The 64,328-nt window shown below is 38.3% G+C and overlaps 6 protein-coding genes across 6 annotated transcripts; 2 read left to right on the plus strand and 4 right to left on the minus strand.

Annotated features, from left to right (window-relative positions):
* Nucleotides 1-841: 841 nt before the first annotated feature.
* On the minus strand, nt 842-1,771 carry LOC105076423 (olfactory receptor 4C12-like). Its single transcript, XM_010964518.3, has one exon. It carries the CDS (start codon nt 1,769-1,771, stop codon nt 842-844), a length of 930 nt encoding a protein of 309 aa, XP_010962820.1.
* Nucleotides 1,772-13,369: 11,598 nt separating this feature from the next.
* On the plus strand, nt 13,370-16,456 carry LOC105076763 (olfactory receptor 4C5-like). Its single transcript, XM_010965020.3, has 2 exons — nt 13,370-14,341; nt 16,335-16,456. Exons 1-2 carry the CDS (start codon nt 13,432-13,434, stop codon nt 16,454-16,456), a joined length of 1,032 nt encoding a protein of 343 aa, XP_010963322.2. The 5' UTR covers nt 13,370-13,431.
* Nucleotides 16,457-19,359: 2,903 nt separating this feature from the next.
* LOC105076764 (olfactory receptor 4C45-like) lies at nt 19,360-20,404 on the plus strand. Its single transcript, XM_010965021.3, has one exon. The coding sequence runs from the start codon at nt 19,360-19,362 to the stop codon at nt 20,287-20,289; it is 930 nt and encodes a 309-aa protein (XP_010963323.2). The 3' UTR covers nt 20,290-20,404.
* A 6,507-nt stretch (nt 20,405-26,911) lies between these two features.
* LOC105076424 (olfactory receptor 4C3) lies at nt 26,912-27,820 on the minus strand. The gene has a single exon (XM_010964519.3). It carries the CDS (start codon nt 27,818-27,820, stop codon nt 26,912-26,914), a length of 909 nt encoding a protein of 302 aa, XP_010962821.2.
* A 7,507-nt stretch (nt 27,821-35,327) lies between these two features.
* On the minus strand, nt 35,328-36,236 carry LOC105076425 (olfactory receptor 4C3D). Its single transcript, XM_010964520.2, has one exon. The coding sequence runs from the start codon at nt 36,234-36,236 to the stop codon at nt 35,328-35,330; it is 909 nt and encodes a 302-aa protein (XP_010962822.2).
* A 19,971-nt stretch (nt 36,237-56,207) lies between these two features.
* LOC105076428 (olfactory receptor 4X2-like) lies at nt 56,208-57,137 on the minus strand. The gene has a single exon (XM_010964522.2). It carries the CDS (start codon nt 57,135-57,137, stop codon nt 56,208-56,210), a length of 930 nt encoding a protein of 309 aa, XP_010962824.2.
* Between the last annotated feature and the right edge of the window lie 7,191 nt (nt 57,138-64,328).

Raw genomic sequence — 64,328 nt, forward strand, 5'->3', positions numbered from 1 at the left:
TTAATTTCCCAATATAATTAATAATCTTATGTGAAGTTTTTCTGTTCAAATTATTCTGTGGTCTGTCTCCTGGCTGGATCCCGATCTATACAATATGGAAAATACCTAATGCAATGCCAGTCTTATAGGCATTTCATAAATAGTATCTCTTTTCACTGTACAACCAAGATTTAATGAACAAGGAAATTCACAAAAGAATTTATATTGAAGCAGAATTCAAAGTAAAAAAGAAAACCATTAAACATGTTATTTTCAATAATCAGTATAAATGTTACATAAGACAATTTTAATATCAATCCAATATTCTAGATTCATACTTTTTAGCTTCTGATTTCAAATTTCCCAGTAATAGATATTCATTTATTAAGAAGTTTTAATTGTTTATTTTTATTGAAGTATAGTCAGTTTACAATATTGTGTCAATTTCTAGTGTATAGCATAATATGTCAGTCATCCATAAACATACATATATTCCTTTTCATATTCTTTTTTCATTGCAGGATACTATAAGATATGGAATATATTTCCCTCTGCTACACAGTAGAAACTTGTATATCTATATTATATATAGTAGTTAGTATCTGCAATTCTTGAACTCTCAATTTATCCCTTTCCCCCAATAACTATGAGTTTGTTTTAAGAAGTATTTATATTTGATGACAAGATTGTGGGATGGAAGACCGTAAGTCTGGATTCCAGTCCAAGATTTAGATCTGTGCTTAAGTGGCTACCTGCAAGTATTATTCATTCTCTTGTTAGAATTAACATCTTCATCTATAGATCAAGAGGCTTGGACAAGTTTACCTCCATTACTTCTGTCTGTAATGCTCAGTGATTCTGTTTAATCACTATCTGAAGTCACTCTCTTCCTCCAGAGTTTCCTTATAGCGTTTTTTACCTCAGCATTTCTGAGGGTATAGATTAAAGGATTTAACATAGGGGCCACCAGAGTATAAAAGACAGCAACAGCTTTATCAACGGGCAGAGTGGTCACTGGGTGCAGATACACAAATACGCAGGGCACAAAGGATAAGACCACTACTATGATGTGGGAGACACAGGTGGAGACGGCTTTGCGCCTCCCCTCCACGCTGTAGCTGTTTAGGGAGAGCAGGATGACAACATAGGAGATCAACAAGAGGAGGAAGTTTAACAGGCAGATGAGCCCACTGTTGGCTGCAACAAAGAGACCAAGCGTATGAGTGTCCATGCAGACAAGTTTCAACAGAGGGTACAAGTCACACATGAAGTGATCTATGACATTGGGGCCACAGAAGGGCAGCCAGACTGTAAAGAGGATCTGAATGGTTGCATGGAGAAATTCTCCAGTCCAGGCCACTCCCAGCAGGAGAACGCACAGCCTGTGGCTCATGATGGCTGTATAGTGCAGAGGTCGGCAGATGGCCACGTAGCGGTCATAGGCCATTATCGTCAGCAGGATGATCTCAGTGGCACCAAAAATGTGTTCTGCATAGACTTGAGCCATACACCCATTAAAGGAGACAATTTTCTTCTCGTGAAGGGAGTCTACAATCAGCTTAGGTGCTGAAGAAGAAGAATAAATTGTGTCTATCAAGGAAAGGTGGGTCAGGAAGAAGTACATGGGGGAGTTCAGAGTCTGGCTGGTGGTAATGGTAACCACAATGAGCAGGTTGCCTGAGAGGGTTACCATGTACAAAACCAGAAACACCGCAGACACTGCTTTTTGCATTTGGGGGTTCTGTGTAAGACCTATTAAAATGAATTCAGTCACATTCCTTTCCTTCTCCATCTATGTGGTGTGGATGATAAAAACTCCAGGAATGAATGTTTTACCTTTAAAAAAAAAAAGAGAGAGAGAAAAGAAAAAAAGGGGGAAAGGGGGAAAAAAGAACCATATAAGAATGAAATGCATCAAAACTCTGCTTTTTAAGAGTACTCTGACAATCTCACAGATGATTCCTTCTTTCCCAAAACTCTCTGAGAATAGGTAACTTAAAGCTTCCATTAGTTGACTTAGTCATTTATTATTCTGCCCTCAAAACTATTTTTATAAGACATAGGATAACCAGAAGAAAGAATTCAATTTCCTTGCCTATGGTAGTCTGCAAAACTTCACTGACACAGCAATGTAATGGAATAATTTTGTCATTAGAAGTAATTTGGAGACCAACAAGACTTAAAAATTTATGAACTTTAAAAAACACAAATAATCTGTTTACATGAATTATAATCATGTAAATATAGATTAAAAGTTAGTGAATGATACTTACTGAGTTAGTATTTAAAGATTATAGGTTTTATACATTTTTAAAATAATATTCAAATTCAAATATTTCACTTATAAAATTTTATATAGGTTTTTTTAATCTATGCTAAAAACATGTATATAGAAAAGTTGATGAGGAAATAATTTAATACACTGAGGACATTTACACCTAAATGTGAGATTACGGTTGATATTTTATTTCCTAATGGTTTTTAGTATTTTCCAAATTTCTATATTTTACATTACTAATTTTATGATTGGAAAATAAAAACAATTTCCATGTTTTGTCTTAGAGTCCTGAAGTTGAAACTGAATTTTTTAATTGATTGGCATATTTATGGGAAAACAAACATATGAAATTGTACATTGGCACATCATGAGACTCCAAGAAATAGTATCTGAATGTAATTGAAGTAGCTGTTCTAACATACTGAGCTGTTATCAGTTCACCAAATGGACACAGCATGAGGACCTGACTGGGCTTTGAGAAGATCAGAGTAGAAGGTGAGTCTGCCCTGACTTCCCCATGGATCATTTATTAATCATGCTAAACCGCATCTTTAGTCTGCCAACCAAAATTATTGATATCTGATCTTAACTTATACCATTGATTGATAATCAATAAGTCATGTCTGATAATCAACCAGATCATTTCAATGCAAAATCTCTTTCCATTTACTTAATGAGAAATACACATATTACTCAATTAAACTTTAAGATAGTATATAACACTAAGTTTTGTCATTACTAATTTTCACTTTTGCCTAGACTTCAGATTCTATTATTTGCTTTATTTTTTTTTTATTCTCTTTATCTTGATGTATTCTTTTAAAAAAAAAATATAGTGAAAGGTAAACTGAATTATCCCTGTTACATGTGGACAAGGTATATAATGAGGCACATGGAAAGGAAACCTCCTCAAGATGATCCCACAAAGGCTTCATTGAGAGACTAGCTTTAGAGTTCCAAGCTTCAGGATAATGCTCTCCCTTCTGGATAGCCTAATGCATCAGAGAATCCTTCCAACAACAAGAGCACTTGAGAAGGAAGTTGAGTGCACTTCTAATTGCCAACTCTTCTCTAGAGGAGATGGCCCTTGGGAGAACCAACAACCAAATAATATATTTTTATAGTTTCCTGAAATCTGTACCAAAGGGTGGATTTCATGATCAAAATCAGACAGAAAACCCCAAACTTGACTCACTCGTCCTCATTATGTCATTTATTACTTCAATTTCTTGCAAACCTTGAAGTAATTAGAATATATTTTTAAAAGAGTTCTCTTATAGATGTCTTTGATATTCTCTGTTAATTGGCAAGCTCAAAAACAGGATCATTTTCTTTCTCTGTTCTAAACCTAGTTCATGTTTATTAATACTCAAATCCTCTAATATCCATATTTTTGGAGAAATGTGAAATGGAGTAAAGTGTTAATCTCACAAAATAATCCTGATCTTCCATAAAAAGGCACTCAGACTGCAACTGAGAGGCAAGAACTTAAGCAGACAAACTTCTTCCCAAGCAGAGATACCTTTGTTACTTATTTAAATTCCATACACTCAAACATTATGAAATACAAACTTTTGCTATAAATCTGCTTTTTCTCAGTCTTAATAGAATGCAGGGATTAATTTTTTTCTATGTAGTTCCTATAATTATCATTAATTTTTGTTGAGTTTTGCTATGTTCTAGGCACCATACTAAGTACTTTATACGCATTATTTCATTTACAACATCTTCACAACAATCCTACTAGGTTGGTACACTATTATCTATATTTTAAAGGAAAGGAGAATGTGGTTAGAAGAAGGTAAATGACTTGCCCAAGTCATGATAAAAAAAATAAACAATAGAGGAGCTTGTATTCAAAATCAGGAAGTCTGTCTCTAGCTCTTTATAATTTAATACTTCTCCAGTACAGATCCAGTTTACTTCTGGGAATCAACAATGTCAGAGTTTGGACAAAGCTACCACCTAGGACCGTATATAATTAGTGGCAGTTATTTTGCTAACCTATGAAGTGTAAAGTCAGATTTAATGAATAGAAGGGTCTATTTGACAGACCCAGAATTTTTGTACACTACAATTCTTCCAGCACCCTGAATTATATCAACTCATATGCTCTTTAAAGATGAGGAAACTGAAGCCCAGAGAGGAAGCACAACTAATTAATTAGTAGTCGATAAGAATCCAAGTCTTCTAATGCCCAACACAGTGATTTTTCCCCCCACAACTATATCTTACCTTCCTTAAGCTGCCTTAAGGTGAGTGTATACAAGGGGAAAATCGCCATACGGTGACAAAGGGAATTAACATTTATATCTTATCTTCAAAAATTCCTGTCTTGATTCTCTAAGAAAAAGGATCATATTGCTAAGACCACATGCATTGCAGCAGAAATAAGGTCTTGCCTGGTTAGAACAAGATCTAGAAAAGCTTGAATATAATCAGAATTTAAAATGCCCATGAGCTTAGAGTTTAATATATGTTCCCAACCACAGCAAAGGGTACTTTCTTTCATCACAAATGCTTTATTTTAATATATTCTCCTTTTGGATCTAAATTTTGTGAGCTGATGATTTCCTTCAAAATATAGAGTCCAAATGCTTTGTCTTCAATCCCATGCTGACTTAGGAATGCATAAATTGTAAACCTCTTCTTCATAAACTATAGCTAAATCCACATACAGTGAGGAGAACAAATGTTTCTGCAAAATATCCTAAAATATCTAAAGGTAATCTGCCACAAAATATCAGAAAGTAAAGCTTTAATGATTTAAATTATAAACCCCTTGGGAGAAAATGGAAATGTAGAAACTGGTTTATAAATCAGCAATTCTAGCTCACTTACCGTGGTTGCCTCTGTAGTTAAGGAGTATGCCCAGTGTATTCAGGAGCAAGAAATAACCATTACATGTAATGTCATATCATGTGTATTGCTTAAGTCCCCATTGACTGGACAATTCCATAGGAAGCAGATATGTCAAGATGACGCAAATTTATTCAAATGGATTCAGCAAGCATTTTTAAAGTTCCAATGCCTTGGAAATTTAAGTTAAATGAAAAACAAATGAATGCTATGTTGAATTTAAAACCCCAAATCCTTATGTATTAATGGGAATCTTCTGATCTTCAACACCTGGTCTATGGTGTCAGAACAAGAGATATAAATGTTTCTATTACTTAATAAGCCTCTCAATCTGCTCTTGAAACAAGAAAACAGCTTAGTGAATCTGAGTGTTTAGAGAGGATACTGAGAACGTCAAAAGATCTGTCTTTCTATCTAGACATTTGCCCTCCCAGGAATTAATTATCTCTGGGTTTGTTTTCTTTCTTTTTTTTTTTTCTTTCTTTCTTTTTTTTTTTTTTTTTTTTTTTTTTTTAGATTTTGCCTAGAAGCAGATATTTAGGAGAACTCATCCATGAACACATCTCCACCTCATTGGTTCTTTTTCCTGCACTTCAAACTAATATATTAACAGCCTACATTCCTGGTCTGGACATTTATGTGATAAAGCATTCCTCAAACAAGCCCTTGGGTATCATGAACTGGGACATGAAGGACTCTAAATGCTGTGTAGACAACCCCAAGGGGTTCCATCCAGGTGGCATACCCCTGAGAAAATTTCCACACTGCCTGAGGTCACCAGAGGAGGTTGAGATAGTGAGTCAGTCTCTCTACTGTACTACAAACACATCAGGACACACTGTGTCTTACAGGAATCTTGGGACTTGCCAAATTTTCAGGGGAAGTAATATCTAGACTTGGAAGCCAAACAGAGGCAAAATTCTAGTGCCAACACTTTCAGTGCAGAAATATTAAAAGATATATTTTTATGCCTTCCCATTGACCTTTTTTTTTTTTTAGGAGTTTGGGCTTTCCACTGGCCATTCAGTGAAAGAAGTCTACCTAGGCAAACAGATTTCTTCAAAATTTCTTCACACATACTACCCTCAGGACAGTGGAGAGTGGAGAAGCCAAATATGTTCTATCATCTTGAAGTACTCTGCAGCCTAGAAGAGAGATTGTTGTTTTAAATCACATACTTAAAGCAGCTGAAGCAGTTATTATATTTAAATGCATGGCTAGGCAGTAGATGGAGAATTGGAAAGGACTAATAATAGCAGCTATCATCACTGAATAGTGTGTCCTTTTTCCAATCAATACTTGCTATTACACTGCTTGATTTTTCATATATTGAATCAACTCTGCGTTCCCGGGATAAATCCCACCTGCACTTGGTATATATTTTATAAGATACTGAATTCAATTTGCTAGTATTTTGTTGAAGACTTTATGTCTATATTCACAAGATATATTGGTTATAATTATATTTTATTGGTCAAAGTTTAATGTTTATATAAAATATTTATAAAGTATTTTACTGTATTTATAGTTCTATTTTCTTTGATATCTTTGTCTAGTTTTGATATCAGGGCAATACTGGTCTTATAGAATTGGGAAGTGTTGGGAAGTGTTCCCTACTGTTTTATTTTTGGAAAGGTTTGTGAAGGATTGGTGTATTCATGTTAATTTTTCTTTAAATGTTTGATAAAATTCTCAGGTGAAGCCATCCTGGCTAGCATTTTTCTTTGTGAGAATTTTTAAATTACTAATTCAATCTTTTTACCTGTTAAAAGTATATTCTGATCATTTATTCCACTTAAATATGTTTCAGCAGTTTGTGTCTTAAATAATTTGTTCACTTCACCTATGGTACATAAATTGTTGGCATACAACTGTTCGTGGTATCCCCTTATGTCTTTTTTATTTTCGTGATTTTGGTAGTAATGCCTCCACATTCACTCCTCATTTCTCATTTGAGTCTTCTATCTTTTTTTCTAGTTGCACTACCTAAAGTTTTGTCATTTTGGTGATTTTTTCAAAGAACCTATTTTATGTTTTGTTTTCTTTTTTATATTCTCTACTCTTTTCTCTAATTTATTTGTTTCTACTCTAAACTTTGTTCCTCCCTCCCTGTTTCCTTTGGTTTTAGTTTGTCCTTTTTTCCTAATGTCTTTAGGGGGAAAGTTAGGTTACTGATTTGAAATCTATGGGAAAACAAGTTAACATGATGTCTCCATGAGAATAAGAATACAAAAAGTTTCCTTGTGTGGCCTGGGGTGAGGCCCGAAACTAAGATGTTTCCTAAGGGCAAACAATGCTGGTCTGGAACAGGCAGCCATGCATGAGCAGAACACTGCTCCAGCATATACACAATGCAGTTTGCCTAAGGGACTCACTGAAGTTTCTGTGACGTTCATCAGCCCCCTCACAAGGGGAACAGATGGAGTCATGAAGATGATTAATACTGCTTCGCTATTCTTAGAGTATTGGGGTTTTGTAGATTGTTATTACTGCATTGAATTACTCAGAGTTATTTTCTGCAACACTATTATAATAAATACGATGCGAACCAGCCATTCAGGGCCCTTAATCCTTGAGATCTTGAGTCCTCTGGTCCCATCTTTGATTCTCTATCTGTCTGTGTGTTTCTAAAGTTCTGCGGCCCCCATCGATAAGCAGGAACCTTTGTTGTGCTGGATGCAACAGAAATTTTTCTTCTTCTGCTAATATGAATATTTATAGCTATAAATTTCCCACTAAGCACTGATTTACATGTATCCTATAGGTTATAGTATGTTGTGTTTTCATTTTTATTTATTTCAATTTATTTTCTAATTTTATTATGATTCCTGCTTTGACCAGTTGATTATTTAGGAGTATGTTGTTTAATTTCCACGTGTTTGTGAATTTCCCAAATTTCCTCCTGTTATGATTTTCAATTTCATTACATTGTGGTCAGAGAACATACTTTGGGAGAGAAGATATTTAAATTTATTGAGTCTTGTTTTATGGCCTAACATATGGTCTAACCTGAAGAATATCCATGTTTACTAGAGAATTTTTATTCTGCTGTTGCTGAATGGGGTGCTTTAAGAATATCTGTTAAGTGTAGTTGGTTTATAGTATTGTTTAAGTCTTCTATTTGCTTGTTGAACTTCTGACTTGCTTTCTATTTCTATTTATTATTGAAAGTGGGTTTTTAAAATCTCCCACTTTTGTTGTTGAATTGTTTATTCATCCTTACTATTGTGTCAGTATTATATGTGTATTTATGTACTCTAGGGACCTATTAGATACATGTATGTCTATGATTATTATATCTTGATTAAATGACTATTTAATTATTATAAAATGTCCTCTTTATTCTCTAGTGACAATTTATGGCTTAAAGTCTGTTTTTCTTATATTAGTATTATCCATTCTTTCACCTCTCCTTTTGTTGTGATTTCCATGATAAATATTTTTTCACTTTACTTTCTACTTATTTGTGTCTTTGAATCTGAAGTATGAATCTTGTAGACAAAATATATATGGATCATGCTTTTATCTGTTCTGCCAATCTCTGCCTTTTAATTGAGATGCTAAACCACTTATATTTTATTTAATTGTTGGTAAGGTAGGATTTACATCTTACATCCACTCCTACTAGTCTCTCCCCTTCATTCTTCCCCCTGCCCCCAGGTCCATAAAACCATGAGAACCTTTTGTTCACGGCTCCCTCAGCAATGAGATGACTCCCACATCTCTACCAGTCCACCTGACTCTTGGCTGGTGCAATGTTCCATGAGGGATAATGGAGCAGGATGCTTACTCTAGTTTTAGTCTCTTCATTATATTATCTCAGCCATTGATTAAGGCTTGACTTTTATTTTCATTTGTGGCTTATTAATTTATTAACTACTCTGTCATCTGACAGCTCAACTCTCTCTTCAGCTCAGCCAAGCCCATGAGTATATACATAAAATTATGTTATCTCTGAATAATGATAGTTTTATACTTTCTTTTTCAATCTTTATATCTTTCATTTTATTTTCGTGTCATAATGCACTGGATAAGACCTCCAGTATTATATTGAATTGTAGTGCTTGTAGTAGGCATTCTTAACTTGTTTCCAATCTGAAGGGGAAAGTGTTTAATTTTCCCTGTGAAATACACTGAAATTTATTGAACTTTTGTAGTTCTTTACCTGCAAAAATACTCTTTACCAGCAAAGAATTTGTTTTATTAGTATTTGCTGAGAGTTCTAATATGAACAGCTATTGATTTTATCATGTTTTTCTGCATATATTGAGGTAACCCTGCAGGTTTTCTCCCTTATTCTACTAAAGTGATATATTATATTGAATAAATTGTTAATGCTAAAATAATCTTGCATTCTTGGAACAAACACAATCTGAATAAGGCATATTACTCCTTTTTATACATTGCTGAATTAACTTTGCTGATATTTACTTTGGATCTTTTATTTACATTCATATGAAAATCATTTGCAATTCTTTGTCAGATTTTAGCATCATGCTTATTTAGCTCTCACTTCTTTGAGAAAAAAATTTGTACAATGAGTATTCTTTTTTTCATAAATATTTTGTAGAATTCACTGGAGAAGCTATCAGGGCCTAAGTTCTTCTTTGAGGCAAGGTTTTAATTACAGGTTCTAGTTAATATACAGAGAAATGTTCATATTTTAATTTAAGTTCATTTGTATCATTTTTTTAGATTCCACATAGAAGTGATATCACATTATTTGTCTTTCTCGGTCTGACTTAGATCACTTCTTATACACAGTCAGAAAGGTACTGCAAACCCAACACAGATGGCTCTCCCCTGCCCCCTTGGTCACAGATGCCTTGGCCACAAGAAAGAAAGGATAACCTGGCTTGGCTACCATTTTGGTTGAAGCTGCTAATTCTAATCCTCTGGGAGTTGAGAGATCAGAGACTCCCTACCTCCCTGCACTTGAAAAATACCTATTTAAATATTTCCTTGTAACCACACTTGAAAATGTTGATAAGGATGAACCTAGGAAGATCATATAAGCATAACCAGCCACGTATCACAGAAGCTCTTAGGTTCTGAATTTCCAGACTATTTGGATCCAGATTCCCAAGGACCAAAGGAGATATCTCCAGGCTTAGCACAGGCTTACCAAGAAAAAGACTTAAAGGCACTAACTTCAGGGACTTGCCACTCCAAGGCAACTTTTATTTGTTGCTGATTTTATGGTGCTTGCAATCCCTAGTTTTTCTGTTTTAACACCGTTTGTTATTTTCAGAATTTTAAATCAGGCTAGATCTCAGATCACGTGGCTATTTTAATATTCTTCATCTGGTACCAAGAAAGACTGGCAAATATCTAGTAAGGTGACTTGGAGACAAATAGCCTCCAATGGTTAGGTTTTTCCCTCATCACTTTCTTTTGAAGCCTAACATTTTGGAAGGCGTTTGACTAAAGAAATTCATTATCTGAGCTGGGATGCTCATGCCTCACACTCACTTGATGTTGTAAGCAGACAAAGAAAATCTAAACACGGCCCATGAACTCAGCATTGTGAGGAAATCTCTTTCCGCAATCATTTTCAAGTCATTAAGTGAGGAAAAGGAATAATACACATAAGATAAAAACAGATGAACTACTTAAAGCAGTAGTTAGTGATGGGTCAGTAATTGCCGCCTCCATGCAAATTGTGCTCTACAAATAATGCCTTTTTATGAAATGAATCTGTTACTTCTTTCCCAAATGCATCCAGAGAGGTAGGTACAATCTGTGATCTCTTTATTACTAATATTTTTCTCAAGGTGATAGTAGGGTCCTCAATTTACAGGTGAGTTAGATTTAAATGTGTTTCTACTGTCACAGATGTTTATGAATAAGGGTGAGCATTTGTAGTCTACTAAGAAAAAGTGACATTATTTCTTTTATTCAATTATTATATTCATTATAAAGATAATACATTCTCTCTGTAGAAAACTTGGATCATAAAATTTTAAAAAGAAGAATATAAATATTTCCCTTAAATCATAATTCAAAACAGCACTATTAGTGTTTAGAGCACTTTTTCCAGGTACTTTTATATATATATATATATATCATTTTGTACAATTTGGATCATAATATATAAGCTGTTTAATGTCTTCTGTTTTACACTCAATATTATGTTGGAAGAATCTTTCCACACAATTAATTCTCCTTGCAAATAACCTCAGCATTCACCTAATATTTCATAACTATAATTTATTTAATTGTTCCTCTTTATGGAGACATTTGGATTGTTTTAACTTTTGCATTATCACAAAAATGTGAAATATAAACTGCATGCACAATTTTTGTTCATATTCTTTATCTGGAATACATCCCTAAGCAAAAGTAGTACTAAATCAAGGGTCATGATCAGTTATTAAGCCCTTATTATTATATGGAGTTAAACTTCTTTCCAGAATATTTTGTATCAACACACTCTCACCAAGTAATATAACTGTCATAAATATTTGCTAATTTGCCAATTAAAAGTATTTCACTGTCTTTAAATTGTATTCTTCTTTGATGACTTATGAAATAGAAGATTTTTTAGACATCTTAAGTTTTCTCTAAGCATCTTTTTTTATTAGTTTTGCCTTTGTTTTTAAAAGTGTGAGTAGAGCTTTTTTGTAAAAACTATTTCTATAATAATGGTGACCTGTGATATTTGTTGCAAGTGTTTTTCCAATATATTCTTTATTTTTATGTAGTTGAACCCATTAGCTTTGCCTTGGTTTTTATACCATCACATTTTGCTTAATGCTCTTCCTCATCCAGAGATTAGGTATATATTGATTTCTTTTTCTGTTTTTGAACAAATTTGTGTTTTTCTTAAAGTCTTTAGTGAATTCCATTCTTTTCCCTCTTTTTCTTTAAACTTTCTTTTAAAATGATGGCCTTTTGCTATTTGACCATACTTGCTTTCTATTGAGCTTATCTGTGCTCACTAGTTTTATCTGTACTTTTAAAATACTAAAAAGCCTTTGAATTCATTTATTAAGTCCAATATTTTTCTATTACCTGATGTATTGATTTCTGCATTCAACCTTTTTCTGAATATAATTGATTGTTTTTCTAACCTCTTGAGTTGAGTACTTAATTTATTTTCTCTCTTCATTTATGTTTTTCCTTAATATTATAACAATAAAATATTTCAAAGATAATAATAATAGTATGTGGGGGGGTTAATTTTTTATCAAGAATTTAGGGTATGTGGAAAGCTATGCATTCTACTTTTAAGCTAAAATCTTGGCCTACATAATAATGATATTCTTCAATTCCTCTATGCCATTTGTAGTTTTTCCTAATTTGTGTATGAGAAAGTTTACTTGCAGTAAAACTAAGGTCTGTACCTAACATCACATAGCTACTAATCAATGAAAACAGAATGAAAAAAATAGTCTATCCGACTACACAGAGCACACTCCATCCAACAAATTATTATGCTTTAGTTTCCTACCTTAAAAGTTCTTGTTTTCTAAATAGATCTAGAGAATTTTTCATAGTCTTCCCGAAGTTGAGTTTGATTTGCAAGATTCCTCTGAAACCTAAACATGACAGAAGTTCTGCAAATAGTTTCAGATAAATCTGGGGGACACGGCATTGCATCATGCTGACTTATCCTCTTCAGAATATTCTTTCTTCTTGTTTGATGGCATCCTTAGATTATTTTATTTGAATGTAATGTAAGTTCACAAATCTAACTGCCAGTTACACCTTACTAAAGCCTTAAACATTCACTCAGTTCAGTTTTTTTTTTCCTGAAATGTGACTGTATTATCCCTAATTTCAAATTGGACTCACCTTATATTTTATATTCACCCTGAAACAAGTTAAGAATAAGAAGAATAACAAACTGCAGCTTAGCCTCATCAGCACAAGTGACTAGAGAAGAGACACAAGAGAGTAAATTCTCAGGAATTCAAGCCACTGCCCCTCTTTCCAAGTCCTCTTTTTATTACTGTTTTGCTATGGGAGAAAATACTACCGCAATTGTTGGGAGAATATCAATCCATGTACAGTTACAGAAAGGTGCCGAGAATGTCAACAGTCATAAAACCATGTTTGTGTATATGAATGTGTGTGTGTGTGTGTGTGTATGAGAGAGAGAGAGAAGAGGGCTGTGTGTCCATTATGTAACTAATAACGTGGCCTAACTTTAAGTCTTAGGTTTATCTTCTTGGGTTTCTTATCAGTTTTACAGAAAATAATCCTAACAGAAATTACTATGCTTGATCAAATTTTATCCTCCACAATTGTAATCCCTGAGCTATTTACAGAGAAATCCGTTATCCAAATGCTGAACTGGATTCACGGAGCAAATGAACAACGTGACGGAATTCCTCCTGCTCGGCCTGACACAGAACCCAGATGTGCAGAAGCTCCTGTTTGCTGTGTTTACAGTCATCTACTTTCTTACTGTAGCAGGCAACCTACTCATTGTTGTGACAGTCACCACTAGCAGAGCCCTGGGGGAGCCCATGTACTTTTTCCTGTCTTTCTTATCCTTCATAGACTGCTGCTGCTCATCTACCATGGCCCCCAAAATGATATTTGACTTACTTGCTGAAAAGAAAACTATCTCCTTCAGTGGGTGCATGACTCAGCTCTTTGCAGAGCACTTCTTTGGAGGAGTTGAAATCATCCTGCTCACGGTGATGGCCTATGACCGCTACGTGACCATCTGCAGGCCCCTGCACTACGTGATCACAATGAATAGGCAAGTGTGTGGCCTCCTGGTGGCCCTGGCCTGGGCCGGAGGATTTCTTCATGCTCTGATTCAAATTCTTTTTATAGTCTGGTTGCCCTTCTGTGGCCCCAATGTCATTGACCACTTCATCTGTGACCTTTTCCCTCTGCTAAAGCTCTCCTGCACTGATACTCACATCTTTGGACTTTTTGTTGCTGCCAACAGTGGGCTGATGTGTATGCTTATCTTTTCCATTCTTATCACCTCCTACATTCTCATCCTTTGCTCTCTAGGAACGCACAGCACTGAGGGACAATGGAAGGCTCTCTCCACGTGTGCCTCCCATGTTACTGTAGTCGTCCTATTCTTTGTACCCTGTATATTCGTGTACCTTCGGCCCATGGTCACCTTCCCTACTGATAAAGCGGTGGCTGTGTTTTATACCATAGTAACACCCATGTTAAACCCTTTAATCTACACCCTCAGAAACTCAGAGGTGAAAAATGCCATGAGGAGGCTCTGGGGCCAAAGAGTAACCTTGGGTAACAATTCATAAGAGTAGACAAGATAAAAACAAAATCTATTCATATTTTAGGAGCAAGGGTGACTAATAGAAAGGATAATGGTTTGCAAGTCAAAATATGCGACTTTAAGTATATTTTACTCCACTTGCTTTCTGAAATATTTAATGTTCCTCTGAGTTGATTCAATGATGACTAAAGCCTCTTCCAGTTAGAAAGTTCTTTGCATCTACAAATTACTATGAATCAAAGGGCCATTGCTAATCAACATAAAAATCACAGGGTATGGGAAATCTTTATTGATGTATTCAGTAAAAAAAATTTTTCTTAAAGCTTCAGGTTTAGATTATATAACCAGTAGGCCAAATAATTAAAATATCTAAACAATAATTCCTAATGGCTGTTTTGTTTAAAATGCATAGTTTTAATTCCAACTATTGTAGTCAAGGTAGATTTACTATTGTGAGAGATAGAAATTAGTCAGAAATGAATGAATTTTAAGTAATGAGAGTCATTAAAGCAGGCCTTATCCCAAAATTAGTTCCACAGTGCTGCACAATTCCAGGGGGCACCATTTACACTGTAATCTGGGCTCTTCTTAGAATGAATTATTTTCTGTGCCTAAAGCCAAGGAAGGATATAAAATTCTTCCAGGTACAACTGTAGAGCAATCTTGCACATGATTTCCCAGGCAGAAGATATTTTGTGGAGCACTTTTTTTGTAAAAGACATTCAAAGTAGCTTTTATTGGATGGATTTGTGCCTTCGCTAATAGAATCAAAAGAATCCAGTACTAAAAAAAAAGTTGATGATACCTGAGTAATCAAGACAGAAAGTGTACAATTCAAATTTGAACAGAAAATTGCAGACCAATTGTAGACCAAGGAGATGGGAAATAATTTGAGATATAGACAGAGTGCAATTTTAAGAAGAAGAACCCAGATAAAAGAAGGGGATCCAGATCTGGACCAGGACAGAAGTCCTGCAAATCCTAGCAATTTTACTTCTACCTTCATCAGGACTGAATCAACCCAAATGACTCCATAGGCATGCCTAGATCTTATGTTAATTATTCATTACATACACATTAATATTCAACCGTTTAGTAAACAATTCATTCTAAATGGGAGTTCGGGGAAAAGGATGTGGGGAAAAGGGAACCCTTGAGCACTGTTGGTGGGAAAGTAAACTGATACAGCCCCTATGGAAAATGGTATGGAGGTTCCTCAAAAAAAAAATAAATAAATAAAAGTAGCATATTATCCAGTAATCCCTCTTCTGAGTATTTATCTAAAAGGACTGAAATTTGGATCTCAAGGAAGTATTTGCACTCTTATGTTCATATTAGCATTATCCACAATAGCCAAGATGTGGAAACAACCTAAATGTCCATCAATGGATAAATCGATTATTTAATGTGGTACATGCATGTGTGGAATATTATTCAGCCCTTAAAAAGAAGGAAATCATGCCATTTGTGACAACATGGATGAATCTTGAGGTCATTATTCTAAGTGAAATGTAGGTAATAGAAGACCAAATACTGCATAATTCCATGTACATGAATTATATAAAATAGTCAAACTCATAGAAACAGAGTAAAATAATGTTTTCTAGGGGCTGGAGGAAGGCAGGAAAAAGAAGTGATTATTCAATAGATACGGAGTCTCAGTCTGAGAAGATTTAAAAAGTTATGGAAAGGGTGGAGTCATTTGCACGACAATGTGAATGTATTTAATGCCACTGAACTATGCATTTAAAATACTTAAAATGATAAGTTTTATGTTGTGTGTATTTTGCCACAACAAAAAAGTCAAGAGAGAGGGACAGACTATGAGTAAAGTTGGCAACAAACAGAGGAGCAGAACTGTTAACTGTGGAGGATAGGGCTGTATGCGTTGCTTCCCTCTCTGTTTTGAACTTCAGGAGTGTGTCAATTTGGCCTTAAGGTAAAGGCTGGTGACAAAGAAAGGTGATTCTGCGCAGGGTTCCAGCCAGCTCTTCATCACCTCAGAAGCTGAAGGGGAGAAGATTACAGTGGAACCTCCTTTCAATACTGTTTCTATTCTCTACCTCTGGATGTCTTTATACATCAGTGTTTGCCTGAGTGTGATTTTCTCAGTGGCTACTGTGTGAAAGCATAGTACTTTACAGTAAGTCCCCGGGATTCTCTCCCTGTGGGGCAGAGAGAAAAGCTACATAATACATCACAAGAATCTGTTGCCTAGGTTCTCACACTAAAAGAAGCTGATATGTCTATGACTTTTAAATCACTCGATCTTTGGGAGCTGGGAATTCTGCCATCTAAGTCTCCTTAGTCAGTCACTAATAAAAATGTCACACTCCCTCAGGGTAATCTGGCACATAGCTTTGAAGATTGGCGTTTCTATTCTCAGGGCAACCATACCGTTTAGGACAGTCACATTCTCAGAAAGAAATCCATTCTCTGAACTCTGACCTATGCCTAAAACCACCCCATACATCCTATGTCAGGCTCACCAATGTCAAAATGAGTGACGAAGCCCTATCATGAAATTTTCCATTTACCTTACTTGGTAAGGTAAATATAGCGGGAGGTATGTGTTTAACCAAAGGGCAACTGCATTTCTAAAACTGGACTCTAATGATGTTTGTGGGTGTCAAGTGGGAGTAAATGAATGGCTGTGGCTGATGCTTCAGCTATGATTCCAACAGGACCAATTACTAATCCTCTGAGGACTTGAGAGGTCAATGCACTACCATGCATTAGAAATCCTGCACTTCATGAAAGTCTATTTAAACATTTTCTAGAGTCAGTGAAGAAAGAATTACAAATAAGGACCTTCAAGTAAATAATAGCTACATAGTCGTGCATCAACAAACTGAAGACCTGTTTGGGAGACACTGCTCCCAAGCTTCGTATGGGTTAGAAAGAGGGCTTAAATCAGGAGTGAAAGGAATTCTCTCCACATTGCTCATAGACTTTTGGGGAAACAAAAATTTGGCAGAATTGGTTTGAGAAAATCATGTCCAATCAAATGGATTTGACTTACATTTTATAATTCCATATACTAACTTTTCCTGATTTGAAGAATTTTTCATGATATATATTTTGAAGATGCATTTATACTTTCATAAGAAACCAAGAAAATGAATCAAAATTAAATCCTAGAACTATCAAGTTTTCCATATCCAGACTGATAATGGGGAACAAAATAAACTAAAATGTCCAAGACTTGGAGAGTTGTCTAGAGAGATATAAGACTTCCAGCGTCTCACTGGTTAGTTCATGGAGTCTATTTGCAGATGTGGGGCAAATGCCTGAGAGGAAGAAAGCAATGGCTGGGCTTAATCTAAAAACTGAAGAATCCACAATCAACTAATCCAGGTTAGTGATAACTACTTCTTTTGCCCAAAATTTAAGCAGATTGTCTTAATTTAACCAACTTAGTTTCACTAAAATAATTTTTAGAGTTAAGTTCTGTTCATTGGAAGTTAATCTTTCTCTCTAAAAATGAATTTGGACAAAATGATATGAAAATATCAATAGAAAACACTGGCTGTAGTGTTCCCAGACAAGACGCTGTTGAGAACTACAAAAGTCACTTTAACAAGACTGTGGTTAATGCTTATGTCTCACTGAGTAGATTAATTCTGTAGACTTCTGTTTGTAGTTACTAGAAATTCTTTTCCCTTGTCATGACTTCCATGTCCCACACTGAAGTTAGAATTTGTGAATTAAATCTTTTAAGAGTGATTAACCACGTAGTCACCATCTGTAGGAGCCATAGATACAGAAGAAACAAGTCAGAGCCTTAAGCTTTCCTGGAAACTAAAGGTATCTTTCCTCACCTTTATTGAAAACTGAGAGATCATGATGCTGACTTCTGTGCCCAGAAAGTTTTGAGGAAAAATATGTGATTATGTTTTTTGGCAGGGACTGGGGAAAGAAGAAAAAGAGGGATAAAGAATAAAATATCTCATGAACTTTCACAACAACATGTACTCACTCTTGAAAATCCATGTACAGCTCATTCCCCCCAAAAAAGAAATATTCTTACATATATTCAATATTTCTACCAGTTAGCAATGAAAACTTCAAGCTCATTTTAATTGATTAAACTTAAGCCAAAATTGAACATTGTATTATCTCGGATGACCTTAACCTTTCTGTCTTGTCAATAGGAAACTCAGGGAAACTTCATGATTCATTTAATTCCATTTGTAAAATGTGAGTAGGGTAATATACCTACTCCAGAGCATTATTCTATATGTGATGAAAGACCAAATAAACAGAAAATTCATTTCAGAAATATTGAGAAAATTTCAGAGAACTTTGTACCACTTACATGTTGACATTCAAAGATGTGGAAAGAGTGAATATGAAAAGGTCATGCCGAGCCAGACACAACATGCGGGGCTGTTGAGTGAATGCTGCTCAATGAGCTGTTATAAAGGTTAATTCCTTGGCACTTTGAGGGACAAAAATGTCATCTGCAGCTCGTCTGTGTGTGTGCATGTGAATTCATTTGACAGAATGGAATAACAGCTCACAGAGCACAGCTGGTGTACATATAGTAAAGCTTGGTTGGCACTTCCATATCTGATATACAGTTGACTTTTAGAAGAATATTGTGTCCATATACATGTAAATATTCATGCCAATAGACAAGTATAACTTTAAAATAACTGTTGTTGATGGAATTTGTCCCCCAAAGTGAAAGAAAGCTATCTGTGAGACTTTTAAAACTATGAAGAAAATCTAGAAGTCAACCGTAAGTCAACATTCATAATAACATCTTTTTCTTATTGCAGTGTTTGTAAGGTATTGTCACCATATATTCAATTAATATGAATAAGGAGAAATTTAGCCTCCTTTTATTTGTTTTTACAACTATCTGCAAAATGCCAGAGGTGAGTGAAAGGTGTAGCTTCACCAATCCCAGAGCCCAGGACTAAAGAGGTGATGAACTATTTTAGCATTGAATTTAACATTTCATCACTCAGAAATAATGTGATCTTTCCAGATGGACCATGTGCTCATAACCCAAGATGAGTTGATGGAAAGGATGGGCAATGTAACAGAATTCATCCTGCTGGGCCTGACCCAGAATCCAGAACTGCAGACATTCTTATTTGCTGTGGTTTTAATTACCTACTTGACCACATTGGCAGGTAACCTGCTCATCTCAGTCACCATCTTCATCAGTCCAGCCCTGGGTTCTCCCATGTACTTTTTTCTATCCTGCTTATCCATTATAGATGGCTTCTACTCTTCTTCCATAGCACCCAAAATGATCTTTGACTTGATCTCTGGAAAGAACACCATATCCTTCGATGGTTGCATGACTCAGCTCTTTGCTGAACATTTCTTTGCTGCAGCTGAGATTATCTTGTTAATTGCCATGGCCTATGACCGCTATGTAGCTATCTGTAAGCCTTTGCACTATATGACCATCATGAGCAGACATGTGTGTGGATTCCTGGTTGGAATGGCTGGAGTTTTAGGGTTTCTTCATGGAGGGATCCAGGTTTTATTCATGATCCAGTTACCATTCTGTGGCCCCAATGTCATTGACCACTTTATGTGTGATTTAATACCTCTCCTGGAGCTAGCCTGCACGGACACTCACACTTTGGGGCCTCTGATTGCTGCCAACAGTGGGTCATTGTGTTTGCTAACTTTCTCAATGCTGGTTGCCTCCTATGTTTTCATCCTGCGCTCCCTGAGGACTCACAGCTCTGAAGGGCGTCACAAAGCTCTGTCAACCTGTGCCTCTCATGTCACTGTTGTCATCTTATTCTTTGTACCGTGTTCACTCCTGTACCTAAGACCCGTGACCTCCTTCCCCACTGACAAAGCTGTGACTGTGTTTTGCACCATAGTAACTCCTATGTTGAACCCTTTAATCTACACCCTGAGAAATGCAGAAGTGAAAAATGTCATGAAGAAACTCTGGGGGCAAATAATGAAAACTAGCGATAGATAAATCTTGGGTGGAGTGTGTAGGCAAAAAAAAAAAAAATCTAGTGATATTTCATAGAGCTTTATTCCTCTTCATAGCTAATTAAACTTGGAAAAATTATCCGGTCTGGATCAGTTTTCTTCAGGAGCCCATATATTGTGAGCAGGGCTGATATCCTTGAAGGCATAGTAGATGCGGTGCCTGGAGCCCACGATGGTTTTAGGATCCCCTGAAATGTTTTAGTTTCTTTTAAAACATAAAAAATTAATATACTCCAAATGCAACTTGGATTATAGGCATCTATACATCAATGCAGTCATAAAATATAACTTTTCATATTTTTATGGAGGAAGGGCCCCATGAAGGCAGACGTACCAAGGGCCCACAAAAGTCATAATGTTGCCCTGGTTGTGGGTATGAAATAGATCAACAGCAATATTCTTGAACACTCATTATACCCAGCGCTATAGCTAGAACTAAGTTTTATTTTAAAAGAGGAAAAACAATTATACATTTTTAAAGGTGTAGAACAGTAGGAAAAAAGTCTTCAAAGTGCATTTATCAAAATATACTTTTTCTGACCTTTCTAAGTGTGAGAGGCTTATAAATGTTCTCCCACCACGGCAAATAAAAACTTTTACTTACCACAGTCCCAAGAAGAGAGCATTTGCACACAAAAGTACTTTCCAACAATTATATTTCCATCATTCCCCGTAGTAGACAGTAGTCTACAAAAAGAGTTGGAAATAGAATCAGCTGGCATAAAAGAAACGTAATTGATAAAGTCTGCAGAGTTAAGGCAGAAAATACCTGTACATTAAAATCTGGGTTTAGACACAGACAAAGGAAATCTTCTGAAAACGAAACAGCTGTTATAGGAAATTACCCATGATTTAAGAACAAGTGTGTGTCATGGAACCAGACAACAATCACAAATCTGAATTATAGAAAAGAATCCATACCATGAACATAATGAAGTTTTAAGAGATTCAGAAATAGTCTGATGCTTTGAAGTCAGAGATTAAGAACTTTGGATCAAAAGATCTTAATTTCTCATTTTGTCTCCAGCATTAATCAGTCTTGTCAATGTTAGCAAATTGCTTCCCCTCTCTACCTGTGTTTTTCATCTGTAAAAAGGAAATGACATTGCATACTTCCTTAAGTTGTGAGAATTAAATGACTTAAATTGGAAAAATGAGTCAGCTAAAAATTGGTGAAAATTGCTCAGACACTGTTACAGCCTTCAGAGACACCACCAGAGCATGAGGTATGCTGGGGCCTGCTGTTCCTGACAGAGGAGCTCAAGAACACTGCTACTGCCATTTACTAACCATGATCACAGGAAGACCAAAGGTCTGTCCCAGACTCACTTTGCTTCAACATAGGTCATAAATGCCATCCACTTATGAGTTCAGACAGCATGGCAGTGAGTTATCTCAGCTGGAGAGCAGGTCTCTGGATACTAAGAGCTAGCCCAACACCAACTCCCTCTTCTGGAATAAAAATGCCATTAAATATCTCTGCAGTTACTAATGGGAGAGCTGGTTGGATCAACTGTGAGACACTAGAGCAGAACTTCTATCAAAAGCTCTAATGATGGCTCCTGTCCCATTCTGGTCCTCCAGAATAAATAGGAGAAATAGAGAAATAGGTCTCTGGGCCAGAGACCAAAAGGACAATCTCTGTACAGAGCTTGCGATTTGGGGGGAAGAGCTCAGAACTTGTGTTCAGGAGATTTCTCAACCAAGGACTTGAGTATCATGTGACGCTGTCATTTCTCATGTTCTCAGGACTTTATATCAGGCTAGATATTACTGTACACATAAATAACTTTGAAAAATAGATGTTTTGCCATAATTTCTTGTGAGTAACCATTTTGTAAACATATACAAGCAACAATATGTTTTTTCCTCTTTTTATTGATGGACAGTTGATTGATAATATTGTATTAGTTTCAGGTGTACAGCATAGTGATTCAGTTCTTTTTTCTGGTTGTATTCCATTATAGGTTATTATAAGATATTGAATATAATTCCCTGTGCTATACAGTAAAGCCTTGTTGCTTCTGTATTTAATGTATAGTAGCTTTTATCTGTGAATCCTGTAACTCTAATTCATTCCTCCCTGACTCCTTCACCTCCCTGGTAACCATAAGTTTGTCTTCTATGCCTGTGAGTTTGTTTCTGTTTTGTATATAGATTCATTTGTATTAATTTTTAGATTCCACATGTAAGTGATACCCTATGATACTTGTCTTTCTCTGTCTGACTTAACTCACTTAGTATAATATTCTCTAGGTCCACCCATGTTGCTGCAAATGGCATTATTTCATTCTTTTTTGTGGCTGAGTAATACTCCATTGTATATGTATACCATATCTTTTTAAGCCAGTCATCTGTTGATGGACACTTGGGCTGTTTCCATATCTTGGCAATTGTAAATAGTGCTGCTATGAACATTGGGATGCATGTGTCTTTTTGAATTAGAGTTTTCATTTTTTTTACAGATATATGCCCAGGAGTGGAGGTGCTGGATCACATAGTAGTTCTGTTTTCAGTTTTTAAGAAATCTCCATACTGTCCTCCATAGTGGCTGAACCAATCTACATTCCTACCAACAGTGTAGGAGGGTTCTCTTTTCTCCACATCTTCTCTAGCATTTATTATTTGTAGACTTTTTGATGATGGCCATTCTGATTGGTGTGAGGTAATACCTTGTTGTGGTTTTAACTTGCATTTCTCTGATGATTAGCGATGCTGATCACTTTTTCATATGCCTGCTGGCCATATGAATGTCTTCCTTGGAAAAATGTCTATTTAGAGCTTCCATGCATTTTTCCATTGGGTTGTTTGAAAAAGCAAAAGTATGTTTAAAAAATCAAACTTATATTTTAAACATCTATTTGTAGTTCCCAAGAAAGATGGAATGAAAGATAATGTAAAAATAAAAATGGTGGTGATGATAGCTAACGTTTACTGAGCACTTTCTGTGCATAAAATCTTGACCTAAGCACTCATTTTGTATGTTTCGGAAGCAGCAAATTTCTGACGTTAGTTTATGTCTTATTTTAATCTGTTTTAAACCTCAAACTGTGGAACTTACTTCTGCCTAAAATATCTCCTTATTTGAGCATAATGGTGAACCTATCTTTAGGACGGTGTAAACGTCAGTAAAACAACGCTAGTGCAGATAATCACGACATCTCTTATTTGTGCGTTTACTATGTGCGAAGTGCCTGATAATCCATTTTGTTACTCAGTCCTCACTACAGCCCAGTAAGTGCAGTAATATTGATTCTCCCACTTCATAAATTAGGAAACAAAGGGCCAGAGAGGTTAGTTATATTGTTCAAGATCAATTAGCTAAAATTCGGCTGAATCAGAATTCAAATCAAACTCCATCTGACCCAAAGCCTGTGTGCTTCACTAAACTCATTTTGCCTTCCCTTAAACAGATGACAAACTGAACTTCTTACAATTTTCTTCTTGAAACCCTTTGGCCTTAATTGTTTAAGCCAATTTGAAGGTGGATTTCCCTCATCGATAGCCCTGAAGTACACGAGTCTGCAAAGAACCAGCTAGTCCATAATTTATAGCTCCGTGAATGTTTTGATTCCCATGTAACAGGAAATTCCCTCAAAGTTATTTTCTTCTTTATCTGCACTAGTTCATATATAAAGGAATATCCTATGGCTTTTATAGTAGTACTTCCTCTGATAAATTTTTTAATTAGCAAATATATTTGATATGAATATATGTTTATCCTGCCTTTGTCCTAAAAAAGAAAAAAGAAGAAAAAACTTGAGGGAGGGGAATGTGTAAGCAAGATAGAAAATTATTTTTTAAGAAGCTCTCTCTAGTAACCAGGTAACAAGAAGCTATGGAATAAAAATTCCAAATACAGGTCTTCTTTCTTTATTCCACAAGTGTATTTTCAACAGTACTTAACATTCAGAGGCTTACATTATCTCTAGTCTTTATATTTCTGTTTCCCACTAGAAGGAAGAGACACTAACATTCATCAGGCTCCTATCACCAGTCAGACATGAGGCTCTTCCCACACGTTCTCCTTTCATAAGGCATGAGGATTAAATTGCCCATTTTTGGACAAGCGAACTGAGGATCAGAAAGGTTTGTTTGCCTAAGATAACTTGTAAGTTGAACAAAGAAATAATTTAGCTCCAGAGAGTAATTTTTAGGATGGTAGAGGCTTAACCAAGTTTACGGAAGAGTTTGAAGGAGGAAGTGAAGGAGGAGAAAAAGAGGATGATGACTAGAAGGGTGTCTACCAAACTGTTGATGGTGATTATCTCTAGGTAATGGGCTTATAAGAGGATTTATACACATGCATGTGTGTGTTGCCAATCTTTATTTCTTATTTTCTAAATTTTAAAATAGATATGTGTTTGGGAGGAAAGATGTCTTACAGAGGCTCCAAAATAGAGACACCACTTCCTTTGTAAACAAGATTAGTAATAATTTTTAAATCATCTAGAAAACTTCTGGTGATATTTACTCATGTATTTATTCTAGCAGGTTGCAGTTTTTCAAAAATAAGCAGCATTCATAAGTTGTTGGGCCATTGTTAATCATGATTTGGACAGCAAAACACAAGAGTGCACTTGGATCCAACCTTTATGCTGTTTGATATTTTAACTGTACTAAAAATAAAAGTGTGTTCAAATTGGTGGGGGGGGTGGTAATTAGATTTATTTATTCTTTTTTAAATGGAGGTACTGGGGATTGAACCCAGGACCTCATACATGCTAAGCATGCACTTTACCACTGAGCTATACCCTCCCCCCTTTCAAATTTTTAACTAAAGTAAGTATGCTTTTCTAGAAAGCCTCTTGAGATAAAATTGTGGCAAGCTGGCAAAATAGGCTATTTATAGTAAGCCTCGCCATGATTTCATATTTCTTAGCTGATTGAAAAATTGGTTCAATTATATTTTTATTATCTAACATCAGAAATGAATAGATACAGAATTTTAGATCTGTTATACAAAGCTATTATAAAATAAACTGTCAAAACGTGACAAAGTGAAAGAAGACAATATTTATTTTGCCTAATAACTCTGCATGAGTTCTGCAAAGAACCAGCTAGTCGTTTTTTTGTTAGGCATAGAAGTTTGGGGCTAAAACAGTATTTCCTGATGATCTCCTGAACTTATCAGTTGTTGGAGGCTAATTTTGAATGCTTAGAGTAGAAAAATTGCTCTTCATATCAATTTCTAGTTTGTTTTTTCTTAGTGCAAAAAGTAGATATTTGCAACATGGTGAATTACAGATTATTTGTCAAACAAAGAATAAGTTTATTATACATTATGGGAGCCTGCGCTGTTAAAGGGTGAAGCCTGGGATGGGATGTGGTCACAGTGTGTAAAGTCAGGAAAGTAATGGAATGAACATGGTTGTATGTCTCAGATTCCAGAACACTAGAATCACTTAGAGTTTGAAACAGAGTGAGTTAGGAGAAATGAAAGGAAATGCCATTTTGCATCACTGGCTAAAATATAAGCCATTCTGTTCTAAGTGAAGCATGTATTTCAAACATAGAAGAGATAGAAAACAAAAGAAAGCAGTGTCTTTAGAAAAGGTTACAAAAGGACTGAAGTAGAATAATTACATCAGATAAAATTTGGGGGGAATGGGTAATATATGCCATAAATTGGATTAAGAACTTTACATGAAATGAATTTCTACTTCATACCATACAGAAAAATCAACTCCAAATGAATTACGAATTCAAATACTAAAAGAAGAACTTTAATTCTTTTATAAGAAATAATAGGTCAGTATCTCCCTAATTCTGGGATAGGAGGGGATTTCTTAAAACCCAAAAAGCATAATGTTAAGAAAAGTAAATAAATTAATTTACATTAAAAAAAAAAAGAAGAAGAAGAAATTTACATGGGTTATCTAACTTAATTCTCAGGATAAAATATACTTTAGACATGTATTATCATTACCTTTATTTTAAAGACAAGCATTGAGGCTTGTAGAAGTTTGGTCACTTAGCCAAGGGCATGCCATGAGGAAGCATGGGATATAAGACTCAAACGCAGGTTGATCTGTCTCCGGAACCAAGATCTCGCCGTGTGCTGTAGTGTACTCCTGTACTGCTGATGTCATAAAGGTGATGAGAAGGAATAAGAGCCAAGCCTCTGTGCACACAGACTGCTGTATGTGGCTAAGTGTGAAGTTGTTTGCCGTAAGTTGTGTTTTGTCTCCCATTTCTACAGTTCAGTCAACTATCACACGGACTCAAATAATGTTAACATAGATTTCTATTTAAATGTCAGGATGATGGATCAAAAATAACTGACTTTAAGTTTCGGTTTAGGCATTTCAAAGCTAGATAACCTTAATTAATCAATTAACTACATCAGGAGACACTGTTTCCTTATTTCTGAAACAGGGATAATAATCATTCATGCCATGTACATTTCACACAGATGTTTTATAATCAAATCATGCAGTTCAAGTGAAAGACTAAGAATGCTATAAAAGTTTATGAAGACGAATAAATGGATATGATGGATTAGGATGGCATATGGTAATAAAAAACAAGCTTTAGTTTGTTCCTCTTTCAGAAATAGTCATTTTTATTTCCTGTTTTACCGCTCCTTATCCACCTGCAATTTCTTACTGTGTGAAGAACCTTCTCATGGCATTTTTTACCTCTTCATTTCTCAGGGTGTAAATGAGTGGATTCAACATGGGTGTTATGATACCATAAAATACTGCCATGTTTTTGTCTATAGATAAAGTAGATGATGGACACACGTACGTAAACACACAGGGCACAAAGAACAAGGCAACAACAGTGAAGTGGGCCCCGCAGGTGGAGAGGGCTTTGCGCCTCCCCTCTGCACTGTGAGACCTCAAGGAGAGAAGGATGACGATGTAGGAGGCAGCCAGCATGAGGAAGTTCAACAGGCAGATCGCACCACTGTTGGCCACCACCAGCAGACCAATGCCGTATGTGTTGGTGCAGGCAAGCTCCAGCAAGGGGTACAAATCACAGACAAAGTGATTGATCACATTAGGGCCACAAAAGGGCAACTGAAGGACTAGCAAGAGCTGAACCAATGAATGCAGGAAGCCCCCAAGCCAAGCCATCCCCACCAGCATGGCACAGAGACGCCTGGTCATGATGGTCGTGTAGCGCAGGGGCTTGCAGATGGCCACGTAGTGGTCATAGGCCATCCCTGTGAGCAGGATGATCCCAACACCTCCAAAAAAATGGGCTCCAAAGAGTTGAGCCATGCAGCCCTGATAAGAGATGGCTCTCCCCTCATACAAGGAGTCAGCAATGAGTCTAGGGGCCATAGAGGAAGAATAACAGGTGTCAATAAAGGACAGATTGACCAGGAAAAAATACATGGGGGAAGCCAGGGTAGGACTGGCGGTGATGGTGACCACAATGAGAATGTTGCCACAAACTGTGACCACATAGATGATCAAAAAGATCACAAAGAGAACTCTCTGTACTTCAGGGTTCTGTGAGAGTCCCAGCATAAAAAATTCTGTGATATTATGTAGTATTTCCATAAAGTCCAAGGACACTGAGGATGCAGTACAGTATTGCCTATAAAGTCAAGGGAGAAACATAATTGTAGCAGAACTCATCATAGGGAGAAAGTATTACAAGATTTCCTTTAGCCACCCTGACTTCCCTTTTCCCTCTTAACCTTTTCTGTTCCAAAATTCTTGTACCAATCCATCCTGGTAACCAGAAAATGTGAGCATGTCTGTTCACTTTAATATCGCTGGGCACTAGATATCTAACTCATTATGTGAAAATAATTAATTATCTAAACTTTAACTTATTTTGTTTCTACTGAAATTGAGCTTTTGGCAGACACTGATTTTCTGTCAGCTGGAGTGCATATCTGACAATTTTCAGCAGGGCTCCATATATATGCAGTGGCACTTCAGGCCTCCATGAATATTTAGGATCTCCTGAAACCTCTACACGTATAGTCCTTACCTTTTGAGTTAAATCTTTCTTCCTGGGCTTTGCAATGAGGTTCGCTACACTTTCTGTTGTGTTTCCAATGAGTAACACAGGTGGGTGCAAAGCAAACTGAAGTAAGACTGGGAGAAACTGATGTGGTTGCAGCTGGAGACTTGCCCAACTTCTCTATTTCTCTCCATGTTCATTTACTCCCACTTCATGCCTGTGCTGTGGATGGTTATCATGTCTAAGAAGTTCAATTCCTCTTCCCCCTTGCTTTACACATCATACAGACTTCGGGGCTTTGCTTTCCCTGGATTTGGTGAAATCCTTCTAGTTAATGGCTACCAGTCCTTCCACAGTCTACAGGGATGAGTCAAAGTAAAAATTTTTTTTTTTAAGTTTTGTGATCATCAGTGAAAACTCTATGACATGGTTATCTACCTGTTCAGGACACAAAGGAAGGTACATGAGCAGGGAGAACAGATGCCCTGTCTCAGCCATCTATAAATCAGAATCTCATCTGGCAGAACATTCCTACTTACCCTTTCTTCTCCTAACTATATTAAGGAAATGCCTGTGCCTATATTAGTCTGGTTAAACAAAAAACTGTCACTCATCTATTATTACACCAACCATCTATTGTTTTCCTGGAAACATAGGCCTTCTTAAAGTAGCTAAATCACCCAATTTGCTGAAAATCTGATGCCCGATATAAGAATTAAAGGAGAATCATTGAGTGTCAAAGGACGCAAAGGAAGAAACAGATACCCAGATATAAGAAATGCTGGAGAGAAGATTCCTGTACTGATCAGGAAACTGCACCCTTTTTCTCTTTCCAAGCTTTGTCGCAAGAAGGCAAATGCAGCTTCTGCGAGTGACGAGGCTGATGGGGACCTTTTCAGAGAAGAACATTGTGGCCAAGAGCACAGACGGCAGTCATAGGAGCCAACAGCTGCGTAGCACTTACCCTGTGCCAAGCACTGTCCTAATTGCTTTCGATAGATCAGCTCACTTTAATCCTCATGTCACCCCCCATGATTACTGTTTTCATCCTTATTTTACAGAGGAAGAAAGTGAGGCACGTTTAGAAACTTACGGGAGCGTACTCAGCCAAGCACGGGAGCTGGGGCTTGCGCCCAGGCAGCCTTGCGATGAGAGTCTGTGGGCTTCACCATACAATACTGTCACTTAAATTCATTCGGGTTTGAATACTTCCTCTGCCGTTTATTTTCCATGTGATCATGGACAACTTCTCCAAGCCTCAACGTTCTTAGCTATAAAATGAAAATAAGTACTGTTGCACTTTGAGTTTGCAAAGCGCAGTAAATAAAAACAGTGCATGTCAAGCATTTGCACAGAGGTCGGATGTGATAAACATTCAATAAACAGAATCTCTGAAGTCGCCATCATCAATGCCAGGAGCAATGAATTCTTCATGTGGCTTAAGGTGCCAAGGACCTAAGAGTATGCAGGTATTGCAATGGATATAATTTTATTATAAATATGAAAAATTCCCTAAAACTGATCCCCAAAACGGAACAAAAGAGTAAATGCAATCAATATGAACAATAAACAATTTAGTCATATAATGAATTTGTATGCCCCAAAAGAAAACTGTTAAGCTAGTTCATTTCTGTGATTCAAGTTTGTGGGAGTACAAAATAAATTATTTGTTAAAAACTAGCAAAAAAGAAAAAAAGGAAGTCTCTTGTTTGAGTTATCCATGAGAAACAAAATTATTTTGTGGAAACAGAACTTTAGTAAAATTATCCCATGCCGTTTTTATTTGAGTTGCATTTTTCTTTTATTTAATTTTTTAAATAGATTATAGAAAACTTACACTGACTGGATCTGAGGACACAAACAGGTCACCAGGGGTTTTGATTTTGGTTTTGATTTTTTACATCCTAACATCGTGGAACAGTGGACCTGAGAGAGTTCTTAAAGGGTCATCTAGACCAGCTCCAAGCATATCATCCCAAAGTTCACTGTTTCACGTGATTAAACTCCTGGATGGGATTAAAATTGTTTTTCTCATTTAGGCAAACTCTCAGACTGGGCAGGTGTATTGATTGCAGAAAGGCATCAGAGCTGAAAGTTTCTCAGAATATTACAAGGTGAAAACTCAAAAGGAAGTCATTCATTTACAAGCAGCTGGGAATTTGCTTCATTATCCATTTCTCTCGCATTTGCTGAAGAACCCTACGGCCTTTAAAATCATCTTTTCCAACTGTCTTGGTTTTAAAGATGGTGGATTTAAGACTCAGGGAGGTGAGATGCAGCTTGTCCAAAGTCGCGCTGGTGCTTCATGACAGAGGCACAGAAGGTACCCAGGTACTCATCGCTCCAGCCTGTGACCTTTCCAACATCACGACCACCTTCCACTATCTATTTTCTGTATCTGTGACAAGCCAAAAAAAAAAAGAAAGAAAAAGAAAAAAAAGAAAAGAAAAAGTGCTGCTGCAAACATTAGGGAGAAAAGCCCCATAAAAAGTGTAGCTGGCTTGTTAGCTCTGCTCTCTGCTAAGAAGACTCACCAACAGAGTCTCAGAGAAAGTCTTTCTCTTTCCGCTGAAAAGGTTGTTTATAAAGTAGGAGTGATAACACAGGGATTATCAGTGCTATGTCTCTGAGGGAGACTAATTCTCTGCTCACAGGATCACTTGCTGAAAAAGTTCTGCAGTGAGCTTTTGCCTCATTCTCAGGTTAGAGCAATGGGATGCCGTCATTTAATTAGTCCCTTTGAATAGAGTTTTGGTCTCACAAGGAAGAGACTTCTATTCTGCCTCCCAGAAGTACCCAGTGCCCTTCTAGCATCTGGAGAAGGTCCACAAGTTGTCCGGAGGAAAAGGGAGTTAGGACGTTTTCAGAACAGATATTGGAGAGTTAGCACCTTTAGGGAAATTGCTGACTGAACAACAGCAACAACTAGCAGCATTTATTGAGCATCTTCTGTGTTCTAGGCACAAGTCCTTTCACTCCTCTGAAGCTGAGAGGAGAGCATTGCTGTCCTTTATCCACACCTCCCCTCTGTGGTGGGCTGAACAACCAAGGAAACTAGAGTCAGAGTGACTGGATTGGAATTGCACTTCCACCCTTTTAGTCATTCAGTAAGGACTTTTTCATGCCTAATAAAAGAAAACACTTTGCTAAACGCCAAGAATATCAGTGTGAATAATACAGACACGCTCCCTGGCAGCAAGGACTTCATATTCTAATGGGTACAGAAGTCGTCTCCAAAACAAAGCAGGGGCAAAAACAAACAGGATAATTATAAAATCAAAAATATGGAATTGCTGGGTGCATTTTATATTTTTAATACTAATCAATAATGTCAAGGATATACATGTTTAATACTTATTGGTGTATGCAGCAAATTTTCCTCCACAAAATTTGTAACTGTTCACATTTCCAACACTCTTGCCTGCTCAGCACATGTGTACAGCCATTCCCCTGTGCTGAATGAATCCTATTCTGAGCTTTCTCCAAACCTATTTCCCGAAAGCTTCTGGAAAATAGGGAAGATTTAGTTCTCTATAAATTCATGCCACCAACTTCCAAAGGCCCATCAACACTAACCAGCAATTCTACTATATTTCTTTAATCAGCACATTTTCCCAATTCTCTTCAAGGACCATGTAAAATCTTCACTTTGTTCAAAATTCCCTTCTGCAACTTCTACTCTCGGAAAGTTCTGAGCCATTGTTTTTTTATATTTTTTGAACCACATTCTTTTAACTCAAGAACTCCCTGAGTCTTGAAAAAAACTTTCTTAGAACTACACAGCAGTCTATGAGTCTTCTTTTCTTCTTTCTCTGTCTCATTTCTGGAAGTCAGACCAGCATCATCCTTGGGGACTCCTCCCACCTTCCCTCACCAGTGTTTTCCCCAATAAATCATTTGCACATCTACTCTATTTTAACTTCTGCTCCTCAGAAAACGGGGACTGATACAGAATATATCTCACAAATCAGTAAGATAAAGACAGACGGCCACATGGGATCTTAAGAGCACTTCAGCAAAAAAGATATCTAATGACCAGTAAACATATAAAGGGGGGGAGTGCTCACCTCTTTAACCATCTGAGAAATATGATCTAGAACAATAAAATACTATGGCATTGCTCCCCCTACAAGGCTAAAATTAAAAGGATGGTTAATACCAAGTGTTTGTTGTCAATATGGAGGAATGGTATCTTTCACATACTAGTGTTGGAAATGCATAATGGTTTTCCAAGTATACATTCAATATGTATAAATATACATGTAACATATGACCCAGAAACTCCACTCCCAGATATAAATCTAAGAGAAAGATGTGCACCTATTCATTAGAAGACACATCACTCAGAGTCTTAATAGAACTATTCATAATAGCACAAAACTGGTAACAAACTAAATGTCCACCATCAATAGAATGAATGAAGATGCTGGTATATTTATACAGTGGTCTAACATAACAACGAAACTAAGAAAATTATAGATATATATATATATAACAACATGAATTAATCTCACAGACACAATGCTGAGCCAAAGAATTCAGACACAAAAGATTACATACTACATGATAGTATTTATTTAAAATTTAAAATAGGTCAACCTAGGGAAGTGTTTTTAGGTGATAAGCGTATGAAAGTATAAAGAAAAACAAAGAAGTTTTATCATAAAAGTCATGTTAGTGTTGACTTTTAAGGGAAGAGAAAGAAGTGAAATTGGGAAGAGATATGATGGGTCCTGGACGAGCTAAAAATCCACTTCTTGAACTGATTTATAGTTATGTAGATGTTCCACTTTATAATTCAAAGATTTTTTCCTTTGTCTTGGTTTTTAATTGTTTGATTACGATGTGTCTTGGGTGGATTTATTTAAGTTCATCCACTGAGAGATTTGCTGGGCTTCTTGAACCTGTAAGTCTGTCTATTTCACCAAATTTTGAAAGTTTTCAACCATTGTTCTTTTAACATTTTTCTGAACCTCTATTTCTCCTCTTTCTGAGACTCTGATCACATGAATGTTGTATATTTTGGTTTTGTCTCATGAGTCCTTCCGTTTTTTTTAATTTTTTTAATCTTTTTTTCCTCTGTTCTTGTTCAGACTGGATCATTTTCGTTGACCTATCTTCAAGTTCACTGACTCTTTCTTTTATATTTCCACTGTGCCTTTGAGAGCCCATTCAACGAATTTTTAATTTTGGTTATTGTAGGTTTCAGTTCTCAGTTTTCAACTTTTTTCTTCTTTATAATTTCTGTTCCTTTTCTGACACTTTCTATCTTTCCATTTGTTTCAGTTGTGCTTGCCCTTACTCATAAGATCATGGTTATAATGGTTGCTTTAAAGTTTTTGTCTGAAAACTCCAACATCTGCGTCATTGCAGAATTGGCAACTGCTGATTTTTTTTTCATTTGCAGGTTGAGATTTCCTGCTTCTTTATATAATGAGTAGTGTTAGATTGTATCCTGGATATTTTGAATATTATGATACTCTGAATATTTTTAAATCAAGGAGAATATTGAAGTTTTAGTTGTAGCAGGCAGTTAACCTTGTTAGTTTCAGGTTGCAATTTCCAACCCACATTCTGTGAGCTGTGTTGCCAATGTCAATTCAGTTATACAATCCTTTGCAGCATTGTTCACACCTGTATCACAGGTACGCCACGCAGTGGCCAGCCTAGGACTTGGATGGTGAGCTCCTCTGTACCATTCTGACTTCAGTACGCTGTTTACTTTCAGATCCATGTATCTGCAGCTCAGAGGCAAGCCCTGGAATTCATACACTACTTAATGGGATGACTCTCTTGAACACCCTCCTCTATTTGATCTCCCTGATGCTTTCTGGCTCTGAAAACTTGACTTTGGTTTTCTCACTATTCTGCACACTTCCCACTACTAAGTCTGTGTCAATGGCCAAGATTCAGGACAGAGAAAGAATAAAGCAATGAGCACTTGTCCCGTGCTCTTGAGATCACATCTGCTATGGTCAAGTAGAAGGATCCTCCTCCTTAAGAGTTTCAGATGCCACTGTCGCCCTTGTCACTGCTACTCTGCAACAGGATTGACTGAGGTCCAGAACAGGAAGGAACAGGAAAAAAGCAAAAGGAAGAAATCCACACCCTTACCCTCTGGCTTACTTGTGTGACTAAGAGAGGTTCTCTTGAAGCTCTTTTTGTATGTACTCAGCGCACACTTCCTCTGGGAAAGTGCACATCAGAGATTGAAAATAAGGGCATTAATAACAGGAGCTCACAAGTAGGAAACACGAACAAAATAAAACCATTCAGAGGAAGATCAGCAGATAGTAAAGCACTCAGCATTTCGGCAAGAACAGACTTGAAGGCAGAAAGATCGGGATTTTAAATTCTATCTCAACCTTGGCTAAATAAATCAATGTCTGCAAATCAGTTTTCTTCATTTTTAAAAAGAAAACCAAGCCAACTTCTCATGAGGACAATATGAGATCTTGTTTATAAATTGGTTAGCCCCATGCCTAATACCAAAGATACCAAAGCATTGCTCAATAAACTATACACCGTGTTATGTGTATATGTGTGCATGTGTGTGTAGTCACATGTGCACAATAGTTAGACATTCATTACAGAATTTCCCTCCACATTTTAGTTTGTATATAATCATGCTTACATCAGTTTTAGAGTGAATCTATTCTACACACTTCCATGATTTGAGTTCAGTCATTCTTAATTGTATTCCCTGTATTCTCAAAGTCCCAAGCTATGGATTCTTTCTGATATTAGTGTTGTTAGAAATAAGTGCAACTGAACCATCAGTAACTATTGTGAGCAATATTCTGGGTGCAGAGTTGGAGGACCAGGTTGGTAATGTTTCAACAGGGGGATTCTGCTCCTCACAGACTCTCAGTATTCCAGTTGACGAAGGCAGCATCTCAAAAAAATGAATTAACTCACTTTCCTGGTTAATAATATGGGACACGGATATTTTAGACATTATTTCAAATATTCGAATCAGTTTGATTCCAAATGTTTTTATGGTTTCTCAGCTTTTGTCATGACAATAAGGATTCCTACTGAAAATGCCCGGTTATTTATTTCCCTCCTGTACCTGTATCTTCCCTCCACAATTGCTCATTTGTTCCAGAGATTTTTCATGGCATTTTTCACCTCTGCATTCCTTAGTGTATAAATCAGGGGGTTGAACATGGGTGTCAAGATACAATAAAACACAGCCACTATTTTGTCTATGGGCAAAGTAGATGATGGACGCATGTAAATAAATATACAGGGTACAAAGAATAAGGCAACGACAGTGAAGTGGGCCCCGCAGGTGGAGAGGGCTTTGCGCCTCCCCTCTGCACTGTGGGACCTCAAGGAGCGAAGGATGACGATGTAGGAGGCAGCCAGCATGAGGAAGTTCAACAGGCAGATCGCACCACTGTTGGCCACCACCAGCAGACCAATGACATATGTGTTGGTGCAAGCAAGCTCCAGCAAGGGGTACAAGTCACAAACAAAGTGATTGATCATGTTAGGTCCACAGAAGGGCAACTGAAGGACCAGCAGAAGCTGAACCAATGAATGCAGGAAGCCTCCCAGCCAAGCCATCCCCACCAGCATGGCACAGAGATGCCTGGTCATGATGGTCGTGTAGCGCAGGGGCTTGCAGATGGCCACGTAGCGGTCATAGGCCATCACTGTGAGCAGAATGATCTCAGTTCCTCCCAACAAATGGGCAACAAAGAATTGAGCCAGGCAGCTCTCATAAGAGATGGCTCTCCCCTCATACAAGGAGTCAGCAATCAGTTTGGGGGTCATACATGAGGAATAGAAAGTATCAATAAAGGACAAATATGAGAGGAAGAAGTACATGGGAGAGCCCAAGGTGGGGCTGCAGATAATGGTGATCACGATAAGCAGGTTGCCCCCAACAGAGATCAGGTAGACAATTAAAAAGAGCACGAATAAAACTCTCTGCACCTTGGGGTTTTGTGAGAGTCCCAGCATGAAAAACTCCGTGATGTTTCTTGGACTATCCATGAATCCTGAGCGGCAACAAGAACTTGGTTGAAAGAGATTTACCAGGAAAAAAAAAACTGTTATTACTTCTTAACAAGGTGTTTCAAAGAAATGTGGGAAGTTAGTGTTTGTGGAATACAATTAACCCAAATCCTGAATCCCAAAACAAGGACCTGCAAATCATTTTATGCATGTCAAATTAGTAATTTTGACAAAGTTAAATAGCAGGCAAAAATAAACAACTCTTCAAAACATTACATCTCTTGCATTTTAACCACTAAAAACAAATCTTTTAGACTGCAAATATCTTCATGGAATTTTTTGTAATAAAAATTATAACATGTAAGTACCAACTTTAGTTCACTAAAAAAAAACAATATGGGGAAATAATTTCTCTAAATATTTTTAGAGCCTCACTTCCTACTCCCAGTTGCACTTCTCAACGCATCTGAACATCTCCTCAAAACATCTTCTTTATCTCATCCATTCTCAGCTTGCTCCCCCTTCTATATTTCCTCCACCACAAATATGGGAGTCACCCTTGACTGCTCCCTTTACTAGTCCATCTCATAATTCCAAAATTAGTCACAACATCTTATCAAATCTTGTACCTTAAACTTCCATCCAACCATCCATTCGTGTGTTTATTCCAAAGACATTTTTGAGTACCTACCATACCCCAACCATAGTTGGTGGCACTAGATTTAGATCAATTAGCAAAATGAGCTGATGATTGCTCCAACAACATCATAGCTGCTGTCCCTTCATATCTCACCCAGACACCTGCTCAATCGTCCACACTGCAACCACAGTGATATGTATAAAACTCAATCATTCAATCATGTTTAACCAGTTTAAAACCTCCAAAAACTTCTCCTTACCTTTAAGATAAAATCCAAGCATTTCAGTCTCATTACAAGTCCCTGACCCCTGCAGACCCATCCATGTTATTCTTCAGCTCCCATCCCTGTCCACTACTATGTGCTGTAGCCATATTGAACTACCCTAAACGCCTGACCAACTCATGGTCATGCATACTTCACTGCCTTCCACGTGTAATTCCACTACCCCTCCACCCACTCCATCCTACATACCTGTTCCCAATTCTTCTGACCTACTCTTATGCATCCTTCAAAACTAGGCTCAGATGTCATCTCCACAAGGAAGATAATCTCTTCCCTCACCCTAAGCTAGCTCATACAGACTTCCACTGAATTCCTATAGTAGCTTTATCCTAGCTTTTTGCATTCTGTGTGATATTGATCTTCTTCCACCCTCCTACCCTATGCCTGGAGCACCTTGAAAGCAGGAATTTTTGTGCTCAGTATCCTCATTGCCAGACCTGGAGCAGTGCTCAATGAGTATTTGTTGAATGAATGAAAAACTAAAACCATAAAATATAGGAAACTTACAACACCTGGCTATAAGGAAGTTGATAGCATCTTATCTGAATTTTTATTACATTCTGACATGGGAGAGTGATAGAACCAGTAGGATCCTTAACAGTTCGTCTGGTTTATCCTTCTGCATCATCTGGTCTTCCTTCCCCTACTTTGAATAGTGTGTGTGTTAAATACCTGGACAGGATTAAATAAAGTTCCTGCAGAGAGAAAAAAATGCAATGAGAAACTACGGTTTCATAATCTCTTCCTTAACTTGGAAATCTCCCACAGTCCTAAGCAACCTGAGTTGAAAAACTGAATAAGGCATCTCATCCATTTATGGGCTACCGAGGATCTTTTAAACTATCATATTCTTTTAACCCACTTTCTTTGCTAAAAACTCATTAAAAATAGTGATAGTTGTAACAATTTGATGCAAACATCTTTGGTTTAAAAATGCTAACATTTTGACCTACAGATGTTAAGTAGGCAGCCCAAGTTACAGAAGCTAGGATGTAGGAGATTGAATACACACTCATGTCTTTTGACTCCTCACCCATACCCCCTCCTGCACCATGATGTGTCCTCTCAGAACCCAGATTACTCAGCCCATGGAAAGGGCAGAAGGAACAGAAGAAAGACAAAGTTGTTAGCAGGTTGGGTATCAGCAGATTTTCTAAGGAAAAGGATAGAAAAAAGTAATTACAAAGATGATTAGACAAAGTTTAGAAAATATTTAAAGGAGATGAAAACAATTACTCTTGGTACTGCCATCCAAAAAGGAAAATTATAAGTTTTCTCCTATATTTTTTTCCACTCTTTCTTCCATACGCAGATTTTTGTTCACTTCTCATTTATACCACATATTTAATATATTATCCTGATTCATATTATAATTTAAACATTTCCCTGTTCATTATAAACTCTTTAAAAGTGTTACTTTTAATGATTGCATATTATTCTGTCAAGTGGATTTTTCTAATAATAAGTCATTGTAGTACCACAAACACCTCATCATTCATTAAGTTATTTCTGGGTCCGTGGAATAAGTGGCCCAGTCTGGATTTTAACTGAAGCCATTTGAATACACATCAGGGGTTTGAACGGAAATGATCTAGAGGTATTAAATGGTCAGTTGTAATTAGCTGGAAATAATAATTGGGCAGATTTTGCCAAAAGGAACAGATACTCACTGGGTAAATAGGAGATTTATGGGCCAAAACATCATTAAATCAGAACATTAGTAGCTGGGATCCAGGACTCAAAAATGTATTACGTTGGGAAATTCAATCAGTTCCAAAGAGCATCCTGTCCTCTTCTAAGAATCAAGATAGAGAAGTGTCAGTGCTGAGCTTCGGTTACCCCGTTATGCTTTGTTGTAGAAAGGACTGAGGCACAGGGTCAGACACAAAAACAAAACTGGAAAAAACACTCTGGCATCCTAACATATATGGGTGATCCAAAGAATATTTTTATTTCAAAAGGAAAGAAAATATTAGACTGTTAAACCAGTAAAGAAGCAGTTTAGTGTATTCTTAAAACCCGTAATAATGGTCTTAGCACCCCTGGTCCTTTTTGGCTTTCATATTAATGGAGATCCACACCTTAGTGGATCGGCAAATAACACTTCCTAGGATAAATCAAATCCATTTAAAGTAGAATTGAGCTGTGGGAAAGAGCCTTAGATCCTCTATTCATTTTCTTACTCATTCAGCAGGTATCGGGCTAGTTGTTGAGGAAGCAGCAAATGAAATCACCTTGATCCCTCTTCTCACAGACAGAATGGTACTCAGTGCTACGATGCAAATCTGCCCAAGGACCTATATGAGCATGAGGATGAGTCCCACCCAAACTGGACATAAAGAGTGGGAAACCCACCTTAAATTACTCATGAATGCTAAACTTAGCTTCCTCAGCACCAAGCGCTGTCAGGTTCACACTGCACAGATATGCTCAGCTCTCAACTCTCATGTTCCCTGGATGATATGGATAATAGCCCCTCAATTTCCTGTGCTTCACCCTAGGACCCCTTAATTTCAGGTTCTGCGATGCCCTTCACTATAACTAAGCTCCAATTCCTGACATCCAAATTGTTCATTAGGTCTCATACGTTTCAACTCACTGACCATTGTTGACGCTTAGAGGCTCCATCCATAATTGTGAGAGTCATAAACAAAGAAAGTCAAAAGAATCAAAACAATTTCCTTTACAGAATGCTGCAGAATCTCAGAAGAAGTTGCTATAGAACGGCCAGGTAAACCCATCAGTCCTCACAGATAAGGGTTGTTGAAAATATATTTTACATTGAAAAGAAGCTGAGTCTCTTTAGGAAAGAGCTCGAGAGAATTTTGTATTGTCTGACTTCTTGCATCCTTATCAAATAAAGGGGGCTAACAGAGGACAGGTAAAGAAATCATGCAAAAGAAGTTTATAATAATTCCAAATGGGTGGGAGACTCACTAAACTGGACTGGAGTGTTCCATGTCTGGTTCTGATGACATGTCCTTAACACTATTAGATCCTGAGATTCTGAAATAACCATTAAATCATGGAGATCCCAGATCCTCCCTTCAGCCACTTTGAGCCTCAGTTTCTTCATTTGTAAAGTTTGCCAATAATTATTTTACCTGCCTTTGAAGCGTACTGAGGATATCAGATGAAAAAATAAATGAACAGATTGTAGACACTACAAAGTTCAAAAAAGGAAGTACATTGTTTATTGTTATTATTTATGTGTCTTTTTTCTCAATTCAAACCCTAAAAACAGGTATAAGATAGGATTTTGGAAACTTGAATTAAAATTCATAAAAGACAAAAATGAACTTAGGATCCTTACAAAGAGTCAAATGACTTATTCCATTCCCTTTTTCATGGAAAATGATAGGAAATTTGAACTTAATAGAAAAGATATCAGCAATGAAGGAAAACTTACTTGTACAACAAAAGTTGAAAGGCTTGATTAGCATAGAGTTTATTCTCTTGCTTGGATATTTCTCTAGAAAAAATCTTGAGGATTGAAAATTTCTGAAATGAATGCCAGTTAAAATTTTAGATTCTGCATATAAAGGTGTTTCCCAACATGTTGCTTGTGACAACCACCATAGCACTGAACTCACCTAAAGCTGGTCCTGAGTCCTGCTGGTTCTCTGGAATCAGAGTGGGGAGAAGAGAGACGGGGAGAGATGGCTGCTTCATGACCCAGCTGACCCCAGCTCTAAAGCCCTAGTGTCTGGCTTCTGGATGAAATCATTAAATATATGATCCCACCAGATTGGGAACAGCTCAATCCCATTGTCTTTCTTGCAATGAAAACTGGAACAATTTGAAAGCATCTTCCCCCAAGTATCTGAGCTGGAGCATTAGCTCCTGAAAGGGACAGACTCCCTCCTCCCAGCCAGTCGGAAGAAGTTGGCAATGGACCAGGAGTTTAAACATCATAGTCCAGTGAGACCCAGTCTCAGAGGCTACCAAGTCTACTGAGTGTGGCCCAGGGTCAGAGTGTGGAAATATAAAGAAGTAGACAAAGTTTGTCCCAGATGCTGAACCTGTGGCCCTAGGTTTTCCAGCCTTCCCTGGTCACACTCTGTTACTATCCCAATAAAACAGCGTGCATGCTGTCTTGGGTGCCTGCAGGAAGTCTCTCTGGAGAGTCTAGGTTTCTACTTCAGGTTTTCCCCTCTAGGTAAATTATTTAACTTTTAACCTTCTGTGCCTCAGTTTCCTCACCTGTAAAATGGGGCTAAAAATAGTGTCTACTTGGGTATCAATAGCATAACATGGTAACTATAACTAACAACACATATTACACACTTGAAAGTTGTTAAGAGAGTAGATTTTAAGTGTTACCACCACACACACACACACACACACACGAAGTGGTGATTATGTGAGGAGATGGAGGTGGTAATTAACTTTATTGCAGTTATCACTTCACAATACATACATATAGCAAATCATCACATTGTACACCTTAAAATTACATATGTCATATGTCAGTAATATCTCAGTGAAGCTGGAAAAAGTGATGCCTACCTCATAAGGTCATTATGAGGATAAAATTAGAACACTTACATAAAATGCTTGGAACAAGCTAGGTACATAGTAATTGCTATGTAAGTATTTGCTATCACTACTACTACTATTAACACTGTCATCGTTATTATTATCAAGGTTGCTATTCCCTAATCATGTGCATCTAACCACTTCTGTGCCGCTCCAGCGCCTACCTTCCTTCATCTCAGCATGTGGACACTCGGCTGAATGATACAACCTGGGGATAGCATAAAGCAAGCATTATAGTACAAAGGAAATCCTAAATGTTAGCATCAGGCATCAGTGCTCCCAATGCTCCTAGTGGCCACCAGCCAAACCGCATGCTAGGGAGTCTCAAACCCGCTTGCCTCTGTCTCTTGGGGTCTGCTTCCACTCAGGCCTCATCACATTTGCTGGATCTTCCCCCTATCCAGACCCCTAAATGTCCACCTCTAGCCTTTGGGAGAAAGCCAAAATCAGATAGCATCGTTAAAACTTCTTCACCTGTAAGAGTCACCTTTTTATTTTTATTATTTTATACTTTTATTATTTTATTACATATTAAATTTATTATTTTTACATATTATTTATTATTTTATTACATATTACTAAACTAAGCAAAGCAGCTTAGTTTGTCTTTGCCTCAACTTCTCCTCTCCGGAGATTCAGGACCTTGCCTTTATAAAGGTCAAATGGTAATGCAAATGTTTTTCTTAAAAAGCAGTAGTACTCACCCCAAACATGAATTCTGCCATTATCTTTATTTCATTGAAAGATTCAAGTGTCATTTTTTTAAAGTGTGAATCTAAAAATCTTGTAAAATATTCCCTTCACCTCCCCTTGTGGCCCCAGATCACCCAGTGGCCCTCCTCCCTCTGTGACTTTTTCAGCATCCCCACTCTCAAATGATGCTCTGTAAGGTTTGGCTCTAAACCTTAGCATGCCATCACATGGCATCACCTGCTTCATGCATTTGTCTGTTTCCTCCTCCTAGTGGGCATTTATCACCCAGAGCATACATAAGGGAACCATAAAAATGAAACTATAAGCAATCCGTTAAATTTTTCTTAGAATTTTGGGGTATGAAACCTAGCAGGGGCAGTTGAAAGTTTATAAATCTAACGTCTCATTTTAAAGAAAATAGAAGAGCAGCTCAGAAAAAAGTTATGAAAGAATGGGAAAATAGTGGAAATTAAGAGCTAGGAGCCGTCTCAGAAAATCTACAGCCTTGTCAAAGTCTCTGCCTTTCGCCCATCTGTTCATCCTTCCATCCGAGAGGAACTGATACCTTTGAGCTGGACATTGTGCACATTAGGGTTTCAGGTTAAGGAGGGCCAGATAGAAAAACACACACACACACACACACACACACACACACACACACTATGGCTTCTTCCTCATGGCATGGTCAATCAAGTAGACTCATTTGGGGGGATGTAATTTAGGATTGAGAAATTTTCTCTGTATTGCAACAACGTAAACCAGAGGCAGCCTAGAGTTGAGAACTGTTAATAGCAAGACTTGTGCTTTCTCTCATGTGTGCATTAAATGTTGCAAAGGATTTTCACATTCATTAACACATTTGTTCATCAGGAAGTTGTGCAGACGGCAGGGCAGATGTGATTATCAGCATGTTACATTCATTTATTCTGTAATGCAGTGCTGCTTCACGAATGACTCACCAGCTCAGGGTCTCAAGTTTGCTCAGTTCAGAAACGCCTCCAAGTGAAGTTGTGCTGCTCCTCCACCACTAGCACAGTAGTAGTTGTGCAGAGTTCACCCCCTGAGCTCCAGGTGGCTGGGGGCATTGTGGGGGGTTGACTGCGGTGTTGGAAAGATGGTGGTCTGAGTGCAGTACTGAGGTGCAGCATGATAAATGCTCTACCCAGGACTAGCTCCTGCTCCCATGAGTAGTGCTCCTCAGAATGATCCATTCATCCAGCCCTTCCTAAGTGCCTTCAACCCTACCTCTTCAACTCCTCATTTTTCGGAAAAATTCATTAGTAACCTTATCTGTTAGGCCCTTACATATTAATTGACATGGTTTAGAAATGCTGCCATAATACAGAATCTCAGTGATTAATCCTAATAAGCACTTATTTCTCATTCACACTATGTCCCCCGCAGACTTACCTAATCGGGCTGGTCTCATGGGCCAGCTCACCACCAAGATGTGATTCCTGGACACAGGTCCATTTCCACCTGTGATGCCTCAAGTCTCCTGGGGCTTCAGGACTATCTGCTGGGTCATCTGCACCCAGCTAGCCAATGACCAAAGATAGATTAAGGATCACTGGGGACGTTTTATGGACCAAGCCCAAATGGGTACATCATTTCCACCCATTAGTGACAAGACCCCATATGGATATAAGGGGACTAGGAAATGCAGTTTGTGTGCCCAGAAGGAAAAGATGAAGTGATCTGGTGAACACACGGCATTGTTTGAACCATACTTCCTCATTTGCTGGCCTCTATCCCTCCCTTTTTCCCTTCAAAGCTTATTAGTCTATCCTAGAAGCTTCTGACACACAATAGACCTTCATGGTTTCTAATTGAAACCAGAGTCCAAATCATTACCACACAAAAAGGAAGCTTAACTTCCAAATTTTGTTCTATGCTTTGAATACTTATCAAGCACGTACTAGTAACAGCATAGTAAGTATCCCATGCTCTGGATCCAGGGCCTACTGTCTGTGGCTCAGTGTTTTTGGACCAGTAACTTATCCTCTCTATTTACACATCTATAAAACGAAGATAATATTAACATCTACCTTAGAGAGTTACGATTGTAAGAGGCAGTGGAGGAGTGGTATCACTGAAGATAGCACAGGAGAGAGCTCTAGAGCTCCTTTCCCTGCACAGAGAAAATTCACTTTTGCAGAACCTGGGATTCTAGTCAAAAACTAACAACAGTCAGTGGAAGGCTTGGTAAAGGATGAGGCAGTTCCTTTGCAGTGAGAGTGTTATGGAATTTTAAGTTGCCTGCTTACCATACCCCACACCACCGGAACTGTCGCAGTCAAGGGAAGAGCAGCTCTCATTCCTGGTTCAAGTTTCTGGGTCATTAGGGAAATGCAAAATCAAAATCTTAGTGAGATACCACTTCACATCCACTAGGATGGCTATAATGAAAAAGAAAGAAAGGGGCGGGGAGGGAGAACGGAAGGAAGGAAGACAAGCAGGCAGGCAGGCAGGCAGACCTCAGAAACTCAGTCTACTCATTTCAGATGGAGATAATAATACATATCACCAAAAATGGCCATACTGAGACAATGTAAATGTATTTAGCACAGTTCTTGGCACTTTATAGGTGCTCAGTAATATCAAGTATTATTAGATCTCAATGGTTGTATGTTAGACTCGGGGGCAGATTGGTTTACAAGGGCAATGCCATAGGATTTAATTCCAAGGTTCTTTTTTATTTCAAAATATTTTATTAAATTTCAAGTACAAAGAATCATAAAACTTGACATACCTAATGGGCAAGGTGGTCAACCTACAAGATACTCCTAGTTCTCTACAACTCACAAATTGAAAAAGAAAAAGACGATGAAGAAGACTCTGAATGTTACAAGTCCCACTGACCAGTCTGCAGTCTTAATAGAAAGATGCAATGGTGGCATCATCCCAAGAGGTGAGGCAGTTTCAGAGCAGGCTGAGTCAGCATTGCATGGAGTGTCCACCACAATTGGATATGATACATTTTCCAATGCATGCCTTAACTGTCAGTGACGAAGTTCTTGCCCTGACTCTCTGGAGTCTCATAGAGACATAACACAGGGTGCGCCTCCACCCCCAGGACTTTTGATTGATTGATTGAGTGAGTGAGTGAGTGATTGACAACTCTGTTTTCCTGCACTCTGGTTGATTGAGAGCTCGAGTTTCTTGTGTTCTGGATTTTTCCTTTCCCCTTCCTCTGCCTTTGCCCAATGCTCCTTTCTATCTAAGCTACCTAAGATTCCCCCCTCATGACATAAGACCCCAAATCTTGGGGATGTAGAGAGCAAGGACCACTCTAGCTACTTCCTGCTGATCTGGAGTAATGATGGAGCTCACTGGGGTCCCAGACTAGCTGGCTGCCCTTGGGCAGGATGTGAGCGAAGTGTCAGTGTTCATCAAGGGCCTTGTATATAAGTGGTCTTGGCTGATTGGTTGATTACCTTGTTATATAATCATTTGAAGTTTATCTCTAGATGAGAAGAAACACTTTTCATAAGAAGGTTGAAAAGATAGAGGTCAAATATATAGAGCTAATCTGAGCCAAAGAACGAAAGGGGCAAACAAGGGTCTTAAAAAGTAATTGATTTCTGTGCTTTCTGTTGGTTTAGGTTTTAGAAAGCAGATGTTGGAGTGTTAGCCCAGTGAACTAAAGGAGGAGTAAAAAGAGGGACCCTAATGTCAGAGACATTTTAAGTTAGTATTAAAACAGCTTGGTGGGGGCCCTCAAAGAGAAAAGATCTGAACCAGGAGACATTTAAGGAAGAGGTTTATCTAACAGGGATCCATAGGCCCATAGGACGATGGAAAAGTTTCACTGGAGTGTTGCTTAAAAAGCAGTTGCAGATCACTAAGAGGTTCACAAGAATATGTGGCTCCCAATGGTGAATCAGATTTCATCAGGGTTTTCCAGGGGTTGGTTGATAAGATCTGTTCTAGCTCCTTGAGAAATGGATAGGGTCTCATGACATAGGTGAAAAGAAAGAGACTCGTCTGGTGATGGTAAGAGTGTAGCAGGATTGAGTGTCCCACAAACAGAGACAGTGACATCTGGGTTTTCCAGTAATAATGCCTGATATTTAAGAAGCCGAGCATCTGAGAGCCAGAAATGCCCCTTGCCTTTTAAAAGGTCAGAAACTTGATGGTTGTCGTATGCTTGTATGGGGGCGCCTGGAGTTAGCTTAAAAGCTTCCTCCAGGAGAGTGGAGAGGGCTCCCAACACTCTTAGGCAGGAAGGCCAGCCTCAAGCATTGGGATCTAGCCACTTGGAGAGGTACCCCATAGGCTGCTGGGTAGGACCCAGCCGTAGGGTGAGGACCCCCAAGGCTATTCCTCCTCTCATGAACATATAACTGGAAGGGCCTTGTGGCATCTGGAAGCCCCAAGGCTGGGGAGATTTTTACTGGGAGATTTTTTTAATTCTTCCATTGCTTCCTGTTGGGAAGGACACCACTGGAGAGGTCTTCCCAAATCATCTACCCCTAAGGCACCCTCCAGGCAGCTGGGGACCCCAGACCCCCATGAATCAGCTCATGGGTCTGGCGTTTAAAGTATTGAACAATAGAGACAGGGCTAAAGAGGTAAAAAGGCTTCAGGGACGACAGCAAAATGCGCAGTTCTTAGCGGCAGCCTTCATCTCTGCTCCACCTCAGAGTTACCCTCCACCAAGACCCAAGGCGACGACAGGATCCAGGATGCCTGCATCAGAGCCACTGTCTCATCAAAAAGGGACCTCTTTTAAGTACAGCCAGGAGGGCCACTGGAAAAACAAATGCCCCATGCATGGGAAAAGTCCACCAGGACCCTGCCCCCTATACAAACAAAAAGGCCACTGGAAGTGGGACTGGCCCCAGTCCTGAAGGGGGCTTGGGGCTCCCAAACCAATGATGACTAAGATGACTAAAGACTGATGGGGCCCAGGACCCTCCCTGGCTCCCACAGGACACCAGGTCATTTCTCCAGTGGAGGCTTGGGTAACCCTTGATGTGGCAGGGAGAAAAGTTGTCTTCTTATTAGATAAGGGAGCCACCTACTCTGTGCTGACTGATTTCCCTGGACCCTTGTCCGCTCAATCCTATGTAATAACGGGGATCAATAGATGGCCCCCAACAAGGTGCTTACTAAAAATTTACTTTTACACATGAGTTTTTGCTGGTGGCTGAGTGTCCTGTCCCCTCATTGGGAAGGGACCCACTTGCTCGGTAAATCCCAAGAAATAATCCAATTCAAAGACCCTTACATGAAAGACACACACCCAAAAAAATGTCTACTCTTGGCTTTGGGAGCCTGCCTCAGTCCCAAGCCAGAAGAGGTCTCCCTTCCACCCCATATTGATTCTCAAGTAGATCCTGCTGTCTAGAAAAGTGAGGTCCCTGACAGAGCTACTATTGTCAGGTTATCACCAGAAATGGGACCACATGAGGCTACAGGCAAGCCTCTTCAGATCAAAGGCTGAACCAAGAGCCTTAATTTAAAAATTTCTCAAACCCAGGAAGGCTTCTCAAAAGCATTCATAAATAGATGGCCAAATGGGAGGCCATCGGTTGGACTAAACTGACCATAGCTGATATTCGAAGCCTAATAAAAATTTTTGGGAAAAGTCTCCCCTAAGCTAAATGAGAAAAATACAGAACTGTCTTTGTTTTATAAATCTAGTCTTTACAGGACCAGAGGTGTGGCTCCAAAACTGATGCAAAGCCCACCAACCCTTCTACCACTCCCCAAACCTCCTCTACGTAGTTATCTTAAGAGACAAGTATTAAAAAAAAAAAAAAAAAAAACAAAAAAAAAAAAAACCTTTTTCTCTGGCATTTAAAAAACAAAGTCTTTCTAGGAGAAACTTGCCTTCCTATGCCTTTGAGATACAAATATTCTACCTTGTCTTCTCCAGGAATTCTGATCTCACCATCTTTTTAAAATGCAAATTTCAAAAAAAGTGGGGGGATAAATAATTTGGAACTTAATTTGTGAAGGACAAGTAAAAATTTTATCTCTTTTTCATAAATATTAGTAAAAAGGCTTAGCCATCTAGATGGGCAACTTTGATTTGTTCTATCTGCCAAAAAATACAGTTTAAATCCAACCTACTTGGGGTTTTACTTTGTTAAACCTGACTCATGACTAAAATTTTAAAATGAAAACTACAAGGTTTCTGGCTTGTATGTCATAGATGTATGGTATTGTTATGGAAATGACAGGCCAGCCAAGAAACAAGCACCACTCGGAGGGTTGGAGTACTCAGATGTATTACGCCGGCGGGCTCAGAGGGGCTTCTGCTCCGAAGCTCTGAGCACCTCCAAGACGTGCGCATGAGGTTTTATAGGGTAAAGTACAAGCTTGGAGTATTCAGCCAATAGGCATGGGACAGTTTTTGCAGCATTATCATCACAAAAGTGGAGGCGGGGAGGCAGTAAACCAACATTCCAAAGCCAGATATGTATCTTTGAAAACCCAGCTGGCTAGCAAAAAACATGAACAGCAAACCAACACTAGTTAACCTAGCTTTACAAGTTAGTCCAGCAGAACTCAGATCAGTATTCCGATACTTAGATTTGTGAATTATCTTGTTAGACCAGCCCGGCTTTTTCTTCACAGTATTGGCACAATTAAATGGTAAAAGAGCTCTTTAATTGGCTGAAAGGAAATTACGTACTTACATAAACGCAAACATAGAGTAAACTGGCCAAAATAAATTTCAGGTTCACATTACCTAAAAAGGATTCAGTACTGGTATTGGTATTGAAGCTAGCTTAAGCTTGTTGATTTAATTAATAGAAACATGTCTCTTTAGAGACATCAGTGTTAAGTATAATAGTTTGGTTGTGCCTAAGCTTCGTCAGCTGAAATAAATGCGCAGCCTAAAAGTTAAGAGTTATGTTTTATTTGGCGGGAGGACTCGAGCTGGGATGACAGCCTCTCAGATGGTTCTGAGGGACTGCTCCGAAGAGGTTGGGGAGGAGCTAGGATATATAGGAGCTTTACAGCAAAGACCAGGTAGTTGAAATGAGTCCCCTCAGGGTGCACCATTGTGAGTGGCTGCAGAGGCCGGGCTGCAGGCCTGTCCCCACTAGGGGGTGGCAGCAGCCGCTGATGGCTTGGCTTCAGCATTCTTTGTTTACTGATATGGTTGCAGTATTTTCACTCACATTGCAGTATTTTTGCTCACAGCTTACTAGAGGTCAAGCAAAACTTTATTATATCTGTTACAAATCTGTCAACAAAAAAAGTAACTCAATGAAAAAAAACTTTAAAAAATAAACAAAATAAGAGATTTGCAGTAAACCCTATAGAAGTTTTCTTTTGAAACTATCTACCTAAAACTGTCTCTCCAAATTTTGGTACTTAAAACTAAACTAAAAAGTTCACTGACTATCTGTGTCATTTATAAAATATTAAAACATTAATTGCTGGGCAGATCTAAGGTTATCTACCCTTGCCTTAGGGAAAAAAAAAGAAAAACCAAAACATAAGTTTTTAGTCAGGAAATGGTGATATGACAACCAGTTCACAGTTGCTTGCTTCTTGGTTTTTGCCAGAGATTTAAGATTTTTGAGGGTTAAAATGATAATATATGTAATTAAAACTTCTAAAGTAAGTATTTCAGTATACAATGGAAAAGTAAGATGTATGTTTTCAGTAAGAGTTTCTGTAAAAAAAATTGCAAAAAAAAAAAGGTTTCATACATAATCAGGATTTTAAATATTTAACAAATTCAAAAAGTTCTTTGTAGCCCCATCTAACTTTAAGATGCTTTAAAGAAAACCTGAGACATCTCAGATATTAAGTTAACTAGGATTATTTAAAATGTTAAGTTAAATATAATCAGTCATAATTCTAGTAATTACAAACAAATCTTTATCAATTACAGCTATTTAACCATGCCTTTTAAATCTTTTTGTTGTTACACTGTCAAGTTGTCACAAGGTGCTTCATCTTTAAAAAAATTCATCAGAAGTCAATGGATACAGTGGGTTACAACAGTCCCACATCAAATGATGGCCCATCCCCTCAGCACCCTGGACATGAAAACAAAAGACTGTTCTGCCCCTAGATAGGGCATTCAGAAATTCTTTTACTCCCTGGTAGGCAGGGTCAATGCCCCTACTCAGCCTGGAAGTGGTTTCAGAAGATGGACCGTCATCCCTCTACAACCCCTGAAGAAGATGATGGGAGTAAAATCTCTGAGAGGGAAGTGAGACAGGAAGGGGGCAGGGCACAACCATTCAAGGAATAACACAGCAATTAACACTAGAATGGCAAAAGATTCAACCCCCAGGAGGCCTTGAGGCTCAAAATGGTGGGAGATTTGACTTCTAGTAGACCTTGACCTTCATTATACAACCATTGTAATATGTTAGCATGGTGAATAACATGCCCACAGGTGCCAAGACAGTCCCAAGACCACAACTCCCTCTCTCTCCCTCTTCGGACATGGCGTGCACTGTCTATGGAGTGCGTACCTACTTTGACTCTACTCTGAGCACCCAAACCCCACACCTTGTGGCCTTTCCCTTGCCTCTTGATGCATCTCTAAATAACCCTACTATACTGAAACAAACAAGCAAAAAAAGATGGTTGGTCCCCAATATGAGCTGAGGTCTCAGTTAGACAAGCCTGGGGGTAGATATACACCAAGATAATATATATAGTTTATATGTATATATATCATATAATATATGTATCTATTATATTATATGTGTATATAGTTTACACTATATATGTGCATATATTATATGATGTACATATTATATATACATATCCATACACAGACATGTGTATGTATAATATATACATTATATATATATATCTCTCAATACACTGACATGTGTATGGATATACACATATATAATATACATATATACTGTATATATACATATACATACATATCCATGCACAGACATGTGTATATATAATATATGTGTTATATAAATATCCATACAATGATGTGCGTATGGATATACACATAAAATATAACAATAAATACATACTATATATGTATTTATTATATTAAACATGTATATACACACATATATAATAATAAATACATACTATATATGTATGTATTATATTAAATATGTATATACACACATATATAATATAGTATACATATTATATATACATATCCATTCACAGACATAAGTATATATAATAGATATATTATATATATTAATACACTGACATGTATATGGATATACACACATATAAGCATATTACATATGTATATATATTTTATTATATATGTATATATAAATATATACTGCATACTATACATATTATATATATACAAATTCATACACAGACTTGTGCAATTATGTACCCTCATATAATAAACACATGATACGAGTGTACTTCCATTCCCAGAACTGTGTATGGACGTACACCCATTTAGGACACATGATAAGAGTGCACAGACCTTCCACACCCAGGCCTCGGGTTGGAGGGGCATCCAGTCTCAGAGACACATGATAAGGGTGAACTTTAGAAGAATACTTGGCTCTGCTTCCCCTGCATCGAATGGAGGTCACTTCCTAAAGTCTGCCATTTCGCAACTGAGCCACAGAATATAAGGCTACGACCAATCGAGAAAGATTTGTAGACAGAGCATATTGGAGTGGTTTTTAAACTTTTTAAAGATTTAAATATCTTTTATCAACATAAATCTTATATATAAAACAGATTTTTCAAAAAGAGATAATTAGCTGCTGTAATTGAAATCCCACAAGTGCCTGTTTGACTGTCTCCTATCCTCTTCTGCTCCACACCTGCACCAGTCCCTGAGGTACATGAAGAAATCTGGATTCTAAATCACAGTTCACAAACAACTTGTGCAGAAAAAACATCAAGGGCTTTGACCTGCAGTTTCCTCAACTGCAAAGTGAGTGTTGTGCCATTTACGGGGCAGTGCTCACCTGAGATCTAATTTAAGGAAAATTATTGGTGGATGCTCAATGTATATGTCTTTTGACTTTTATTTCCCATTTTCTGAAATGTATGGTATTCAATAATGCTGACTTTCTCAGCATTACTAGAAAAAAATCTCTTCTTAACAAACACAGTGATTTTGCTCCCCTGCATTAGGTACCCTGCAGCTCAGCGACCAGGTTTTGCTTTCCTGAGAACAGAAGTCTGAGCTGATCAAAGCATCGTATGTTCCTGCTTTCCTGCCCTCCACTTCCAGATCTTGGTCTCGGGTTCTAGTTTTCTATGGACTGAGGAACATTTGTGAACGTCATAAACTACTTCATGCTATATTTCTAAGAAAAATTTTTTATTTACACTGATGTGATTCCAGAGGGAAACATCTGACAATAAAGAGATTATGAGATCTCTGATTTGGGATTCAGAGACTTAGATGTCTTTATGTTCTGGTGCTCTTTAAAGAGAAGCAGAGGAATGCACAGAGAGAGCAAGAGCTTAGAAATTAGACAGTCTTAGGTTTGAATTCAGGCTCTGGGAGTTAGTAACCCTATGACCTTGATCAAGACACTTAACCCCCTAAAGCCTCTGTCTTTTCATCTGTAAAACATGGGAATCATACCTGCATCACCAGAGTGTTTTAGGATGAAATCAGATAGAATATATGAAATCTCTTGGTTAATAGTAAAACATACACACAATCATGATTTTTTTTTTGTATTTAAATATTATTCTCAGAAACAATTAAGGAGCAATTATTGGTTTGCCTTAAGTGGCATGATTTTGGTATATTATTTAGATAATTGAGATGAAAATAGAGATAAAACAATTATTCACTTATAATCTGAAGCATTACTGACTTCCAGAAATTTAATTGATCAAACATTTATTGAGTTTTACTGTATATCATTTAGAGCAAAAAATAAAAATGAGCAAGATTCATGCCATATTCCCAACGGAGTGACAGTGAGGGGAGGGGAGAAATAAGGAAATAAACACTGAGCTAAATGTAGTAAAAGCTTTAAAGAATTCTAGCTGAGTGCTGTGGGAATTCAAAGAAGGAAAAATTCATATTGTGATAGGATAGTCATGGAAGCTTCTTAAAGTAGCAGCATTTCAGATGAGCATTGAAAGGTGGATGGGATGTTAAGAGAGAGAAATGTCTGGATGACTTGTCCATCATGTAAGTGGGGTATTAAAGTCCCCTACTACTATTGTATTATTGTCACTTTCTCCACTGATGTATATTAATATTTGCATTGTATATTTAGGTGTTCTTATTTAGGTACATATACGTTTATGAATGACATATCTTCTTCTTGTATTGATCCCTTTATCATAATATAATGTCCTTCTTAATTATAAATTTTGTTTTAAAGTCTACTTTTTCTGATATGAGTATTGCTACTCCAGATTTCTTTTCATTTCCATTTTCAAGGAATATCTTTTCCATCCCATCACTTTCACTCTGTGTGTCTTTAACTCTGAAATGAGTCTCTTGGCTGCAGCACATAGATGAATCTTGTTTTTTATCCAATCAGCCACCTTATGTCTTTTAATCAGAGCATTTAGTCCATTGACATTTAAAGTGATTACTGTTAGATATGAATTTATAGTGATTTTGTTGTTAGTTTTCTGGTTGTTCTTGTAGTTCTCTGTTCTTTTCTTCTTCTTTCACTCTCTTCCTTTGTGGTTTGATGATTTTCTTTAGTGTTACGTTTGTGTTCCTTTCTCACTAGTGTTTATATATCTTTTGTAGGTTTTTGACTTATGGTTACCATGGAGTTCATATGTTGACCTCTAACTATACCTACTTGTTTTAAATTGATAGTCATTTATGTTCAAACACATTTTTTTAAACTTTGCACATTTCAGTCCTCCTCCCACACTTTTTGATTTTATATATTACATCTTCGTGTCTGTCCCTTAACTGTTTATTGAAGTTATAGTTGATTTTACAATTTTTGTCCTTTAAATTTCATATGAGCTTATTTAAGTGGTTGGTCCACGGGTTTTACTATATATTCACATGTACCAGCAGAATTTTCCCTTCCTATAATTTCTTATTTCTTGTTGTAGCCTTCTTTTTTTCCCCTGAAAGAAGACCTTTTAACATCACTTGTAAGGTCAGCTTGGTATTAATAAACTCTTGCACCTTTTGCTTGTCTGAGAAGCTCTTTATCTTCTCTTTCAATTCTGAATGATAAACTTGCCGGCAGAGTATCCTAGGTTGCAGGTTTTTTCCTTTTGCTACTTTAATTATGACACTCTTTTCTAGCTTGCAAACTTTCCACTGAAAAATCTGAAAAATTCTACTGATAGACTTACAGGGATTCCCTTGTATGGGATTCTTTGCTATTCTCTTGCTGAATTTAGAATTTTATCTTATCTTTTGCCATTTTAATTATGATACATTTTTATATGGGTCTCTTTGAGTTTATCTTGCTTAGGATTCTCTCTGCTTTCTGTACCTGAATATCTGTTTCCTTCTTTACGTTCAGTTTTCAGTAATAATTTCATCAAATACATTTTCTACTCCTTGTTCTCTCTCCTCTCCTTGAGGCCCCTATATTGTGAATATTGATGTGCTTGATAGTATCACAGAGGTCCCTTAAACTATTCTCATTTTTTAAATTTTTCTTTTTCCTTCTCTGTTTCAGTGAATTCCATTATTCTATACTCTAGGTGGCTTATGCATTCTTCTGTATCACCTAATCTGCTGTTAACTCAGGTGTGTTTTTTATTTCAGCTACTGTATTCCTCAGCTCTCACTGGTTCTTTTTTTTTTTATTCTCTAAAGCTTTGTTAAAATTCTCACTATGACCACCTATTCTTTTCCCACATTAAGTAAGCATTCTTACTACAAATGCTTTGAACTCTTTCCTAGTAAATTATTTATCTCTATTTCATTAGAATTTTTTCAGAGATTTTTTTTCTTGTTCTTTTATTAAAATATATTCCTCTATCTTCTCATTCTTTTAAATTTCTCTCTATGAAATTAAGTGAAACAGTCACCTATCTTTGTCTCAAAGGCATGTCATTTTGTAGACAGCCCTATGCAATTTATGTGTGCCCTGTGGCATGCTGGGAGAGCTTCTCTTATGTCCAGTGGCCCTTGCTGCCCTATCAGGGGTGAGGTCTTGCCTGAGGATCTGGAGCAGGAGCCCCGAGGGAGTTGGGTTTCTCGCAGGTGTGATGGTAGTCTCCACCTTCATTTGGGAAATGCTGAGGTGTGAGGGCTTGGTACTGCACTTCTGCACTAGGGTCGCTTTTTCACTCAGTATGCATTCCTTGGTAATAGCCTGGGTTAGAGTTGAAAGGGTTGATGCCAAAAAACTGAGCTGGCCCTGCTCCCTCACATGTGCATAGGGACACACTGTCCACTGATGGAGGTCTCCACCCTAGAGCTAGCCTCAGCCCTTCTGAGAGTGTGCACAGGGCTGGGTGCTCTAGCAGTGGCAGTCTCCACCCTGGAGGTGGCCTGGCTCCCCCACAAGTGTGTGCACCAAAGCAAGCGCTGGCAATGGCAGTCTCTGCCCTAGTCAGAAGCAGAGCCCGGGTCCAGGCCGGCTCTGATTTCCCCAAGTGTGCGCATCCTCCAAGTGTTTGCACCTTCATTGGCAGTGGAAAGAGCACTGCAGCAAAAGGGGCTATGGAGCAGTCTTTAAAAATCAGAAGCGTAGTTAAAGACATCTATCCAAGAAACTTAGCACATTTTTATTTATAGTAGTAAAAAATTAAAAACAATCTAAACATCTAAAAGGAAAATGGCTGGTTAAGTAATATTAAAAGAAAATATTTGACAAGTGATTACAATGAACTTAGAAACAAGACAAAATAACTCTACAACTAATACGTCCAGGGGACTATCCTCCCTCCCACTCTATTCCTTCACTTGGGACATAGCATCATTCTCCAACTAAGGATCAGTATCAAAATACAGACTTTATTTCTCATCTAGTTTCATTGCCCTGATCCACAGCCTCTTCATGGCCTTCTTCACTTCAGCATTTCTGAAGGAGTAGATGACAGGGTTGAGGAGTGGGGTGATCACTGTGTAAAACACAGCCACCATCCTGTCCGCAGGCAGAGTGGTAGAGGTCCTCAGGTAGATGAAGATGCAGGGCCCAAAGAACAAGGTGACCACAGTGATATGGGACCCACAGGTGGAGAGGGCCTTGCGCCGCCCCTCAGAGCTTCGGTTCCTCAGATGGAACAAGATAACAACATAGGAGACTAGGAGGACCAGGAAACTGATCACAGACAGAGTCCCACCATTGGCAACAATCAGCAGACCAATGAAGAAGGTGTCAGAACAGGCAAGTCTGAGCAGAGGAAGCACATCACAGAAGTAGTGGTCAATCACATTGGGGCCACAGAAGGGCAAGCAGAAGATGAGAAGGACTTGGGCAAAGGAATGCACAAAGCCACCTACCCAGGCTATTCCCACCAGGACGGCACACACCTGCCAGTTCATGATGGTGGTGTAGTTGAGGGGCTTGCAGATGGCCACGTAGCGGTCGTAGGCCGTCACAGTGAGCAGAAACATCTCAATACCACCAAATAAGTGCATAAAGAAAACTTGCGACATGCAGCCCCAGAAAGATATGGCTTTCCTTTCAGCCAGCAAATCTGAGATGAGCTTGGGGACTGTGGTAGAGGAGTAGCAGATCTCCACAAAGGACAGGTGGCTGAGGAAGAAGTACATGGGGGAGCCGAGGCTTCTGCTGGTCATGACAGTGAGCACAATGAGCAAATTGCCCAGCACAATTGCTGTATACAAGAGCAGAAATATCACAAAGCAAACTTTCTGCACATCCCGATTAGAAGAAAGTCCCAGAAAAATGAATTCTGTCACATTGCATGTGTCAGCCATGAAGTCACCACTAGAAGGCAATAATTTAGTTAGGGTGATCTGAAATGATACAAAAGAAAGGATTCCAACATTAGGTGGATAAATTACGCAATACTTCCTTGCATATCTGAGAAGCTTGTGAGCTGGATATTGAAAAATGAGTAGGAGTTAGCTATATATAGAAGAAGGGAGGAGGATTCCAAAAAGGAGAAGAGGAAGTGCAAAGCTATGAAAATTCATTGAGTGAGGCTGGAGTAAAGAGGAGAAGAGCAAAGGTAAAGTTGCAGATAGAATCTAATACCAGTTCATAAAGGACTATTGTGGACCTTGGGGTTTACTCAGCAGACAATGGGGACCATCAGGAAGGTTAGTCAACTGGAATGTAAAATCATTCTGTATGTAGAGGTTGGTCTAGTGAAAACAGATCAGATGAGAGGAAACCTGTAAGAGACTGATTGCTTCATTGGATGATGTAGGGCAGCAAGGACAGTGTTGCTGTCTCCATGACAACTGTCTCTCTGTTGCTTTTGAATGCTTTTGTCTTTTGCCTGCAGCTTTCCTTCATCCCACTTCCTTTTCATCCTTTTTCATTATCGGTTTGCAGAACAAGATTTTCACCTCTCTGTATATTCTTGAGTCTCCAGAAGACTGTTCCTTGACACCCAGAGCTGCCTCTTATTTATGCTTCTCCCCTTAATTATCTCCTTCTACACTTGGTCACTAAGCGACCTAGGTCCTTACCAAAGGTCCAGTTTAATACCCTCACAATTCTTCTCTTTACTGGCACCTTTATCTCCTCCAATTGTAAGTCCCCCAGTGGTAACAGAAGTGCAAACCATCTCTCCACCCAAACTGCCCACTCAGCCTGTGACACATCCTTCTCTGAAGTCCAGCCTTTCAACATCTCAAAGTATCATCACGATTGTGCACTGACTGATTTGCAGACTATCTTCATCCATGCAGGACTTTCTCCAAGGTGACTGACAGCAGTGTGTATCAACACACCCCTCCTACAGTTAGACTCCAGGGCACCCGAGACTAGGAGTCACATGACACCCACTCAGGACACAAAGCTTCCTTCTGTTAACTATGGGGACAGGCCCAGGGCATTGAAGACTACCATGAGCTACCACCACGAGGAAATCAGACAGAATTTACGATTACAGAGACACAGAGAAGGCAGAGACCAGCCCCAAACTCCCAGATCAGCTTGGGAATTTCTCCAAGTCATTCGTGGAAGAAGCACTGCTGGTATTCTGAACTCCTGGGCTTACATCCCAGTCTCCTTAGGTGATATCTCAGTGATATCTACAAAGTTCTTTAACCTCTGAGAGACTCAAGATCCAAACTGTACCATGGAGATGAAGCCTACCTCACAGGTAAATGCCATACAGCTCCCTCCCAGCACATTCCAAGAAAAGTTAAGAGATCATCCACTGTGCTGCCTTGGAAGCCCCTCAGAGACAGGAAATCCATCTTCCCAATCCATAGACCCTTACAGTCAGTGGCCTCTCTTCTCTCAGGACATTTTTTTAATCACAGAATTTTACACACTGAATTATAATTGTGTTCTATGACCATCTGCCCCAGAAAACTGTGAACTTACTGAGGGCAGAGGCTATATATTGCTCAACACTCCATCTCCAGTGCTAACTGAAGCACCTCTACAAAAGAGCATTCAGTGAATGAACACAGAATAAGGGAACAGTGGTTACAGATCTTCCCTAGCCTTCTTAGCACAGTATTGGGTACATTGTGGGTGTTCATTAACTATTGAAAGAACAAAGGTCCCCAAGAGCAAAGCCTGTATCTTCTCCATCCCTGAATCCCAGTACCTAGCACTGTGCTTGCCTCAGCCAAAGACCAGACCAATGTGAAAGCACTTTGCTCAAAGCCATGGGCTTCCTGGCACTATTCCCTTTAATCTCCAAGTAGAATTGTAATCATCACATGAAAAAGAAGTGCACGCTCACGAGACAAAACCCACGCCAGTGTTTCCATGGTTCGGCTGTTCTCACCACAGTTCCTGTCACCGTCCTGACCACAGATATGCAAATAATGCCCTGAGAACAGCCCTCAACTTGTGCAGATTTCCCAGTTGTGCAATCCAACAGCATTAAGGCCAAGGCATCAACCAGAGCTCATACATTTCAGGAGCTGCCAGATGGAGGTCCCTGCAGCCTCAGGCTTGGGAACGGTAAGACTAGACCACTGAGTCTAGTCCACCTGATTTAAAATAAAAGAACACAATAGAATTATCTGCTACATATTCCACAGAGAAATAAGAACTCTGGCAACTCAGCCTTGAGTTCACTATGCTTAAGAGATACCAGGGGGAAGGCATGATGATCAAGTAGGAAAAAATTGGTCCCCAGAGAGCCATGCCTTTCCCCTTCCTAATCAAGTGAACTACCTCATGGGAAGCAGGACCTGGATACTAACATCTCAAACTTTCTTGTAAGTAACATAACCTCAGAAATCAATAGGAAAAGTGAATTAATTTCACCCAGTGTTCACAAGTCACTTAGACTACGGGTTTATGCTCTTCCGAGGTCAATTCAATGTAGCTTTTGCTTATCATGAACTCATTGATGTGACTTTACATGAAATGACACCATTCAGAGGATGGGTCCAAGGAATATGGGCCATAAGTGTCAGAAAAACCAAAATAGCACTTCTCCTTGCCTTTGGTGTGGATGAGGGTATAGAAGAGTGGTCCTCAACCATGGGTGATATTTTGCCCCCAAGAGGCATTTGGCAATACCTGGAGACATTGTCCATTGTCCCAACCTGGGTAGACAGGAGGTGCTACTGGCATCTACTGGGTAGAGGCCAGAGATGCTGTGAAACATTCTACAGCACACAGCCCCCCACAGCAAAGATTAACTGACCCAAAATCACAACACTACTGCTATTGAGATACACTGCTAAGGACGAAATAAAATTTGTCTGAACTGGTATTTATTAATGCTGGATGTTGGTTTCATGTGATTTTATTAATCTGCTTTGACCACATCTGTATATTTATTATGTTTTCTCTAATGAAAATTTTTGACAAATGCCATAATGGCACTTTGTAAGATAAATGTGCTCTACACCAGTGCTACTCACAAATGTCATTAATTCATCCTTGATTAGAGTTGAAACAAGATGCAAAGTTTCAAATAATGATTAAAGAGAAAATTATGCTGAGATAGTTTAAGATTGTTTTAAATATTTTAATGTAATTGCTTTTGAAAGTGCAACCCTGAATTAACCATTTTCCTTTACAGTGAAGAAAAACACTAGAAAGATTAGCTAATAATCATATAAAAGCACCAAATATTTAAGTAATAATAATATTAAGTGTGCATAAGTTTTGACAAATTTTGACTATTTATAAAAGATTTGTGTATATTTTATGTTAGTAAATGATAAGGTAGAATAATATCCACATATATTGCATTCATGCCATATGCAATTTTTTTTTTAATTTTTAGATATTTCCATCCTATGTGGTTTTCTGCTAATTTTTTTAAATTGTCACAAATTTCCAAAAATTTTAATATGTTTTATTGAAAAAAATCCACATATAAGTGGACCCACACAGTTCAAACTTATGTTCAGATGCTAACTACTATATATAAAATAGATAAACAACAAAATCCTAGTGTATAGCACAGGGAACTAAATTCAATACCTTGTAATAACATAAAATGAAAAAGAATATGAAAAGGAGTATATATATATATGTGTGTGTGTGTGTGTGTGTGTGCGCGCGCTATGCACGAAAAATTAACACAACATTGTAAACTGACTATACTTCAAAAGAAAAAAGAAATCTATGTTGTTCAAGAGTCAACTTTATAAGCAAATTAGCATAAAATATAATGGAGACGCTGTGTTATAGATAACATCTATTTGATGAATAGTTATTGCTCAGCTCCATTGTGCCAGATACTGTGCCTGGTACACAAAAACTATTAAGCAACAGAGGCCAAAGAGCCTCAAAACAAAAGGATTGAATTGCCTCAACTGTCTGAAAATGGAGCGTGACATTGGGATCATGGTGGCGTAAGATGTCCTCATTTTCATCCCCTCATTCATCAATAAAAATTCAGCATCCATCCATGATCAGAAGTGCTCCTATGGGAGATGTGGGATCCAACTCCATATGCCAAGGGACTTGGGAAGTGTCATCCACAGGTATGTTGGGTCATAGGCAGGACCAGCTTCAAGACAAGCTGTGGAACCTACAGGAGGCTGTGAGTGAGTTCTGACCCCTCTTGGCCTTGGCTGGAATGCCTGTGGAACACTGGCTGGGCTTGTCACCTATGGACAAGAGAACCTCTGTGGAAGTCCAGATTTTCAGATGAGAAGTTCCAGAAGTCTATTGTAGCAATTCATATTCATATGATCTTGGATGCATTGGAGTATGAAGAATGAATGTCTTGACTTTGCCAGCATCACTGCCCACCAAGGTGTCAGAGCTTGGTTTCTTAAATCGCCGTCTAGTGCCATTTCCACTTACCACACGGTGGCCTCTTCTCTCAGGCCAAGTTCTCATACACAGTTCCTAATCCACAACCAAAACACAGGTGGGCTTTTATTCCCTGTAGTCCATGGTTCTCCCTCCAGCTCCAATTTCCTCCTCTTCCCCACCCCAGCATGAGCAGGAAGAAGCGCCTGCTCTACCAACCAAGCACACCTTTGACCCCACCCGCTAAGATGGCCCCCAGAGTCGGACAAAGTCCTGTAAACAGGAGTGGAGCCGGATAACAAGATTCCTAAATAAATACTTTCCATTCACCTCTGTGCTCAGCATTTCATTATGTAGGTGCTTGGGTTTTCTCAAAGAAGGGAGTAGAATTTCCAGATGCCAAGGTAACTCACTTCTACTACACATTAGCACTTAGTGTCTAAACTTTGAAACTTTCCCTGGCAGAGTGAATCTTCTCCAGCAACTACAGGCGCACGCTCACACAGGTGTATCCATATGTACGCCCATACACCCGCATACATCTGTCTCCACCTACGTGAACACTTACGCATACATGCACGCGCCATAGGTAAAACTACACACTGTCATCACTTTAGAGTAAAATGCTGTGTGAAGGCAGCCGCGGAAAGAGCACTAAACTGGCAATTACAGGTCCTTGAACATGACTGTGTGTAATTCATCCTGCCTCTGCTTTCATTTCTCTTCAAACCTGAATAACCATATACATTCTCACGTTCTCCCGAGAACTTTTCAATGAAGGTGATTTATTCAACACAGATTAAGCTGATGCTCAAAAACTTCTAAGGTCATTGTGCCTTCCATTGTCAGTTGCTACTTCGTTGCTGCTACTCTCATAGTCAGAACCAACACGTGCATCTGTGTTTGTTAGGCATCCGATGGAACAAAAAGTCTTTCAACACTGCCATCCTCACCCCAGCCCTGATCACACTTCTGATGATTATGCCTACATCATGAGGTTATTGTGAGGCTGAAAAGGGTTAATGCAATCAAAACACTTAGAGCAGGGTTTCCACTTCAGTTCGCATTTAAGGGGCTTGGGAGTCGACACTCCATCCTAACAAGTAAAAAGCTGAACAGACTGAAAAGTCAATAGCTTTCCTTGGATGCATAAGAGAAGGGAGGACAGTGTCCCCAAGACTGGGGAGAAGATAGGCAAATGCAGGGAGTTGCAATTTACCAGAGTAGAACGAAGAAGTGGGAACGGCTGCAGGAACCCGTGCTGTGACTGATGCATTGCTGGAGGCTCGGTGTGGACGGGTCTTGGAGTTAAAAACTCCAGGGGCACCCAGTAAGGGAACCCCCCACAATATTGTGAGATTTACCTGCAGGAGCTGGACAAGGTTCCCACAGTAAATGTCAGAGAAAAATTCCCTCGTGTTTCCAGCAGGGGGCAGAAAAGGAACCCTTTGTAAATACTCAGAACACTAGTTCTGAACAAGGTGGGCCCTCAGGGGAAACTAGTTAACCTTAACCTAACCTGCTGTGGTATTACCAGAGACTAACTGACCTGAGGGAAAGGAAACACCCATTTCCCACCGGCAATAACCTTTCTGTCCCAACCAAGGGTAGAGAAAACAAAACTGAGACACTCTTATGAAATTCACAGTCAAGAGGCATAGACTCACTAAAAACAGTTAGAATAGTGTCTGTCATGTTAGAAGAATTCACTGAATCAGCTTTTATCACACACTCACACATAAGCTCCATGAGTACAAGGATTTTTGTCTGCTTTTTTCCTGCTGTACCACCAGCTCCTACTTAGGAAAGGCACCAGGCTCATAGCTTCAGACCTGGACCCTGGCTTCCTTCATCCTTCCTTCCCCCACCTTCCCAGCCAGGTTTAGTGTCTGGATCTGCCTTAGGAAAGAGAGAGGGCAGACAGGAAGAGGGATTGGAAGTGGCAGAAAGTCCAAGACCTGTTCCTGTGGACACCTTCGCTAGCCCCACCTGGAACCTGTGGGGAGCGAGTGTCCAGGGGAGGGCACTGAGATTGGGACCATGTCTCATATACCCTTACCCCAGGCTCCACCTCAGTCCTCTTACACCTCAGTGGCCTTTATTTTTTTGTTCCCCTAGCTCAGCCTCTTCCCTGAAGAAGGACTGGGTGCTTGCCTGTATTGAATAAACATAAATCCAGGTGGAAAGAAAAAGAGAGAGAGAGAGAGAGAGAGAGAGAGAGAGAGAAAGAAAGAAAGAAAGAAAGAAAGAAAGAAAGAAAGAAAGAAAGAAAGAAAGAAAGAAAGAAAGAAAGAAAGAAAGAAAGAAAGAAAGAAAGGGAGAAAGAGAGAGAGAGAGAGAGAGAGAAAGAGAGAAAGAAAGAAAGAAAGAAAGAAAGAAAGAAAGAAAGAAAGAAAGAAAGAAAGAAGGAAAAGAAAGAAAGAAAGAAAGAAGGAAAAGAAAAGAAGGAAGGAAGGAAAAGGGAAGGGAAGGGGAGGACAGACTTACACAGGCTAGATGATCAATAAACATTTGAGAAGTGAATAATCAATCTGGTAATTACAAGGACTTTAGGAGAAAGGGCAGGGGAAAAGTAGGGAGTAAGAAGAGAATAGGGATAGAAGACATTATAAAGAAACAGAGGCAGCACTATTTACAATAGGCAAGACATGAAAACAGCCTAAATGTCCATCAACAGATGACTGGATAAAGAAGATGTGGTATATTTATACAATGGAATACTATTCAGTCATAAAAAATGACAACATAACGCC

Source organism: Camelus bactrianus, chromosome 10, assembly GCF_048773025.1.
Source record: "Camelus bactrianus isolate YW-2024 breed Bactrian camel chromosome 10, ASM4877302v1, whole genome shotgun sequence".
NCBI classification, from domain to species: domain Eukaryota; kingdom Metazoa; phylum Chordata; class Mammalia; order Artiodactyla; family Camelidae; genus Camelus; species Camelus bactrianus.

What these genes read in the sequence shown, in the direction of transcription:
- LOC105076424 (XM_010964519.3), bottom strand. Translation starts at nt 27,820, where the DNA reads ATGGAAATACTACATAATATCACAGAATTTTTTATGCTGGGACTCTCA.
- LOC105076428 (XM_010964522.2), bottom strand. Translation starts at nt 57,137, where the DNA reads ATGGCTGACACATGCAATGTGACAGAATTCATTTTTCTGGGACTTTCT.
- LOC105076763 (XM_010965020.3), top strand. Translation starts at nt 13,432, where the DNA reads ATGAACAACGTGACGGAATTCCTCCTGCTCGGCCTGACACAGAACCCA. An exon ending in GGGCCAAAGAGTAACCTTGG is followed by an intron (nt 14,342 to 16,334) that starts GTAACAATTCAT and finishes TCATCACCTCAG; the next exon opens with AAGCTGAAGGGGAGAAGATT.
- LOC105076764 (XM_010965021.3), top strand. Translation starts at nt 19,360, where the DNA reads ATGGAAAGGATGGGCAATGTAACAGAATTCATCCTGCTGGGCCTGACC.
- LOC105076423 (XM_010964518.3), bottom strand. Translation starts at nt 1,771, where the DNA reads ATGGAGAAGGAAAGGAATGTGACTGAATTCATTTTAATAGGTCTTACA.
- LOC105076425 (XM_010964520.2), bottom strand. Translation starts at nt 36,236, where the DNA reads ATGGATAGTCCAAGAAACATCACGGAGTTTTTCATGCTGGGACTCTCA.